General features: G+C 37.5%; 5 protein-coding genes across 10 annotated transcripts in view; 1 reads left to right on the top strand and 4 right to left on the bottom strand.

Annotated features, from left to right (window-relative positions):
* Nucleotides 1-3870: 3870 nt before the first annotated feature.
* LOC122316845 (transcription termination factor MTERF5, chloroplastic-like) lies at nt 3871-7482 on the bottom strand. 2 transcript variants are annotated; one of them, XM_043133666.1, is made up of 4 exons: nt 7092-7482; nt 6396-6445; nt 6048-6263; nt 3871-5937 (listed from the first exon to the last, which is right to left on the bottom strand). In XM_043133666.1, the coding sequence occupies exons 1-4, from the start codon at nt 7163-7165 to the stop codon at nt 4802-4804; spliced, it is 1476 nt and encodes a 491-aa protein (XP_042989600.1). In that variant the 5' UTR covers nt 7166-7482; the 3' UTR covers nt 3871-4801. The 2 variants fall into 2 exon arrangements, with proteins under 2 accessions (XP_042989600.1, XP_042989605.1); XM_043133671.1 differs by having other exon boundaries at nt 6153-6263.
* Nucleotides 7483-22699: 15217 nt separating this feature from the next.
* Nucleotides 22700-24371, bottom strand: LOC122316838 (late embryogenesis abundant protein D-29). Its single transcript, XM_043133656.1, has 2 exons — nt 23866-24371; nt 22700-23567 (listed from the first exon to the last, which is right to left on the bottom strand). The coding sequence occupies exons 1-2, from the start codon at nt 24194-24196 to the stop codon at nt 22930-22932; spliced, it is 969 nt and encodes a 322-aa protein (XP_042989590.1). The 5' UTR covers nt 24197-24371; the 3' UTR covers nt 22700-22929.
* A 1007-nt stretch (nt 24372-25378) lies between these two features.
* Nucleotides 25379-31355, bottom strand: LOC122316819. Of its 4 annotated transcripts, XR_006244313.1 has the most exons (5): nt 31172-31355; nt 30244-30593; nt 28065-29982; nt 26492-26651; nt 25379-26317 (listed from the first exon to the last, which is right to left on the bottom strand). XR_006244313.1 is itself a non-coding variant. In XM_043133624.1 (4 exons), exons 1-3 carry the CDS (start codon nt 31181-31183, stop codon nt 28092-28094), a joined length of 2253 nt encoding a protein of 750 aa, XP_042989558.1. In that variant the 5' UTR covers nt 31184-31355; the 3' UTR covers nt 26392-26651; nt 28065-28091. The 4 variants fall into 4 exon arrangements, 3 of the variants coding, with proteins under 3 accessions (XP_042989558.1, XP_042989577.1, XP_042989569.1); XM_043133624.1 differs by lacking the exon at nt 25379-26317 and having other exon boundaries at nt 26392-26651; XM_043133643.1 differs by lacking the exons at nt 25379-26317; nt 30244-30593 and having other exon boundaries at nt 26392-26651; nt 31172-31353.
* A 28962-nt stretch (nt 31356-60317) lies between these two features.
* On the top strand, nt 60318-62611 carry LOC122316811 (tRNA pseudouridine synthase A 1). The gene is made up of 6 exons (XM_043133612.1): nt 60318-60465; nt 60566-60698; nt 61159-61298; nt 61391-61753; nt 61976-62038; nt 62142-62611. Exons 1-6 carry the CDS (start codon nt 60364-60366, stop codon nt 62376-62378), a joined length of 1038 nt encoding a protein of 345 aa, XP_042989546.1. The 5' UTR covers nt 60318-60363; the 3' UTR covers nt 62379-62611.
* An 855-nt stretch (nt 62612-63466) lies between these two features.
* The window catches only part of LOC122316798 (protein TRIGALACTOSYLDIACYLGLYCEROL 4, chloroplastic-like), a 3056-nt gene continuing 1108 nt past the window's right edge, over nt 63467-65414 (bottom strand). The window contains exons 2-4 of one of the 2 annotated variants that reach the window (XM_043133591.1): nt 65208-65414; nt 64380-64711; nt 63467-63821 (exon numbers count right to left, since the gene is read on the bottom strand). The exon at nt 65208-65414 is cut by the window's right edge and continues 151 nt beyond it. In XM_043133591.1, coding sequence (XP_042989525.1) covers nt 63624-63821; nt 64380-64711; nt 65208-65414 — 737 coding nt within the window. In that variant the 3' untranslated portion in view covers nt 63467-63623. The remainder of the gene's footprint in view (nt 63822-64379; nt 64712-65207) is intronic. The other variant, XM_043133600.1, reaches the window with a different exon arrangement.

Raw genomic sequence — 65414 nt, 5'->3', positions numbered from 1 at the left:
AAACTTTCTTAAGCCTATTTGCAATGACTTTTGATAAAATCTTATAAAGCACATTACAAAGGCTAATAGGTCTAAAGTCTGCCACTTTTGAGGGAGATGCTTTCTTTGGAATAAGGGTAATAAAAGTATGATTCAGATCACTAGGAAATTCTCCAGAATTTAAAGCTAGTAGTAAAGCATCAGTAACAGATTTACCAATCACATGCCAGTATTTCTGGAAGAAAATAGGAGACATACCATCAGGTCCGGGAGCTTTTGAAGGATGCATTTGTTTAAGGGCATCTTCCACTTCTTTGGCCACATAAGGTTTTAAAAGCTCTACGTCCATCTCAGAAGTTACTTTTCTGTCAATACCCGCTAAAACCTCCTCCATTTCCACTTGGTCAACAGCTGAGAACAGTTTCTGGAAATAAGCAGTGACTAACTCATCCATCTGATCTCCATTTTTCCAACATCCATCATTATCTTGCAACTGAACGATAGTATTTTTCCTCCTTCGAGCAGAAGCCTTTGAATGGAAATACTTAGAATTACAATCCCCTTCCCGAAGCCACATTACTCGAGACCGCTGTTTCCACATTAATTCATCCCTTTCAAGCCATTTCTGAACATTGTCCCGAGCTTGGTTAAACTCATTCAGACAATCACCAGCATCTCTTTCTTCTAAACTGTTGAGCTTCAACTTAGCAATTTTTAATTCATGTTGAACATGACCAAAAGACATTTTATTCCACTGGCCCAACTCCTCAGCACAATCAGAAATACATCCCATAATACTTCTTAAAGGAGATGAAGCCTTTACTCTCCTCCATACATTCTCAATTATAGAAGAACACTTCTTCTCCCCCACCCACATAGCTTCAAACCTAAACAACTTTTTACCCTTTCTCCTAATTAAATGCCCATCAGTATCTAACCACAAAGGAATATGGTCAGAATAAGCCGCCACACCGTGTTGAACTCTAAGGTTTGGATAAATATCACACCAAAAAGAATTAGCAAGAAACCTATCCAACCTCTCCCTTATCAGACTAGCCCCTTCCCTTCTATTACTCCAAGTAAAACAATTCCCAACAAATCCCAAATCTCTAAGATCACATGCTTCCAGCACCTCCCGAAACTCACATATCTGATTATTACTTCGGAAACTCCCTCCACATTTCTCAGAATGATCCATAATTTCATTAAAATCTCCAAACACTAGCCAAGGTAGAGTGACCCCACGACCTAGTGCTTTTAACATCCTCCAAACTTCCACTCTGAAATTTTTATCAGGATGACCATATACCCCAGTTAACAAACACTTTCCCCCATTACAATCGGTAACCACCGCATGAATATGGTTTTTAGTGTAATTAACAATAGATAGATTCAAATCATCCTTCCATAACAGAAACAGACCACCACTTCTACCCACACAATCAACACCAAAACAATTTCGAAAACCCAATTTAAATTTACACATCTCCATCTGTCTAGACTTCATTTTTGTTTCTTGCAAAAAAACAACATCGGGACCTTCTTTCATGATTAAATCACGAAGAGTATGAATGCTCCGTGGATTCCCTAGCCCACGGAGATTCCAACTTAAAAGCTTCATTGTGACCGGCGGGGCTGTCGATAACTCAGAAAATGACTCCGTAAAGCCAACTTCACACATAGACTTACCTCTTTTTGCCCCATCGTCCAAAAGCAAGCTTCCTTTCCGCTTCTTTCCAAGACACTTTGTATTTGCCTCCTTCTGCACTCAGACAGAGCTGCCTTCCTCTTCTTTCTTCTCCTTCCCAAAGTTTGATTTCGTAACCCTCCTCCCCAGATAATTCTTTCGGGTATGTCGATTATGTTGGAACAAAGCTAGGTCATGACTTGGCTGAGTTTTCATTAAACAAGGCTTGCAACCGTTTGGGCCAAAACCCAATTCAGAGCCCAAAAGTGAGGCCTCTAGAACGGGCACATCAGTAAGCCCATCGTCCCCATTACAATCGTGTGTGGTTTCCGTTATGACTGCTTCCACTATCTTCTGAGATTTGACCATTGACCTTAATGGCATAACGGTTGAAAGATCAACTTGAACCGAAGGAACCACTTCCGTATATATCTCTTCCACAACCGTTTCCTGATTTGGTGTAACCGACACCTCCACAGTTTCACTAATATTTTACATAACCGGTGCCGTAACATACGGAGCAGTAGAAGGATCAGCTTTATTACTCGTCGATTCAGTCGCCGTCGTTCCGGCCGTCGTCACCGGTGCTGCAGATTTTTGCAAGCCTGAAACAGGGACCTCTCTCCGCCCTCCCCTTCGATTGCTCAAAGACCCCGCTTTCAACCATGGACCATAAGGAAGTTTCGTCTGATCAACGTTCGCAGCATCAACAACTTCACATTCTTTCAACGTATGACCCAACATCCCACAAAAGAAGCATAAATCTGGTAGTCTTTCATAGGAAAAAGACACCCAACAGGAGACACCCACCCCCACATTCATCTGTTTCCTTCGTAAAAGAGGTTTTGAAATATCAATAAGCACTCTGACTCTCATATACTCCCCCCACTCCATTTCTCCCTTATCCAGATCAACCTCCAACACTTCCCCCAAAGCACTTCCTACAAGTTTCCCAATATATGCATTACGTGCTATCAGTGGTAGATCATGTATACGAACCCAAAAAGGAGCCGTCACCATTTGAAGTTTACTGATCTGCACCAAACCATCAAATTCCTTCAGCATTACCAAGTGTTTGTCAAACGTCCAGGGACCCTCACGCAGGACCTTGGCTCTGTCACGACCATCTTCAAACTCCACTAGTGTAAACTCACCATTTAGATCACGAAATTTCACACTCTTCACCAGCCGCCAAACTTTGCGCATCGTCTGTTTGAAAGCCTCGTGATTATAATACTTTTGGATCAAAAGCTTCATAATCAAACAGTTTTCTCCCCGTTCCAACACTTCGTCCAATTGACTGGTCTCCACTGAAACTACTTCATTTTCCTTCTCTGTTAATGACAAGCTTGCATAGAGTTCATCCAATTTATCTGCCATTGGGTTGAAACTCGTATAGAAAGACAAGGAAAAAACCTCTACCCTGATCTCAGAGAGAGGACACTCGCACCACGATCTAGTTACAAACATAATTATGTACTAATATCTGCACCAATCTAATGTGATTGGTCAAAAAATATAATTTATTGAAAACAGTACTAATTTAAATTTTAAATATAAAAGAATCAATATTAATACGTAAATTAGTATGCAATTTTGCTTATACATAGCAAAACTCAAAAAAAAAAAAAAAAAAAATCATTTCCGCTTAGAATTATTTTGTTTTCATCGCAAACACTGCAGAAAACTTTGCAGCACGCGTTATTCCAAAGTTTTTCCTTAAACGGGGCCTGGCTTTTTCCAAACTGTTCAATGGCTTCCCAAGTTGTTCTCCTACATTTTAAATAATCTTCATCATCCTCTCGTATCAATTATCTAATGTATCCATTTTAATGGAAGTAGAAAATGTTTGTAATTCACTTCAGAAGTACTGCCACGATCCCTTCCGGAAGCAACCAGCCATACACTAATTGATTCATTTAGCTCGCACTTTAAATATCTTCAACAAATCTATATCCCACAATGTTGGATACCACTTCCTCCGTCCAGGGTGAGGCGAGAAAAGAAGGAAACAAGGGAGCGCCAAGTTCATCGGCATGTACTGGCATCTACCGTACCATTTCCATAGCAACAAAAAAGAACTTTCAGTATTCTTTTTTAAAGTTTCACACGGCTCATATCCTCTTCTCCAGTTTTTCTGTCTTGTATCTTACCGTGGTGTTTTTCAGCAGATGACAGTGTTTCTTTGCCATTACAAAACGATATCCAAGAGTGCAAAATCATGTCAAAATAGATAGATATCAAGCGGTCTACATTTTCTCCACTGCATCGGAATTTTTTGTTGCATGTTACTGAATCAGTCCACTCTTACAAAAGCAGAATAATCACCTTTTTTGAGCAACAAGGACCGCTTTCTGGGAATACAATTACTAGAGATGCTGAACTACACTCCATCCCCGCGGGAAGAAACATAAATGCCAAACAGAAGTAAAAGCATAGGCAAGGTCAACATGACAAATATTAAAAAATCTCAGCACTGAATATTTTCAATGAATCAGTGTTCTCGCGTATGTAATTGGGAACATACTAACTTCGACAACAATAATCCCGCTTCCACAAGCACTTCCCTATGCCTCCTCATCATCGTGTAATGAAAATGAGAAAACCTTGTCCATATGAAGGATCATCAAGCAGGAAATTGTCTGTGGAAAACAAGCTCACCAGGGATGGTAATTGCTAAATGCATCTTCATCCCTTCCGCATGCTGCATGGGGCACCAAAATATGTTCTGAAACCTTATTAAAGCTTACCCAGGCATTGAAATGTCCAAAGTTTGCAAAAGCAGCTGTATATTCGCTTACATGATCTCAACTTTTCAATACAATAAAACAATCCTTCCAGAAGAAATGAAATAAGAGGTAGAGTTAGTCCAGTTTTTGTAGGAGGTCTACCCAATGCTAGAGGCGGAGACACATAATAGATCAATATGAACATCATGAGCTGTCCCATTATAAAACCAGTTGTTGCTGATACTTTCTCCTCAATTAATTCTTTTATAATCTGAGCTCGAAAAAGGAATAGATAACAGAGCCCCATGGAAAATGATTCTGATGCCCACATTAAACTTTCTTCTGACCTGGAAATTGCGCTCTCGAAAATTGAAATTGTGTGCTGCTATAAATCTGCACACAAGTTTCATTGTACACTGTCTTGTTGAAGGCCATCGCTGCTGCAAGCCTGCAACTCATCCTTGTCAGAGAGCATTTTCTTCATCTTCTTATTCAAAGCCTTCTCAAAATTACTATACGACAGTGACAGCACCTGATTCAGCAAAACTGAAACCCCACACTCCTTCACACGTGCAAACCTTGGTTTAATCCTCTCTTCCAAACTATAACCAAAATATTGAGGGAATTTCACCAGCTCAGATTTTGAATAATCCATGGTCAAAAAGAACTCCCATTTCGGTATCACATTCATTGACAAGCTAAAGGAATATAAGGCTCCATATCTTGAAATCATGGTCCCAACATCCTCAATACTGTATCCCTTACCCAAGAAGAACTCTGTCAAGGGCTTCAAATTTGCCTCAATGCTAAGGCCAAAAATCTGTGGACAACGATGGAGAAGAACAGAAACATCCACCCCCAAAGAATGGAAATACTCAGCAGTTGGTCGTAACTTGTCCTCCACACTGTAACTAATTATGTTTGGGCTGCGAGTCAGAATCTTCCCAATTCTCTCTGCTGAGAGGCCCATCTCGTAAAGAAATTCAACTGTGGACTTCACCTTCTGCCTGCTGTAAGTGAGAAGAGGTGGACAGCGGTATATCACTTCTGCCCACTGTTTCTTGTCGACACCCAAATTCTCCAAGAATGTCATGGTGGGTATAAGATTTTCAGAGAGACTGATTCCACACAACTGAGGTCTTTTGTTAATGATGGTGGGAATATCAGATTTTGGCACACCGAGATCAAGAAGAAACTCAACCACAGGCTTAATTTTCCCTTCCAGGCTATAGTAGGCAAAAGCTGGGAATCTTCGTGTAATTGCCTTGATCTGCTCAAGATCCATGCCAAGTTCTATGAGATAGAGAATGTGAGGGCGGAGCTTCCCAGCTGGGCCTATCTCACTCACTCGAGATATAGCCTTTAGCCTTTTGGAGTCAAGGGTTGGATTGGGCTGAGAAATGGGCACAGCTGTTTTTTCTTTAACAGGTGGATTTGGAAAGTTTTCCACTACATCCACTATATGGTTCTCATGCTCTTCGGCAAGGGTTTCAAGGTAAGGAATAAGAACATCTCTGATCTCAAGAGTTGTGAGCTCACGTCCTGCCATGTTAAGCAAATTTGATTGGCAAGAGCCTAATTTGAAATCAAAGATACTAAATTAACGAACTTAACTGTTGCTCAATATAAGCAGTAATATGTTGAAATCGAACCTACAAGATACCGAGACTTATGTATAGAATGCAGCCTTAAGATAAGGTGGTCAATAAAAATGTCTGACTTGTTGACAGTTCTTGCTGCAATTGCATTGCTCAAACCTTTTTTCTTTAAGAATAAGGTCAAAACAGCTTTGGCTTCCTCTTTTTCTGCAGCTAACAGGGTAGTAGGTAGCGCTTCAAAGCTGAATGATCCATCTATCCCAGAATCATCTTTCATGACATCAAAAAATAAATTAAAAAGAGGTTAACATCCTAATAGAGAAAGATAATTTAAATGCCCATGTGAAAGTGGAAATAGTAGTGCAAAAGCCACATGAAAGAAGTGTCAAATAAATTTCTTACCGGACTTTGCTTGGCAAAAGAAGAGTCTTTCGGGAAAACAAAGTCGAGTCCTGAACAAGATAAAACAAAAATAAAAACTATTTTGTTCCTTAACGGTGAAAGAGAAAAGAAAACTAAAAAATAAAAATGGAGAGGGCCAGAGTAGGGTACGGGCACTGCAGCTTCAGCTACTACAACTACCACATGCATTTACAAAATTTAGTCACTCCACTACATGAAATTTGACAGCATGAATCCTGAACGAATACAATCTCTCTGTGGGATTCATACGCATCTACAAGTCGGTGCATCACTCGATCTCTCGCAAATAAAATCCTTGGCTTTCTCTACGCCCTCACCACCAATGTACTAGTCAGGAATATCATCATATTATTACACGTTTACTCATTTCCACTCCTTTCCTAAAGTATCTCCAGACTTCACCCGCATTCCCACCCCATCTCAAGAGTTTCGAAAAAAAATCAGAAAATTCCCTTTCATCAGCAAGAAAGTTAATTTCTTGGCTGTGCTACCACTCAATCTCTAACTCACTCACAACACATGAGAATGGTTCAACAAAATTATCAATTTCACCTCAAAAGCAACACCGTAACATTCAAGTGTGCGAATCACACAACGGGTACAAGTACGCATAAGTATAGCAAAGAAATCACAAAGTACACATACAAATCCAGCAGTAAAATGCAAAGAGGTAACCTCGGGGTAGTGAGAAGTCCTTTTGACAGACATGGGATCTGCTGGCCAGAGCGGATAGCACAGAAAGCTCTCATTTTTGTTTTTCCTTTCGTGTTTTTTTCTATCAAAAAAATGAAAGAAAAATCTCGGTCGAAACAAGAGTGTTGGAACCGAGAATTAAAGAGAGATGACAAAAGAGCGGGTCTCGGTCGTGGTTAAGCCGAATAAAAGCCGCTGAGACATCTTCTGTGGTCAAGGAGAAAAGGAAATCAGGATAAACATGGAAAAAATAAATAAAATTGAACCAAGCATACGATCAACTCGTATTCAGACATCAATTACACACAGACTTCAACGAAGAAGTTAAGAATGAAGATGAAAGACGCGCACACTGTCGATCTTTACCCTGTAATTATTTTAGAATAATGATAGATGACCATTACTTTACTACTATTTTATCATTTTTTTTTAATTTTTTAATTTTAAAAATTTTTTTATTTAATAATTAAAAAAATAACTATCAGTAAAATTATATATGTTTAAAATTTTTTAATGATTAAATATATTAAAAATACTTAAAAGAAAATAAAAAAAAAACAAATATACTATAAATAAAAAAATAATAATAAAAGAGTGGTAAGTTTATCATTACTTATTATTTTATCCGATTTCTAATGAGTGATGGGCCAGCAAATTTTTTTCTTTTTTGGAGGAAGTGATGGGCCAATGAAGTTGAATGGTCGTTTTAGTTTTTATTTTTATTTTTTATTTTATCTTCTTTTGCATCATTGATTGACTTAGCCGGCCTAAAGCTTGATGGTGTTGTTAAGGACATGTTTCTACCGACGAACCCAATCAACTTGAATCAAAAGAAGTGTAGAAGGTCATTGTGTTGGGGACACATTCAATGCTTAAGTCAGTGTTTATGATAAAGAAATATGAAATCACTAGTCATAAAAATTACTTTGAATATTCTGTCGACATTGAGAATGTTGCCGATACTAGAGCTACTTATTGACAATCTTTTGTTAACTTCTTTGGAGTCAGCAATGGCGCTTTTTTTGTCACGTAGATTTCTATGAGAAATTTTGATTCTTCGATGGTAGTAAGGGGTTCGCAAGCATTTCTTCATCTTGTTATACAACAAAGGAGAAACGGTATGCCAGCAGAACTACTTATTGAATAGCGATCGATTAGGCGAAACTGCTTAAGCTGGTTGTGCAAAGTTTTTTCGTTCACTCAGTCAGCCTGGTTGTTTTCTTCTTCTCTATTTTTTTTTTTTTAAATCTTAGTTACCATCTCGTGGGTCCTTCAAAGCAGAATATCTTTGGCAAATCCGATTCAATGACCACAGATCACACAAGTTGCGAAGTCTTGACTAATTCTGTAACATTGGGGCAGGTTGCTGCTTGCTTGAGCATCTCACTACAAGATTTTGAAATCCACTATTTGAACCCTGAATCCCACTCATTTTAATCCAAGAGAAGCATTGGAGAAGATTGCCTCTCTTCTTCCAAAGGTCCTTTGCCTCTCTTCTTCCAAAGGTCCTTTGGGATTGGTATGAAAGTTACAATTTCAGTTAGTGTGCTTCTAGATTAGCTTTTGGTACTTTTGAAGGAATACCATGCATTTAAGAGGATTTAACTCATAACTTTTTCTCTAAATGCGTTTCTAGATTAGCTTTTGGTACTTTTGAAGGACTACCATGCATTTAAGAGGATTTAACTCATAACTCTTTCTCTAAATGCGGTGGACTTGTGCTACCATTAACTAAATGAAGTAGAAAACCCTAGGTTCTAAAAGAATTACTAGAATTCCAAACCTAGTAAATAAAAATTTCTTTGTTATTACGAGTCAATTCAAGTTATATAGGCGTTTACTTGTTCGATAAGAATTGTATAATTGAATGATCTCCTTCGATGACTTTGGACGTGTTGAATATCTAGCCTTGGATACGTAATAACTGTAGAATGAAAAATCACCATGGGTGAGAATCTTAGATGCCTATAATTTTTAAAAAGGTCTAAGATTCACTCAAGGGTTATATCATTGATTCGTAGTTAATGGGGATTTATTGGTGATACCTTTACATGGTTATACGGGGTAGATCCTTATTTTCCCTTTGCTGGACTTATGGTCTTACGTTCATGGGCCTTTATAAGGTGGATTAGGCCCAGTCTAACTAGGGAGATATTTGTCCCACCAATTACTCCGAAAATTATTATCCTACAAGTACAGTGAGAATTTCCTTTTTTTCCCTTCACCATTTCGATTACCCACATTTCTTGTCTTTTCCCCCCATTAATGTTCTTCGACGATACTCATTCCAATATTTCAAGTAATGTGTCCAGACTTTGCATCTCTCATCTCTTCATACAATGAGGATCACAAGATTTGCCCATGACGTCTCCTCTCCTATGACACTTGTCACTTTCCTACAATAAGTCTTCCAATCATCACTGCTTCCCTATTTAAATTCCAATCCTTGATTCTTACGAGTCTTTTTCAAGTCGCTGTTTACTGCTTTTGCCTCATTTTCGAAAAAACCCTAATATTTGTTCCTTTACTTTCTCTATTGTTATCGATTGAACACTTCTTGTTTTTCTTTTCAAGGTTCATGTTCAACACGTCCCAAGGGATTTTCTAGGAAACTTGGGACTTTAAGCAAGAGTAATCCTCCGTATTTAAAGGGGTACCATATACAACAACTACTCAGATGGATCTGGACACGGTGTGGAAATCTTATGAAGTTCTTGATTCTATAGACTTGGCAATACCAGGAGCTCACCGTGAGGTTGTTGACTCATAGGGATACGCTGAGAAGGTCGCAATGTATCCCAATATGTTCTCAAACGACCTGTGGCTTCCTTTTTACTGCCCCGTTTGGGATGTTCTGGATTATTTGTCCCTAGCTCCTTCATAGCTTCATCCTGACGCTTGGAGGACTCTTCTATCATGATGCATTGTATGACACTTGGCCTTGGTAACTAACAACAAGGGTTACCTTGACTTGACTACCAGGGAGTTATTTTACAATGCTAGGGACTTGACTGTCAGGTAGTTTTTTTACACTTCCAGAGTCTGACTATAAAAAGAATAGCCTGCTTGATGCATAGTCGTGGCTTTTCATATATAACATTTTATAGAGATGAAAAGGAAGCTTTGAAGTTGTACACAAAATTACAAAGGAAACATACAACTGGTGCTATAAGAGTAACGGATAAATAATTTACTCGAGCTGTAATCATAGAGAGAAATTATATCAGTCATTGATGGAGAGATACGAAGAGGAATCATGGAGATTAAATCTGTTTCTTCATTCCCCCTCAAGCTCAAGTCGGGATTGGCCCAACATAGAGCTTGCTTCTATTAGGCATGAACTCGGGGCTACACAAAGACTTTGTAAAAATGTCTACAACTTGTTCTTGTGTAGGAACATAAGCTAAATGTATGATGCCCCTTGCAACTTGTTCTCGTACAAAATGCATATATATCTCAATGTATTTGGTTCGATGATGGAACGTAGGATTCTTAGCAATGTTCAATGCACTTTTATTATCACAATGTTGTGTAAGAGAGGGCAGTAGATAGCCAATGTTCTTGAGGAGATACATGTACCACATAAATTTTATAGTAGTTGAGGCTAGAGCTTTGTACTCTACTTCTGCCGTGGACCAAGACACCGAAACTTGCTTCTTTGCTCCCAAAGACAAGATATTAGGACCCATAAAAATTGCAAAACCTCTAATTGATCAGCAGTCATCCTATGAACCTGCCCAATCTGCATCACAATAACCATGAAGAGTTGAGATTTGACTTTTTACAAAATGAATACCTAGATTGACCATCCCTTTGAGATACCAAAAAATTCTTTTTATTGCAACAAGATGTGGTTCACAAGGTGATTGCATGAACTGGCAAACAAATTGTACAACGTAGTATATATATGTTTGGGTCAGCATGAGGTACTAGAGAGACCCCACCATTTGCTTACTTAAGTTGGCATTTGGAAGAGTGGCGCCATTGGAAGTTGAGGGTTGAATTCCAAATGCAAGTGGAGTAGAGATAGACTTGATTCCATCAAAATCGAACTTCTGTAGAAGGGATCATACATAGTTCGTATGGCTGAGAGTAAGAGTATTGATGTCCCTTGTAACCTGAAAACCAAGAAAATAATGCAAAGCTCGTAGATCCTTCATGTGAAAAACTTTGGAATATGAGACAAAAATATGTTAATAGAGGAAATAGAAGAACCATTTATAATTATGTCGTCCACTTAAATCAAAAGGAGAATAACATCAGGACCTTGCTAAGCAAAAAATAAGGATGTGTCATAAGGGAACTTTTGAAAACCCATATGTTGAATATAACAACTTAACTTCATGTACCATGCTCGAGGAGCTTAGTTTAGGTTGTAGAGAGCTTTGTGAAGATGACTAACATAATCCGGATGCAAGGGATCCTCGAAGCTAGGTGGTTGTTTGAGGAATACTTTTTCTTGTAAATCACCATATAAGAAGACATTACTCACACCCCAACTGTTTTAATGGTCAGTCTAGAGAGATTGCCATTGTGAGAACGAGTCTAATGGTGCTAGGTTTGACAACGAGGCTGAATGTTTCACCATTGTCCAAACCATGAAGTTGATTGAAGTCTTGTGCAACAAGTTGAGCTTTGTACCTTTCAATAGTCCCATCAGGTCGTGTTTTAATTTTGAAGACCCATTTACTACTCACCAAGTTCGTGTCCATTGTTTTAGGAACCAAGGCCCATGTTTTATTGGCATGAATTGCTTGTATTTCATATTGAATGACCTTCTTCCATTTCAGGTCTTTTGGGGGCTTGGTTATATGATCTTGGCTCTGTGAGTTGTTTGGCTAAGGCTACTGTAAAACATATTGGGATAGGGTGGTGAGTGGAGAAGAGAACTTTTGGCCTCCGTGTTCCATCTTGTATTCTTATGGTCATGGGATGAGTGTGAGTTAGGCTAGAAGCTGGGACAACCCCAATTGCTAGATCATTAGACCTAGGTGGTGGCTTGGATGATGTTGAGGAAGACTGATCCACGGGGCTTTGTTTTTCATAAACCTGTTGAGAAGAAGGATGAGTCGTAACAATAGGGTCATAAAAACCTTGGTGAAGACCACTGGGTAGATTCCTGACTCGAAATAATTGCAATGATCTTTGAGATATGTCTTTGTGAGTGGAGAAAGGAAATGTAGTTTTATAAAAAGGAACATGTCTAGAAATATACATACATCCTGAGTGGAGGTTCATGCAACGACACCTCATGTATTGTTAGGAGTATCCAAGAAAAACACATTGAGTGATTTTAAAATCAAGTTTAGAATTATCAAAAGGGGTGAGATACAAATAGCATGGACAACCAAATACATGTAAATTAGTGTAGGAAGGTGGAGGAAAATTTCATATATAGACTTGCCATGAAGAATTGGAGTGGGTATGAGGTAGTAATGGCAGCAGTCCAAAATTTTTGAGGTAAAGACGAGTGAGCCATTAGAGAAAGACTTGTTTCAACAATATGACGATACTTTCATTCAGCAAGGCCATTTTATTATGGAGTTCCAGGTCAGGATAATTGGTGAATGATTCCTTTTGAAGCAAAATATTCTCTTAAGGAATGATTTACAAACTCACCACCACCATTACTTTGAATGATTTTCACTTGAGTTTGAAATTAGGTGTCCAACATTTTTAAGAAGCGAGGAAGTATATGGATAATATCTGATTTGCAAACCATTGGAAATTGCCAAACTTAATGAGAATATTAATCAACAATAACTAAATAAAATATAAAAACATCATAAGAAGAAATGGAGCTTGCTCCCCACACATCCATATGAAATGTGTGTAAAAATGTTGGAGCATAAAGTGAGGTCAGATATGGGAAGGCTAGAACTATTACCAACTATTATTGTGTCGGTTCCAATGCAAGGTCAAGTACCATAAGCCTCAATAGTTTTTGATGCCTTATGCTGGTTGGGTCCTGTGTCCTTGTACCAAGCTTCATCCATAGTATCTCTAGCTTGAACAGAGAGGAAAGCTTGGTATTGTTCTACCTCCTCATCAGTGGCACAACAACTATTGGCCTTGTGGTTTGGACCACCACAACGAAAACATGTAATTCGACCACCACCTCGAGAGAGAAATTTTACTGTGTTCATCCTGAGTTTGGACGAGAGCGACCAAACCCATGGTTACCTTTGGGTTTTGGTGGATTTTTTTGTGAATGTTCACTATGAGAGATGTTTCCACCAGCATGTTGTGTTGGAGGAGTAGCATGGTTGGTATATAAGACAACAGTAGAGTTGAGTTCATGATTAGAGGAGATGCGAATCTCAAAATCCCACAACTTGTTGATTACTTCCTCAAGGGAAGGAAAGGTATCTCATGAATTGATAGCAGCAACAATAGGATCAAACTCAGAGCCTAAGCTTCTGAGTAGACAAATGACGAAATCGTCATCGTCCATGGATTTTCCAACACCATGGAGAGCAAGAGCCAAAGACTTGGCCTTGTGAAGGCATTCTTCCATCGAAGTAATACCTTTTGTGAGAGATTGTAGTTCTCCTCACATTCAATAGTGAGTTGTTGATTCAACCAATGATCAATTGATCAACACAAATCCATTTTGCTGCAACAAGATTGAAAGTGGGAATACCATTTTCTCCAAGAATAGAAGTGGGTGGATAGGGAAAGTTATTCATGGCGTATCCGAGAAGGCCATGACCACATAAAACTGGAAGTACTTGGGCTTTCCAAAGAAACACTTGGTTGAGGCTAGTTTGATGGAGACCTTTGGTGGATTTGTTTTGGAGGAAACTAAATCAAGAGTAGCATGATCACTTATAGTTGGGATTGTTGAGGTTGCATATGTTGATGAAGCCATTGGTATAACCTCTGTTGGCTCCTAATACCTTGTAAGAAGAATGGCCTGCTTGATGCAGGGCGTGGCTTTTCATATATAACATTTTACAAAGATGAAAAGAAGACTTTACAGTTGTACATAAAATTAAAAAGGAAACATATACCTGATGCTATAAGAGTAACGGATAAATAATTTACACAAGAGTTGGAATCATGGAGAGAAATTATAGCAATCGTGGATAGAGAGATAAGAGGAGGAAATCATGGAGGTCAAATGTTTTTCTTCATTAAATGCGAGGGAGTTCTTTTGTACTTGATTCCACGACAATAATCTATGTAGCTTCTGCTCCTATACCAACTATTGGGTAGCCTGTCTAGAACCCTGCTTTTCTAGCGTCAAGGACTGGTTTAAAAGATTATTATTCATGTCTGATTATGGCTTGGAATTTCCTACTAGCGAGGCTTCCCACCAAGAGTTTCCTGTTTCAAGTCGTATGGAGAGTTGTTCTCTAAGATAAGGAGCCTTTCCTTAATCTTTCAAATCGGGAGTAGGCTGCAATAAAAAGGTATATTCATCGGTTCTTAGTAATGCTGGACCAGTCACAAGTTAGTAGCCGCCACTTCCTGAGGGAGCCACTTGTTTCCTGTGGCTTGAAGAAGCCTTTTGGGGCTTTGTAAAAGCTAGAGGCTCCCCTCCCATTTGGTGGGGCTAGCCATTTTCAATGGGCTAAGTCATCATTAGGGTTCTACGGATTGACCTAGCTTGAATCACCCAGCCTGGGCAACCTTGACAACTTTCTGGAACAGGCAAAAGTCGATTTGGCAATGGCGCTGGGTTTTGAATGTCCTTCACCTAGTCTTCATTTTGTCCCCATCACCTTCCTTGGTTTTGTATTTTACCCTGCCAATGGTTGGGGACTGGTTGAGACTTCTAGTCGGGATGAGGGGAAATTGAAATGGATTTCTATTTGACCTTCCTTGAACCTATTCTGAACAGTTCTCATGAACCCGTTCTGGGTGTGCCTTTTGAGGATGTTAAGGAGTTCTCGCACCTTTGGCAGATTGCAATGTGGTATGCAATACAACTTCTCGGGTACCTTCTCGCCCGATTGTTGACATTCTCCTAGATAGTGCAGAAGACAGTGTTCATACCCCTCGCTCTATTCCCTCCACCATTTCCGATTGTGAAACTCGAATTCTTCCATTTGACCTTGGGGGGTTATCTCGAGACAATCCCTTGGTTGTGGACCTGAGTGAAGATGGCATCCGGCCTTTGTAGTACTTTCTTTGGGGGTAATTTTGTCAGGACCTTTATTGGATGGGCCCAGAAGTAAGGCTTCAGCCAGCATGCAGCTACTACCAAGTCGAATGCCATTGACTCAATTGGTGGGTGCCTATTTCGGCTCCCTTCGTAACTTGACTGATGTAGTTGACTAGTTGTACCTTGTCCTCTTCTCGCACAAATGAGGCCGATATCACTTCTGTTGTAACCTAGAGGTATACGTACAAGGCTTCTCCTTGTATCGCTTTTAATTAGAAAGGAGGATTTGATAGGTATTGTTTAAGCTAAATGAATACCTATTGGCATTCATCATTCCAGTCATAGACTTTCCACAACACTTGAAAGAAAGGTAGGCATCCATCTGTCGACTTGGACACAAATCTATTGAGTGCCACTATCCTTCCAGTTAGCTTCTAAACCTTGTGTAGATTCTTTAAGGATTTCATGCCGATAATGTCTTGGATCTTCTCCGGGTTAACCTCGATCCCCTTCTCTTAAACCATGAAGTTGAGGAATTTTCCCAATTCTATAGCAAAGGTACACTTCGCGGGGTTGAGCTTCATCTTATATATTCTCAGGACCCTGAAAGCTTCCCTCAAATCTGTTGTATGCCGCTTTGGCTCTTTACTTTTGATGAGCAAGTCATCTACGTACACTTCCATGCTCCACCCAATCTAGTCTTTGAACATGCTGTTTACCAAAGTTTGGTACGTTGCCCCTACATTCTTTGATCCAAAGATCATTATCCAGTAGCAGTACAACCATCAATCCGTTATGAATATAGTATTTTTCTAGTTGCCGGGGCTCATTTGAATCCGGTTATATATAAAGTATGCATCCATGCAGCTCAACATTCGATGGCCCACATTTGAGTCTACAATAAAATCAATACAAGGCAATAGGAAACTATCATTCATGCATGCTTTGATTGTAGACTCAATCGTAGTTAATAGGTTCGGATTCATTGGTAATATCTTCATGTGGCTATACGTGGCGCTCCTCATTTCTCCTTCTATGGACTTATGGTCTTGCATTCGTGGGCCTCTTTAAGGTAGATTGGGCTCTAGCGGTCTGTCCATCTTGGTGTATTATAGATTTAAATCCCAATACTAACCACTTTATTTCCCTTCAGCTACTGAGTAATTTTATTGAGAAGTACCACCGCCCTTCATATGATTTCACATATTACATATATTTCTAAATTTTATAACTTCCAAGAAAGACTCTAACCAAGAGCCTCCCTTTTTTGTATCGTGAAGAAAAACTCTCCCTCCAGCAAACTATTTTCTATTTCCTTCCCTTTTCTACTACAAAATTGCAAATGTTTTCCTTTGTTTTTTGTTTTTTGTTTTCCTTATGTCATGTTTTGAAACTTTAAACCATATATATTGCTTTTCGGAGGTGTCACATGTGTAAGCAGATATATTGCTTTTCAGAGGCGTCACATGTGTAAGTAGGGATGTGCATCTGGATCTGGATGTTTCCAAATATCCAGATCCGGAATTAAAAACTTGGGCAGGTATATGCTCGGATTAATTCGATCCAAATCTGAGCGGATATCCGAATTTAGACCCTGATACTCGGATTATAACCAGATATCCCCCCCCCCCACTTTTTTGCATTTTTTTAACTATGTCATAATTATGTTTTCTAATCAACTAAAAGTGAGGTTGCGACAAATAAAGAGATAATGAGACAGAGGTAGCCAGCCACCAATTCAATACAAAACAACTCCCTCAATAGTCTCTAGTACATAAAAACTACCCTAAAAATTCTCCCAAAAGAATTCAACCGAAAGTATAATATCCCAAATACAAGTAGCAAGTTCCATCATTAGGTGGGGCTACCATTATAAAACAGAAATTAAAACAGCCAAAAAAAAAAAAACTACATAGGAATTGCTCAGGACTGGATCTGCAATCTCTAAGCATTTTTGTTTTGTCCAAATTTCCCATGCCTAAAAAAAAAATGAAGAATAAGAAATGTCAAAGTTACATTTGAACAGTTATTGCAACCGTGAGTACTACTAGTCGATCTTTTTTTGTTAATCTACAAGCTGATATCATGTTGGCATGTGATTGAAGAAATTGAACGTCAAGAAACTGTGATATAATATTATCTACGTATATATGACATGATAATGATAAAGTATGGTAGATTATTTGATCAAATAGATGTAAATGAAATGTATTAGGTGCTTGAGGTCAGTCTCACAGATCCAATGAGGAAGGAAGTCGGTATATGTAAATATATAATTATATCCAGAGGTTCTCTAAACTTGATCTAACAAAAATGCTTCATGGAATTGAGCAATAGACTTGGCTCCAACCTCGATTGACTTCCCTTCAACCTCATACAGTGTTATCTGTTGAGTCAACCCAAGTGTGAATGCAAGTATAGCCGCTGCACATGCACCGTTCGGTGCTTTGTTTTGTTAGGCCACCCACCATGCTTTGTTTTACTAGGCACCCACCCCATAATTTCTGCAGCAGATTGTTGCAACGTAGTGGCCTACTATCCTATAAATAAGAGAGCTTAAATGTGCAAAAATTGGGGGGCGGCAGTGGCAGTGGAAGTGGGTGAAGAGAAGGAAGAGAGAAAGAGGGTACATGAGAGAGAGATGGAAATTTGTAGAGTTTTTGTAAATCTCGTACAAATTCTATAAAAGAGGCTCCAGTGGACGTAGGCAATTTGCTGAACCACTTAAATATCGTCTTGTGTGATTTTTGGACAGTCCAGAGGCACAACAATTGGTATTAGAGCTCTGGTTAGAGCTGTCCAAAAATTCAAGTTGGTCAAAATCAATTTTTGACAACTCCAAGGTGTTCCTCGCGTCAAGACAAATCCGTTGCCACAAACGGAATCGAAAACGAAGGTCGGATGAGCCCACACGTGCCCCTAGAAGATAGGCGCGTGCAACTGCTGCAACTCACGCGCCCCCATGCGCATCGGAGGAGGAAGACGACTGAGCCCCACGCGCTACAGAGGTTGAAGACGCGTGACCGACACGCTCCACACGCGCCCCCACGCGCATTGTAGAGCCTCAGCGCGTGTTATACATGCTCCTCACGCGCACACAGAACTTCAACGCGTGTGCTCCACGCTCCCACGCGCCAATCAGATGCCCTACGCAGCGCGTGTATCCCACGAGCCAGATGATCTGGACTATCCGTTTTTCAGATCTTTGTTGGGCTAGATCTAAGCCATTCGGAGTCTGATTACAACGATCAAATAGTGCTTTCCAACTATTTGGATCATTCTGGACTCATCCGTATAGTGAGAATGTTGAGATTTGCCATCGGTACATTCGATCTGAATCGTCCACGTGTTGCAGATCATTTTGGGCTAGATCTACGCCAGTTGGAGTTCCATCGCGATGATCAAATAGTGATGACAAACTATTTGGATCATTCCAGACTCATCCGTACGGTGGGAATGTTGAGATTCGCCATCAGTATATTCGATCTGAACCGTCCACATGTTGCAGATCATTTTGGGCTTAAATCTATGCCAGTTGGAGTTCCATCGCGATGATCAAATAGTGATGACAAATTATTTGGATCATCCTGGACTCATCCGTACGGTGGGAATGTTGAGATTCGCTTTCGGTACATTCGATTTGAGCCGTCCACGTGTAGCAGATCATTTTGGGCTAGATCTACGCCAGTTAGAGTTCCATCGCGATGATCAAATAGTGATGACAAACTATTTGGATCATCCCGAACTCATCCGTATGGTGGGAATGTTGAGATTCGCCATCGGTACATTCGATCTGAACCTTCCACGTGTTGCAGATCATTTTGGGCTAGATCCACACCAGTTGGAGTTCCATTGTGATGATCAAATAGTGCTGATAAACTATTTGGATCGTTCCGGACTCATCGGTATGGTGGGAATGTTGAGATTCACCATTTGTACTTTCAATCTGAACCGTTCATAGTTGCAGATCAGTTGTGGGCTTGATCGTAGCCAGTTAGAGTCGTGACAGACTCATTTGTTTTGGGCTTGATCACAGCCAGTTGGAGTCGTGACAGACTCATTTGTTTTGGATTTGATTGTAGTCAGTTGGAGTCGTGAAGGACTCATTTGTTTTGGGCTTGATCGTAGCAAGTTGGAGTCGTGGCAGACTCAATTGTTTTTGGCTTGATCTCAACTAGTTGGAGTCATGCCAGACTCATTGGTTTTGGGCTTGATATCAGCCAGTTGGAGTCCAATGTTGCCGGACTCAGTTCGTTTGGGCTTGATTTAAGCCAGTTGGGATCGTAAAGTTTGAGGAGCAAACTTCAGATTATTGGACGATGCTGATTAACTTATTATATCAGCAGGTTTTGGCAGTCATACAACTCATGGAGCATAATGTTATTAAGAGGAGAACCGCAACGGATCTCATTGTGGCTTTCTTTGAAAAGCCAATTGCAAATAACATAGTGCAGATGAAGAAACAGTTCAACTTCAGAAAAGGCAGAAGGTACTATTGTTGCCTAATAACATTTGACGTTGTGGTCAAAAAGTTCGGAAGTCATGAGAATAGTTATGAGTAATTCTGTAAAGAAGTCGAAGTTGAAGTTTCTCAATGTAAGAGATATTATCCTAGATGAGGAGGTGCGCAGAAGAGATTCTGGCAAGATCTCGAGTTGTTGGTCCTGAATGTTGATAGTAAGGGCAGAGGCAAGTCAAGATCTGGACAATAGATGACTCGCTAGAAATTGTGGCAAGACAGGCCACAAGAGACTGCTAAAATCAGGAGAAAATTGAGAATGATGCTATGAATATGGTGACTGAAGAAATACATGGCGTTGCATTTCTTGCAGTGCACAATGCTGTTAAAGACAGTTTGAAGACAACAGTCATTCAGTAGTTTTTTCTCAAAAAGACATGGAAGGTCACGAATGATTCATTGGTCTTGGCTCGTGGTAATGGTCGTGTGAATTAGATGAGGAAGTAAAAGGAACTCAGTTTTACTTTTCCTCATCTAAACCTGAAGAAATCTCCCTAGACCACGACATGAAGCAAATGTGTGAGAGAAGGGAGCAAAACGTCAGATGTTCCAAGGATATCTACACCTAAAGTTGATGATTGCATGACTGCCAAGACGATCAGACCTCCATGGTGGTTACTACCTTAAACTATATCCTGCTGAATGAAGGTAGTGAACTACGGTATGAAGAAAATCTTGCAAGAGTGGAGATTATGCAAGTCGAAGTTAGCAGAGACTGCACACAAGATGGACACATCGACTGAAGATAGGATATGTTAGCAGCAGGATGTGGAGTCAGTCGCCCAGGTCAGAGATGGAGACCTTAGCTACATGTTCTCTTATATGTGTCAAGGTTCATGCGAGACCATTGATTTCCAGTGCAGTGGGAGATGTGTTGCCCTAAATAGATGTGTTGATTAAAAGCACTGTACGTGATGAACTAAAGTTATGCATCACTTTAGTTAGTCTTCTAATTTGAAGACATGAGCTGTAAAATTGCAAAGATGATAAGGGATCATGCTAGAGATAGAGGCTAGCATGTTAAGAACCAGTCTCCAAGTTGGAGATTGGTGTGATTGTAGGATTATGGAGCCTGGTTTGAAAGCTGTAAAGACACCAAGTAGATTGTTCACTCGGTTGTGCCTCAAGCGAAGCTCAGTTTGCTCAAGGTGTACATAAGTGCGGACTCATGGACTCGAGTGAAAGAAGAATCCTAGAGAGTTGAGATTGTGCAGTAAAGCACTTGTAAATATCCTCTGAAGAAAATTCCTTGCAAGCTCCGTGGATGTAGACGATGCTGATGCATCTGAAGATGCATTTGGAGAGGCATTTGGACATCCATTTAAAGACGTACCTGCAGATGCATTTGATAGCAGAAGTCTCTCATATCAAAGAAAGAGGTGCATTCATTTAAAAAATGAATCATTTGCAAGCACCCTGGTGTGGCACACTTGGGTGGAGGGGGTGATTGTTGAGTCAACCCAAGTGTAAATGCAAGTATAGCTGCTGCACATGCACCGTTCGGTGTTTTGTTTTGTTAGGCCACCCACCATGCTTTGTTTTACTAGGCACCCACCCTATAATTTCTGCAGCAGATTGTTGCAACGTAGTGGCCTGCTCTCCTATAAATAAGAGAGCTTAAATGTGCAGAAATTGGGGGGCGGCAATGGCAGTGGAAGCGGGTGAAGAGAAGGAAGAGAGAAAGAGGGTACGTGAGAGAGAGATGGAAATTTGTAGAGTTTTTGTAAATCTCGTACAAATTCTATAAAAGAGGCTCCAGTGGACGTAGGCAATTTGCTGAACCACTTAAATATCATCTTGTGTGATTTTTGGACAGTCCGGAGGCACAACAATATCAATATACGATGAAATTGAAAATTTTGAAGTATTTACTTAAAGCTAAGTTCCAAGAAATTACCAAAAAACGGAAGAAGAAAAGCCACACAAATTGAAGAAATGACAAGTGCTGTTCTTAGAAGAATGAAACCTCACACATTACTTGAATTCTTAGCATTTGTTCGATCCTTTTGTAGGCTGTACCATTTCCAAAATTCTTCATAACCAAACAGACTAATCATTCTTTGGGGATATTTTTTTTGTTCAAAAATCTCAATGGAAAGAGAAAACTCGAAGGTATTAAACTACACAACTTCTCCCAAAAGTTTAACATAATGGGAAGAGGTATTCAAGGTCATCTACACAGTCTCTTCTACCTCTGAATTCTCATTCAAGGTCATCTCATAATTATTTTTCACTGAAACAAAGAAACCATATGACAATATTTATTTCAAGCAATACCCATCTATCTACAAAAATTATTTCTATACAAAACCCAAAACTTGACATATCAGACCGATCCAAAACCATATGGCAAGCATCTTGAAGTTTTAGGCTACTACAATCCATTGCCAGGTTCTCTCTCCATCTAGACCCCGAAACAAAAACGGCCCTCAGAATTTATCTAAATTTTCCAATCATTTATCTTTTTCCATTCAGTTTAAATGAAGAGTAGAGTTTTGAAAAAACTTATTTCCGTTCGTGTCGATTTTGAGGCTTTAGGAGAAGTTGGATTTTCGTAGTGTTTTTCAAGAAAGAACAAAGCTACAGAGATGGGTAAAAATGGAGAGTTCAAGTTGAGAGAGAGAGAGAACATACAGTAACCTGTAGGCACGCACTAGGGTTTCAGAGTTGAGAGAGTTGAGAGAGTGAAGGGGTGAACGTCAAAGGCGAGCCAGAGTCCTCGAAGTGAGATGTAGAAATTCTTTTATATTGACTAATGTAAAGCATCCGTTCTTGTATCGTGGCTGTGTTGTGCGAATGAATGGCACAGATCAGAATATATATATATTCAAGTCTAGATAAGAATCCTAACGATCCTTAAATTCTAATAGTTTGTCTTCTCCTGCATTCATGCATGGTTCTGATGATTAATAATAGGCTATAGCATGAAAGAAAGGAAATACTAAGAGGTAGACTCCGTCCTTACAAGTAAAATATGTGCTCTGGCACACAATGCTCGAACGCAACCCATATAAAAATTCAGATTTCACCGTGCATTACACAAAAACAGAGAAATAACACGAAACACAACCACGAATTACATCCTCAGAAACTCATATATAACAATCTGAAGAATTTGATCAGCAATAGAAGATCAAACGTAAATCTGCGCGCGCCGTATATATATAATATATCCTGCTACGTGGATCAGCTCAGAGTTCATCATCACGGCCTCGACCGGCTATATTGTCTTTAATTTCATGCGTCTTCTGCTTGGCTGTCTCTAAGGTTTCTGCTGCTTTCTTTTTTGCTGCTTCGGAAGCCTCCTTCGCTTTTTCCTTTGCGCAACTTATGTGCTCCTCCGCCTCGGGCGTCTTTGTCTTCGCTTCCTCCACAGCACTCCTCCGCATCCCTGTCGTTGCATCCTTCGCTTCCTCCGCCTTTTGTGATGCCTTGTCTTTTGTCTCCTCCGCCTGTTCGGTTACTCTACGTGTTTCTTCCGAAGCTTTCTCTGCTGTTTCCCTTGCCGCCCGAGATGTCTTCTCCTTTGCCTCTTCTAGCTTTTGTGATACTCTTTCCTCTGCTTCAGAACCTTTATCTGCTGCTTCCCTCGCCGTCTGAGATGCCTTCTCCTTTGCCTCTCCTACCTTTTGTGTTGCTCTTTCCTTTGCCTCATTTATTGTTTCGCTGGCTTTCTCGGTCGCTGCATTCTTTATTTTACTAGCTTTCTCCTTTGCTGCGTTTGCTGCCTCACTGGCCTTCTCTGTAGCAGCATTGTTGGCGTCCCTGACCTTCTCTGTTGTCGCATCTTTTACATCTCTAACCTTATCTGCACTGTATTGACCCGCTCCTGCATGCCCATCAGTTCAAAACACAACAACTAATAAATCCATAATCCAACCTCTTTTAATGCTAAGAAAGTCCTGATTATCCTAGGAAGTAGGATCGTTCGCAACTAAGGCAACTTTTAACCCATGAACCTTATATCTAAATAGCAAACACACCCACCTCATCCATTTGGCCACAATTAGTAGTAAATGTTTATGACAACATTCTCATGGCAACTCATTGGTTTGTCCTTTCAAAGTTAAAACAGTTAAAGTCAATTACGATTGAAGTCGTTTGGCGGGGAGAGAGTTTAGACAAACCAGAAGCCGCCTCCTCGACCTTGTCCCTGGTCTTCTTTGCAGCGTCAGACGCCATATCAGAAGCCTTCTTAGCAGTCTCCTTGGATTCATCTTGCTTCAAACCAATTTTCTCCTTAGCCCACTCGGCCCACGACTCCGAAGCTTCTCTGGTCTCTTGCGCCGTCTCTTCCACTTTATCCTGCGCATGTTTCGCCTTGCTTTTTGCTTCCTCATAGTCCCGACCTTCCTGATCACTTGTTGAGTGCACAGAGCCCCCCGCAAAGGAGATTTCTAGCACCAACAGAATCACCACCACCATAACAAATAGCCAACGAGGTAGCTTGGAAGCCATTCTAATGGATTATTATCAAACAAACTCACTGCCCCTTTAACGTACTCTAATCTACAAGCGAAGATGGGAATCAGAGAGTACTGATACGAAGTGTCAAAGCTAGGAAACCAGGTTTGCTGTGAAAACCGACAGGAGTGAAATATCTATGCCGTATCACTAAAGGATGAGAGCGAAGTACAAAGTTGGGAATTTAAAGGAAGAGGACGATTATCTTGGCCGAAGACACGAGTCAGGCAACGTGGCAACGCTTGGAATGTGAGGTACCGACAACATGCACCGACGAGGTATATCTTAGCTTCTTCTCGTGGATTAATTCCATTGGTAAAATCTAGTGTAGTGTTGGGCTCGTGATATTACGAAAAGTATAATTCTTTCTAATTTCTAAATTGACAGCGCACCCCCAACTCCTTATTGGCACTTGTCAAACACGTATGATCTGATCGACATAATTCCAACCTTCAAAATGAAGGTATGAAGTTCGAAATCTCCATCTTTCAAATGTATAAAAAAAACTCGACATTGAAACTTGATGAAATGCATGCAATTTTCTCCACGACTAGAAGAGAATTTCTAATTTTAATTTTTAAAAAATAATAATATATTAGCACGTGCTTGCCAGCTTCAGAGAGCGTTACACTCCCAACAGTTCAAATTGACTAGTAAACAGGAAATATCACAACGATATGAGGAAATGCAACACAACATACAATCACCTTCGCTAATGCTTTGTTTTGTTAAAAGCATCAACAACTCCATCGGCTTAATAGACTGGAAATGACGTATTTTCAAGATGTTGGATCAATTCAGACAGAAGGATACAAAGAGGGAATGCCCATTTTAAGGTTAATTTGCTGCAACCAGATTTAAGAGCAAACTCTCAATCCACCTCACGTTTTCACTTACAAAGTGAAATTCCAACAGTTCGAGAAAGTCCATGTCTTATCTGCTAGAACATTTTGAAATAATGCCTCGAAATTCTCTTCAAAGCCCATGTCTTAGAAACAAGTAGCAACAGTTTTTTTTTTTAAAAAAAAGAAAAAAAAAAAGGGTAAAAAAGCGATGTCGGGAATATCACAAATAAATCGAACGTGAAATCTAGCTGAAAAAAAAAGGTTCAAACAGTGGAACGACGCCCCGCACAGCAACAGTTGCAGATTTCACCGACCATAGCCATCACATATCTAGAATGTTGAAGGTTATAACTTATAACATATATCAAGGAGGTAATGGTTACAACTCCAAAATAAGAGCAAAATCAATTTGCATATTTCAGCTGGGAGAGCTCTTCAAGTTACATGTTTGGCCCAATGAATGTTGCAATACGTTTCTGCTCACAAATATGTACTGTCAAGTATATCAAGAAGGCTATAATAATCTATCTAGGAAAAAAAAAAAAAAAAAAAAAAAAAAAAAAAAAAAAAAAAAAGAAAAAAGAAAAAGAAGGCTATAATAATCATCAAGGAAGAGATGGTTATAACTGTGGAAACAGTAGACGCAATCCTCTTTACAGGTTTTCAAAAAGGAGAGCCATCTGCAAGTTAATTTCTGGCCAAAAGAAATCAGAATTTTGCTCATACAAGTCTACTGTAGAACATGGAAGGTAACAACAGTACAATTTTATAAGAATATAGTGAGGAAAAAACAGTTTCCACCCACATACTAGAGGATGTTTTATACCTTACAAAACTATCAAAACTGACACGTCATACCCTCTAACTACTAACACTGATAATAGCAAGTAGCAAACTTGTCCAATTATGGTCCTTAAGATGGATGAATCTGAACAAATGGTGCACATTGCAATTTTTTAGCAGTCTGAACGTGTTATATGTTCGTTTTGGTAGTTTTGGATGCAAAGTGTAAAACACCATTTGATTTGCAGGTGGAAACAGCATCTTGCCCTGATGTTAAAAGTAAAAAATATAGAGGTCAATAGAATCACCATGAAGCCTTCACGTGTCTACAACATATGCTGATCTATATAAAGGTTTGGGTGTAGGGAAAATGGCTGTTGTCCGAAACTGATGTAAGGTGTGTTGTGAGAGCGCTCCCAGACACCACAAAATCACCAGTAAGATACCAACATTAACATCAAGGTCATCTCTTCAGCAAGAAAAGCTCCTACGTGAATAATAAAAAAAAAAATAATGATGATGATTATGATAATAATAAATGCTATCATGACCATGGATCACTTCTGATTCTACTCTGTAGCACGTGGAATTTATATATTCAGGATAAGAAATGAGAGTTTGTTCACTGTCTAATAGCAAGAAGCAAATTAGAGAGATAAACCTGATTACTAGCTCAAATTGCATCTAATTTTCCCAGGCCAGAACATGGTTTGCTGATCAGAAGGAAAAACTCAGTACAGGTTCATACATTGGACAAAGAAGATACCAAGCGTCATGTCTTTGCTGTCTCTTTTTAAAATGCTGCCGTTTTGATGCTGAATCTGCTTGCAAACCAAAAATACAGCCATTGAGTTAAAATAATACCTATAAAAGCTTCCCTCGGTGAAGCAATGAGGCATTATAAAGCTAATGCAACTAAATCAGAGAAGGTAAGTGCAAGGTTTTTTAAAGTTCGAGCAAACGGTGTAGAGTTTGATGCATCAGGCCAGTAAAACAGATGAGCATACCAAGCTCTGCCCCATGCCATCAAAATATAGAAACAGGTCTCACAGTTGAAGAAGAACATTTTTAGCACACTAAATCTAATCAACCATACTCCTCAAATTTGCAATATGCTATAATGGAGGCAGATCACTTGGATTCACAGGTAAATATGCTAACATGAGGGAGAAAGACAACATATCAAATGCCTTTTTTTTTTCTTTATTGGTCACTCAACATATCAAATGCCTAACCCAGATTACCTACTACAAAAGGTTATGTTGCCTAACCAAACAATTAATGCCTCTTAATCATGCTTACACATATCAACCATTGTGGTCCTCATTTAATGGAAGTGCATTATCGACCTCTCTAGGTGGTTTTACATCAAGTTAATAAGACACAAAGTTTTACATCATTAACGGCCCAAACACCATAATCGATTAGGATCACCTTGCTCATTGTATTTTAATGTATTTACCTTTTCTTATTCTTAGGTAGATCCATTCTTTTGCCAATCTACTTGAGCAACTCAGACTATATAACTGTGAGCCTTAAACCAGGACCAGATTTTATCTCATGAAAAGTGAAAAAAAAAAAAAAGAAAAAAAAAAGGTTACTGGTCAAGCAAACCAACCATCTGATTTCAGCTGTCATTAGAACCCAGATCATATTGCCTTACTTTGCGCAACATTTATGCCTTACACACCTTGCTATATATAGGAGTTTTTTGTATTTAGACACAAATACAATGATGGCTACAATAACATGAAATATGCAAAATCTCATGCTCATGCATGAGCCGTATGTCCACCTGTAGACGCACATGCACTCTCAGGCATATACACACAATACACATAAGACACAGATATGAACAACGTACACACCTAATTATTAAAAAAATTGAACAACGTACATACCTAATTATCAAAAAAATGAACAACATACATACCTAACTTTTTTTTATTATAAGGACAAACATATCACAACAAACTACACATATACGCCTAGAACTAACAGTGCACACCACACAAATATCAGTATTATTTACAGGAAAAAGAACAAGACAATTTACAGGATAGAGAACAAAAACTAGTTGAGTACTACGATGCAAAATATGCAGTAAACTGTGGTCAGCATTGACATGAGCTACAATGAGAAGATTCTAAACCATCCTAAATTCTCAAAAGCACAAAACCAAACTGCCAACAAAAAATTGAAAAAAAAATACAGCAGGAAAGCAAGAGTGTTACCTAATTAACAATGTCCTAACATTTCTACTAGGAATCTTTGCATGTCTTCTTATTGTGGCCTAGGCCCTTGCACTTGCTACACTGGAGCTGGCGTTTAATAATGTCTATGGATTCAGCCTGCTTCATCTTTGGTCGGCCTGGTGGTCGTTTTGTAGGTGGAGGGGTTACAGTAACTATTGCATCAACTGATTCACCCTCGATTGGTCTGTCTACATTTGGAACTGGGTGAATGGACTCCGCATATGTTAAACGGTAATTTTCGACTGTGAAGTATCTGGAACAATAATCATATGGGCTCCTACCAATGCAGTCAAAGACAGCAATAGCATGGCAGCAAGGCAAACCAGTTAATTGCCATTCCTTGCAGCTACAATTCCAATGATCAATATCAACTACATCAACAGATTCTCCGCGAACCTCAACTGTGTTACCATGTGAGTGTAACACTTGAAGTGATTGAGCTAATGAAGTTTCCTTTTGTAGCCTTTCTTCTTTAGATGGTGTTAACTTTGTTGTCCTTTGACTGGAATCTACCCTACGCATATAGATAGATTCCATCATCTTACCTCGCAATGCATCAATCATCTGTGTTATTGGCAACTCATGCGCTTCCGATACCCAACTGTAGAATTGTTGTCCAAAGTTTGATGTCATTAGGTTATACCTTGCTCCCCCAAAAAATGCATTTGCCCAGTGCTCCGGCTCACTTTGTATGACCCAATTGTAAGCTTCAGGAGAAATCCCTTTAATGTTCTCAACACTACGATTAAAACCATCAAGTTTGGGTGCATAAGCAGCTGCATATAAATCATTAATCATAAATCGCCTTGCCTCATGAGAAAATTGCCCCTTCAAGTCCTTATTAAGTTTCTCAGCAAGATGACGTAAGCAATAGCTGTGGTAGCATTTATCAAATATCTCAGCCAATGACTCCTTTAAACCATTCTGAAAATCAGCAACAAATGTAATCTGCTGAGACGTTGACACTGCAGATTTAAGTTCCATTACAAACCAATGCCAGTTTTCCTTAGTCTCTGCGTCAACAACAGCGAAGGCTATTGGAAAGATACCATCATCGCCATCAACAGCTGTTGCAGATAATAGAACCCCTTGGTATTTCGAATTTAGTGAAGTGCTATCAAGGAAAAGGAGAGGGCGACATCCTTGCTGAAAACCAGACATTGAGGCATGGAATGATACAAAGAGACGATGGAAGCTTGAGTCATCCTTAGTGGTAAATGTGGCGACACTCCCCGGGTTAGTTTCCTTTATCTTCTCACAGAAAAAGGGCAACAGATTATATGCCTCTTTATAAGAACCTTGAAGCTGCTCCCTTGCAATCTCTTTTGCACGCCATGCCTGAGAATAATTTAATTGAATCCCATACTCTCGTTTGATGTCATCTGCAATATCCTTTGGCTTGTAGTTTGGGGCAACTTTCAACTTCTCCTTTATGATACTTCCCACCCAACCCCTAGTTGCGCGATACCCAGCTTTTACAGCAGCTCCTTCACATGTATGTTGTGTGTTCATTTTCTTGATACAAATCAACTGGGTCGTAGACAACCTTGATGCATATATTCGCCAAGGACAACCTTGGGATTTGCATTTGACAGTGACGCGATGGCTGTCATTTTTCTTATATCTATAAGCAAACTCATGTGCAATTGAGTATTTATGCAGAGCTTCTCGGAATTCACTGAAACTGTTAAATCTTTGGTCAACACCAGTGATGGTGTTTTCCCACTGTTGTGCAGCTTTACGATGCTTGTCATCATCTGAACCAGCAAGGTAGCTTATAGGGGTTCCACTGACTATGTCGATATCCATACAATTATTGCCATTAGCTGCATCATCTTGAATATTAAGAGGGGCAACTACAGGAAGCACTGTTTCCGACACAGTCGTCCTGCTCGACCTGCACGATCAAGTATGCCAAAAGATTGTTAAACTACGAACATTTATGATTCAAAGTTATTTTTCCTAAATACTCATTATGGTTTTTTACAACCACAACAATTCACACCACAGTACAGAGAGGAATTATCAATTTTGATTAAAGAAACAAGGGAATTTTTCCCTTTTGAAATGGAAAACGCCCACCCTCTAACTCCATACCATGGTGTGATTGCAGAAGCCATGGATCCAGGGGAATATATTCAAAAACAGTAATAACTACCTACTAGCAGGCATATTGGATACATTTCGGGCTGCAGCCTCCTCTGGCATGATAAACACGTCAACAGTGACAGAATCACCCAGAAAATTCACCATGCGCTGCAAATCCTTGTCTTTGGAAATTGTGATGAGGGTCTTCTTATTACCAGGAAGGAAATACTTGATAATCATATTATCAACACTAAAATCAAACATTTCTGCTATTTCCAACTTGAAATCATTCAACTGAGTGTGCTGATCAATGTCTATAGCAAAGGCCTCACCCCCGGAGTACGACAAAGACCCGTCTTTGTTGGTCACAAACTCCCCACCAGATTGGCATATTGCTATAATTTTCTTCACTTCCATTGCCTACCCAAATACTTCAAAGGTTATTACATGGCAATATTGATTAAAAAAAGTAATTTGACAGAAAACAAATGTTTACAATGGGGTACATTCAGAGCAGCATATTTAGCAAAGAAAAAAAAAAAAGGAGGCAACTAAACGTTTTTCTACATACACTGTTCTACATAAATTCACCGTTCCATTCATAAATTCTGAAGCTTCACATATTGGTAAACATTAAAAAAAAAACGCCGACTGCAGCATAATTCAAACAGAATTACAAATAAACCCGAATAAACTGCACCATGATTACAAATTACCAAAAGCACCACAAAGAAAGAAACATAATTTGGAACACCCAGATGAAGAATTCACGGGCAACAGGCAAAATACCGTTTTTTTCTTTTTCTTTACACGAAAGATGTAAATAAATGGACAAATCCAGATAAAAAGGTCAGAAGAGAAGCTCAAAAGAAGCGGGAATAATCTAGTCTCCAATTAAGAAAAGAGACGACAAAATTATATAGGTGATGAGAGTCAAACAGAAAGAAACAAAGAAAGAATCTACAGAAGAGGCTAATTTGCTCTGGAGACAATGTTACCTTTACTTCCATTTAAGGCAGTTTGGTGGTTGTTCAAACTTCTTCGACAAGTAGGTAAAAAATCGGGAGAGGAAGTGAGAGCGAGGAGGAGAGCGCGCGACCAGAGAGAGAGAGAGAGAGAGAGAGATGAAACACCGTGTCCCAGTCGATGTTATCTGGTGCCCTCGCTTACGACTCTTTTGCCATTCCCGAATCCCTGCTCCCTCTATTTTCTAGTCACGAAACGACAGTGGGTTTGTCAGCGTAACGTGAAACTCAGTAACCTTAAGACGACAGTCGTCACCGATAATTTTAATTTTAGGTTTTACTTTTTTTTTTTTTTTTTTGAATTGGAGATTTGATTAATTAAACTGAGAATACATAGCTAGGCAAGTCCGATATAACAGCTGGAAGGACCTCACATGGTACATCCTCCATCCACACACACTCGGTACTTAAGGAGAGAGCTAACTTGGCTACTGCATGTGCTGCACTGTTGCCCTCTCTCCTCGCAAAAGTCACAGACCACCCTGATTGGGCGTGCACCATAGCCTTGATGTCCTCTATCACCTGTCCATCTCATGAGGAGTTGTATGATCTGGAGTTGATTGCTTCCACTACCATTTTTGCATCACCATCCAACTGCACCTGACTGAGTTCTAATTCACTACACAAAAGAGTTGCACGAAGCATAGCCAGACTCTTAACTGCACAGGCACTCTTAGTTACCTGTCTAGGAGCAACAACTACCACATGCACCTCTCCTCTGAAGTCCCTCACTACAACACCAATTCCCACCTTTCCTCTCTTGGAATCCACGGCTGCATCCACGTTCACCTTCAGATAGTCATGGCTTGGGGGTTTCCACACGGTTCTTATCACCTCTGTTGGACTTGTTTGATTATCTCTTGGCTTTTCTTGAGCCAATGTGACTGCCTCTGCATCTTGCACTGCCTGCTGGATCAACACACAAGGCCCCTTGAATTTTCCTTCAAAGACCATGTCATTTCTTCTCCTCCACAAGCCGTGCAGCACCTCAGCTACTATGTGGAGCTTTCCTTCCTCTAACTTGGACTAAAACTTAGACCACAGTGTTGTGAAATTAGCATAGTTTCTTCCCCACTTTCTAACTGGACTGCAATCCTCACCCCATACATCCACTGCAGTAGGGCAATCCCAAAGCACATGTATGTCTGTTTCTTCTTCTCTGTTGCACACAAGACATGTTGAGTTATCAATAACCCTTCTCTTGAAGAGAATGCTACTTGTGGGTAGTATTCCATTGAGAGCTTTCCACAGAAATAGTTTTACCTTTCCAGAGTTTGTTAATCTCCACAGCCTCCCCCACATCCTTTCATTTTGATCTCCACTGGATGTTTCCCCTATCTTTTGATTCTTGATCTCCAAATCTACATAATAAGCACTCTTTACTGTAAATATCCCTTTCTCTGACAGTCCCCAGATTACTTTGTCATCCATCCCTTTTACACTAATAGGAATACTACATATACGCTTGGCTTCCTCTTGACTAAAGATTGCTTGCACCAGTTCTTGTTTCCAGGTTTTGTTTTTACCATCAATAAGCTTACTAACAGTTGCATTACAGTCCAGTATCTTGTTTGGTGATTGAATCTGAAATGTCGAAGGTATAGGCACCCACTTGTCTTTCCACACTCTAATGCTCCTTCCGTTGCCAACTCTCCACACTAGCCTTGTCTTTACCAGATCCATTACTGACATTAAGCTCCTCCATATTTGAGATGGACAGTAGCCTACTTGTGCCTCCATTAGGTTGCCTGACTTGAAATATTTTTCTTTAAATACTTGAGCCACCAATGAAGTAGGTTCTTGTAAAATTCTCCCCCCTTGCTTGGCTAAGAGAGCTCTATTGAAGCAATTAAGGTCTCGAAATCCTAGCCCCCCCTTGCCCTTTGCTGCTCCAAGTTTGTTCCAACTCTTCCAATGAATGCCCCTACCTTCCTTTATGTGGTTCCACCAGAATTTGGCAATCATAGATTCAATCTCTTTGAGAAGCATACTTGGCATCTTGAATACACTCATTGTGTATGCTGATATGGCTTGCAAGACACTTTTGATCATGACTTCCTTTCGTGCAAAAGATAGAAAAGAATTCTTCCAGCTATTAATCTTTTTCCATATCTTTTCTTTTAGGCTTCTGAATGTGTTATATTTGGATTTTCCTACCATGGTGGGCAATCCTAGATACTTGTTGTAATTATCACACACTATACCTTCAGCATGTTGGACAATGCACTCTTTTGCCTCAGTCCTAGTGTTTGAGTTGAATAGAATGGAAGTTTTATGTCTGTTCAAGCTCTGTCCAGATGCTTCCTCATAGACTTTTAGCAAGTGGACTAAAACTGTCCATTCCTTTATCTTGGATCTACAAAACATCACACAATCATCAGCAAACAAAAGGTGGTTGATTATTTTGCCCCCTTGTGACAGCTACTCCTTTAATGAGGCCTCTTACTTCAGCATCCTTCAAAATGGTACTCAGTCCTTCTGCACATAGCAGGAAAAGGTAAGGGGAAAGAGGGTCCTCTTGCCTTATTCCTCTTGTAGGCCAAAAGATATATCCAGGGGTCCCATTCACTACTACTGAATAGGAAACAGATTTTACACATATCATAATCAGCTTCCTCCACTTGTCACTGAAACCTATCTTAGATAGCATTGTTTGCAGAAAACCTCACTCCACTCTATCATATGCCTTTGACATGTCCAACTTGATGGCCATGCTGCCTTCTCTTCCTTTTTGCCTAGGTTGCATAGTATGCAGGAGCTCGTAAGCAATCATTATGTTGTCAGTGATTAGTCTACCTGGTAGAAATGCACTCTGGTTCCAAGATATGACATCTTGCAGCACAGGTTTCAACCTGTTTGCCAAAACTTTCAAAATTAATTTGTACCACACATTGCACAAACTAATAGGCCTGTATTCATTTACTGATCTAGGGGCACTTGTCTTGGGAATTAGAGCTATGAGAGTATGATTCAGCCCTGTTGGCATCTCACCAGTTCTGAAGAAGTCTAGTACTGCCTGCACCATATTAAAGCCCACTACATCCCAATGATCTTGGAAAAATCTTGCACTGAACCCATCTGGTCCTGGTGATTTGAATGGAGACATTTGTTTAAGTGCAGTCACAACCTCTTCTGATGTAAACTCTCTATCCATTTGCTCCCTCTTGTGCCGAGAGATCTTGTGTCTTACACCATTCAGGCACTGTTGTATGGCCCTTTCAGATGGGTTAGCAGATTGGTACACCTGTTTGAAGTGAAGCCTGAACCCGGTTGCCACCTCCTTTAAACTCATCACTCCCCCCTCTCCATTCTCGATCTGTTTTATAGAGTTCTTTTTCCTCCTTTGGTTGACACATGCATGATAGAACTTAATGTTTCTATCCCCTTGTGTCAGCCAATGGACTTTGGCTCTTTGTTTCCACCTTAAATCTTCCTGATCTAGCAAAAAGCCAATCTCGGATTGTAGTCTCTTGAGGTCATTCACATTATCCGCTCTCTCTTCCTCTTGCAACTGTTTGATTTCATCTGTTTTCTGTTTTATAGCTGCTAACCTGTTCCTTCTCAGGTCCCTGCTCCACTTTTGAAGCTTCCTGCTGCACATCTCTAGTTTTTTTTTGCAGCCTGCTGGTTTGCCTTGATGATGAACTTCTCTTTGCCAAACCTTAGCTACTGTGTCTTTGCAACCATCCTCTTTAGTCCAATTCATCTCATATTTAAAATGATAATGAAAATTAGTCCACTGCCCCCTTCCACTAGTACCCTCAAGTAGAATTGGTCTATGATCTGAACATAATGCCACCATTGTACTGATTTTAGCATTTGGAAAAATTTCCATCCATCTTTTGTTTACCATACCTCGATCTAATCTCTTCTTAGTGAAGGTTTCACTCTCATGTCTGTTACACCATGTGTACTTGGCCCCCCTCCACCCTAGATCAAACAAACTACAATTCTCAACCACCTCTCTGAATAACCTAATCTGATTTTCTGCTCTAACCCTTCCTCCTACTTTTTCATCATGGGACAAAATCTCATTAAAGTCACCTATTACTCCCCACCCCATATTCCTAGGATTAAAGAACTGCAACAGTTGCCATGCTTCCTTCCTTCTATTTGTTTCAGGGTGCCCATAAAAACATGTCAATAGCCAGTTTAAGTTGTCCTCTTCACTCCCCACAAACACGTTAATGTGTCTTTGGGAATAATTAACTAACTCCACCTACATTTCTTGTTTCCACATAAGCATCAGCCCACCACTCCTTCCTACTGTACCTACTGCTATAAAACATTCATACCGAGCCTTCCTAGCCACCTTAGTGGCTCTAGCTTGAGACAGTTTGGTTTCCATTAGGAAAACCAAGTCGGGAGCTTTTTCCTTTATTTGAAAACAAAGGCTACGAACTGTTCGGGGGTTCCCAAGCCCCCGACAGTTCCAGTTTAGTATTTTCATGGCATTCGGTGGGGCTGGTCACCAGCCTCCATCGATTCAAAAGTGATAATACCATTGCTTCCAAGACCAGGATTCTTACCTCTTCTCTTTTTTAATGGTGCAGTATGGATCTCCTCCTTAGTCTCTGCTAGCCTCTTAATTCCCGGTCGCAATCCTCCTCCCACTGAAGTTGACCCTTGTCCTCTTGCTTGACGTTTCCATCTACGATTCCCTTGGTTTGGACTTATGACTCCTTCCGCTTGATCACTTAGAATAAGCTGGCTGTTGAAACCAGTTGAATCCCACGCAGGCCTCTTCCCTTCGCCATATATCCTTACATGTGATTGGTTAATGGGCCTGTTGTTTCTATTGGGCTTGTCCAAGGCCTCTTCCATCAAACCTGTTACGGTCAAGGCCCTTGTTCTTTCAAGTGTTTCCTGCCCAGCTTGTACTTCATCCTCCTGCATGCTTCCTACACTGTGTAGGTTCTCACCTACTCTTTGAGTTGCCCCATACCATGTCCCATCATCCTTGACCCCTACAACAAGTTTGCCTCCATTTCCCGCCAAATTCCTTTGCCGTACATCCGCAGACGCCATCCTTCCTATGGGGCCATAGTTCTCACTACCAACGACTCCCTCTGTGTTTTGCTTCTGGCCAAGGTCCTCTGTTTGTCTCCTGCTTGCAGTACGTCTGATAGACCCCTCTGTTTCACCACGTCCAGCTTCCTTAGTAAGATCCTACCGTCCATCCTCCCTTCCGTTTGAGTTACCATTTGAGGGAATAAAAGTTGGGCGTCGTCTGTAACTATCCTTTGCTCGTAGCCACGAACCAAACTGGGAGATGGAATCTTGGTTGCCTCCCCCTTCCTTCACGCAGCCACTTTCACTGTGTAATATCCACCCGCAGCTGAGGCAAATTTTAGGAAGCTTTTCGTACTTGAAATTAAGCCACACCTTTTTTCCATTCGCCATTATAGTTCTCCCCCTGGCTACGGGTTTTTGTAGATTCATTTCGACCTTCACCCTTAGGCATTTTTTCCATCCTACTCCATCCTCATCTGCATCTACATCTAATACATTCCCTACCGATTCTCCTATACGCCTTCCCCAATCTTCCATCATGAATCCTAATGGCAAGTTATGTATTTGTAACCAGAACACTTCTTTGTCTGCATGCATCTTCCCTGGTTGTAAGTTCCCATCGTAAGGCATAATCAAAAATAATATGTTTGCAAAGAGCCACGGTTTTCCGACCAGAATCCTCTGTCTATCAGCGTGGTTGGCGAATGTAATAACGAAGACATTTTTCCCAACCTCTTGGAACACAGCACGTTTGCTTATTCTCCAAATTTTCCCTATTGCACTTGCTATAACTTCCTTTCCCACCGCACGGTCTGAGCATATCTTTCCAATAAGACTTCTCTCTCCCTTGCGATGTATTTCATCTTCACATCCCTGAGGGAACTCAATGACTTCTTATTCTTCCTCCGTAAGCCTCAGGTTACTCCACCGATCTTCTATATCTTCCATCGTGCTTTACTTTGGACTCTTCCCAACGAGAACTAGAACTCTCCTTAGAGAGAGACTGTTAGATTTTACTTCTTAAAGCATATATATCTCTCTTTTTATTATTTTCTTACGAACATTTTGAAAGGGGAATTATGATCTTTAGTTTATTTTTTGAACTCCTAAAAACGATCACAAAAGGCGTTGAGTTGCATTTTAAGGGTTATCAACACTCAAATACAAATTATTATTTAAAATACATTGTAGTAACTATGTTTAGGATGGTAAATAAATAAATCTACTTGATAATCTGCTTGAAATTAGTTCGGTAAACTCGAATTTAGTTGGATTATTCTATTAAATGAACCGTACGTGAATATAAAATTATGACCGATTATATATAATATTTAGAAAAAAACATTAGCATTCGTAAGAACAGAATCAATGACAAAAATAACATCCAATAATTGTAAATTAGTATCTAATAAGACTCTAGATTGAATAAAATATGAGCAATTGATACCACAAGTAAATGGTATCATTCACAAAATGAGTGTACCTCACAAGTAAGTGAGCTGCTTAATTTCCTTGCCTATCTTCATAAAATACATCATACTTCATAAAGTAACAAAGAAGACTTTGAATTTCAGAGATTATATTCCCTTGCCTTAAATAATTAGGTTCCTTAGAGCCAATAGCTTCAATCACAAACAAAGAATCTCCTTCCAATAGCAAGTTAGAAAAACCTAAATTTAAGATCATCTGAAGTCCCATCAAAGCAGTGAGAGCCTCAATGTCATCCACTTCAAACAACCTAACTTCTTTCTGACTCAAAGTAAATAAAACATCACCTTTATTATCCCGTATAATAACTCCAACACCTATAGAGTTAGAAGAACAAAGTAATGCACCATCAAAATTAAGGTTTATTGTACCTTAAAGAGGTTTCCAAGAGAGCACAAGTTCTTTATATACAATCAGCTGGTGCCAGGGGCTAAAATCGACGTCTTCAGTACGGTTTTTGGGCAAAACTGATACCGAACGATGCCTGAAAATAGGAAGGAGCAATTGATTGTAACCGGTTGATAGGAAGAAGGAAAACAGGTTGTATCAACTCCAGCGGTTCTTAGTCAGTTTTTGGTTTCCCTAATAGCGAGCTTCGCCTGAGAGAGTGTTGCAAATGAGAGAGAGAATGAGAGAAACTTATGCTGGGAAAAGGTAGGAGTAGAAGATGGTCTCATCTCGAAAGGATACTGTTTGGTTTAAAATCAAACGGCGTCGTTTCACATAATTCATACGCTTTGCATAAAATGATGTTGTTTGGTTTAATACCAAACAACATCGTTTCAGGTATGTTTTGTATCCTATAGGCATAAAACGACGTTGTTCCACTTAAATTTAAGTGGAACAAAATCATTTTGAGTAAGGCATATTAAAAAAAAAAATAGATTTATATGATCAGCAGGTTCAGCGATCCGGTCCAGCTTCAAATCGAGATCGAACTATTGAATGTCAGTTTCTTCAAATTTCCACCCTCTGTTGACTGATTCTCGATTGGTTCCAGCCGGTTCATAACTCGGCTAGTCAGTTCCTGTCGGTGATGACATGTTTCATCGATTTATGTTCACCCCTAGTTGGTGCATTTTAATAGTAGTATAACCCTCAGCATATGCTAAGCAATTATCAACAATATCTTGAAGCACATAATTAGAATTCTGAAATAACTTCAAATTCCTATACTACCATACATTCCACGAAATAGTATTGAAAATAGGAATTAAAATTAAATCAAATTGCATCAAATCTCAAATCAAATTAGCAAAATGACCAAAAACCTCTAACAAAGGTAAAATTGAAGGACAACGTACAACTAGCACATGTTTTTTATATCAAGATAGCCCAAAAAAGCATGACATGTGTCTTCTATAGCCAATTGACAAAGAGGACAACCTTCATTAGAAAGAATACCCAATTTCAACAAATTCAATTTTGTAAGGAGGCTATTCTTACAAGTACGCCAACTAGAATTTTTAACTTTATTCATAAGATTCAGATTTCAAAACTGACGCTAAAGGATTGAAGGACCATGAGAATGAGAACTTTTAGATCCAATTGTAGAGTCAAACAATGTCAATGCTAAATGATATCCAAACTTAACTTAATACAAATCATTCTTAGTGCCATTCCACACAAATTTATCTTCATACTCCCTTGAAAATAAAGGAAGTTGTAAGATATCATTAGCAACAAAAGGAGGAAAAACCGATTGTATCAAATCTACATCCTAATAGTCATGGTTCTCATGCATAAGCAACTTAACCATCAAATCATCTTGAACAATATAGTTAGATGGGAGTATCAAAGGTAACCAAAAGATTAGAACGCAATTATCCTGATTTATCCTGACTCTATTTTTGTTCCCTATCCTCCAAATACACCCATTCTATAAAAAATGTTTAGCAACACAAATACATCGCCATAAATAAGAGGGTTTCCTACCCAAATTTTGATTGTAAAAAAACTGAAGTAGAACAATACTTCACTTTATAAACTCAAGACATCAAGCTATTATGACTTTGAATCAACTGTCAACCTAGTTTTGCTTGCAAAACAAAGTTAAAAAGATCAAGATTCTTAAAACTCGTATCCCTGTCATCTTTGGAGAAAACAATCTTGACCAACTAATCTAATGTATCTTTTGTTCAGACTAGCGTTTTACCCACTAGAATTTTGCAAGAAATCCTTCTAACTTCCTACAAAATGATTTGGGTAACAAAAAAAAAAAAAATCATAGTATAGGTTGGTAATGCTTGCACAATCGTTTTGATCAATGCTTCTTTACTGGCTTGTGAAAGCAACTTTTCATTCCAACTTTGCAACTTTTGCCAAATCCTATATTTTAACTCATTAAAAATATTACTTTTAGAATGTCCGACCATAGATGGAAGTCCCAAATATCGATCATTAAGTTGAGAGAATATGCCTCCCAAAAGGCCATATTGTATCAACTTCCTCTAGTCCTGTGTTTGGGCTAATCAGAAGTTCAGATTTATCCTGTTATTTTGATGTCCTAAAGCCAACCCATACACTTGTAACATATGTTTCGAATTTCCATTTTGAGACCAAGTAGCTTGGCAAAATAATAGATTGTTATTTGCAAAAATAAATTGGTAATGCCAGAAGCTCTAGGATAAGCTTTCACACCCTTTACTAGTTTTCTTTACTCAGCAACTTGAAGAAGAGAAAACAACCCATTAGAATATAGAACAAACAAGTAAGGTGATAATGGGCCTCCTTGTCGTAGACCTCGTTAAGCATCAAATAAAGAAATAGGCACCCCATTAATAAGCACCTTATAAGAGACTGGATTAATGCAATATAATACAAGAGTCACTCATCTCTGATCAAAACCAAGTTTCAACTTAATGTTTTCAAGAAAACTTCATTCCACCGGATCATAAGTTTTACTCATATCTAATTTCAATGACATCACATCACTACGCCCTCTCCCCTTTTTACAAATACAATGCATAGTTTCAAATGCCATACAAAAATTTCTTGAAAAATTTTACATTCATTGAGAAGTTGGAGGATTTCCTATCCCTAGGTCATTAAAAGATATTTTATTTACTGAGAACCTGGAAGATCTTCCCATCTCATGGAAAGAGATCATTATTTTACATCATTGTTAGATCTATATAAAATCTGAAATCATCATGATTACTCATCAAATCTGTATAGAAATCTAGTAAAGAGAGAGTATATATAGAGTCAAGAAGAGTGCAGCGGTATGATCTTTTACGGCTAAGATTCACTCTCCTAAAAAACTCACAACAATAGGATGTGTAGAATCAAGAAGATGAATTTGGAGTGAGAATTGTAACATATATATAATACATGAATTTCAATTCTGGTTATCATAAAATAATAGAATTACATGGACTTTAATAAATCCCGACACATGAATTGGGCTCATACCACTTTAATGCTCATGATCTAACCAAAATCATGAGCTTCTATAGATGTATCAATAGCCCAATTATGTCACTTTATTAACACATTATTGGACCTTATGGACATTATCCAAACCGCAATTGTACAATGCATGATTTATAATCTATGTAGGTCCATTAATTTAAATAATTTTAATAATCTCCCACTTTGACCACATATATTTTTGAAAAAAAATCAAACATTGTAAATTTTATGAGCTCAAACTGTAATTGCCAAAATTTATGGATATCATTTCAAAACAATTTAGTTCATTTTCACATTTATTGTGATAGGATCCATACATAGTCACCAACACCAATATATCTATAGTCACCAACACCAATATCACTAACAATATAGATCAAGTATAGATGCATAGCATGAAAATTTCGTGTAATGCGATCCTTTATCATGCCTATTTCAAGCTAGTCCATGTATCATCTTTTTAAATCTTATGTATTACCACATTTTAAAAGAAATGCAGCTTTAGAATCATCAATAAATGCAAAGCAAGATTGGAGTAAGTGTTAAATAAGTCAACTACATAATAGACAAACTCTCACTAGTAAAATATGTCACTGGGACTAACCACTTGCATACGAGCTACATGCTCCTTAAACACTTTAGGTGGTAAGCCCCTAGTAAGCAGATTTGCATCTATAAGATTTGTACCAATGTACTCAATTGACACATGATGATTATAAACTCTTTCTTTAATGACAAGAAATTTTATGTTAATTTTTAACAAACTCCTGTCATTCTTAGAATATAATTTAGCGGCCTTATTATCACAATAAACTTTTAGTGGATTTTTAATACTATGCATGACTTGAAGTCCTGTGATAAAACTCCATAGCCATATTGCTTGATTCGATGTCATATGACAAGCAATAAACTCTACTTCCATGATAGAAGAAATTAATTGTTTGTTTGACTCTTTTCCGTGACATAGTTCATCTAGCCAAAATGAAAACATAACTTCAAGTGGATCTCCTACTATCGAGACAACTAACAAAATCGAAGTCTAAGAACCTAATAATCTCTAGATATTCTAACCTCCAATATGTGAGCATATAGTCTTTTGTTCTTTGCAAGTCGCACATTACCATTTTAGCAGCATTCTAATAATCCATACCTAAATTACTCAAATATCTACCAAGCATCCCAACTGCATACACAATATTTGAGCGTATGTAAACTTAAGCATACAAGAGGCTCCCTAAAATTGATGCATAAGGAATGTCCTCCATTTGTTTCTTTTTAATATTATTCTTTAGGTAATGGAGCAAATTTAATCTGTCATCTTTTGCAATAGGTGCATCCCTAAATGCACAATTTTGCATGCTAAACCTACTAAGTATTTTCTCCACATATGCATTATGTGATAAGCCAACTGTACCATAATGAGTTTGTATGCCTATCACAAAGGATGTCTCACTAAGATCTTTTCATTTCAAAGTGTTTAAAAAAAATATTCTTAGTTTCATGTAACAAGCCTAAGACACCATCAACATATAGTATCAAAAATATAAATTTTCTCCCACTGATTTTATGATAATTATATTGATCCATAACATTTTCCTTAAAACCAAAAGAGAAAATTACTCGATCAAACTTTTGATACCATGGGTGAGATGTCTGTTTTCAACTATAGATGAATTTCTTTAATTTGCAAACCAAATGACTTGATTCATCAGTCTCAAAGCCCTCTAGTTACATCAAATATATTGTTTCCTTAATATTACCATTGTGAAAAACATTTGTTACATCTCTCTAATGAAGCTCTAAATCACAATCATCTATTCGTTACATCTCTCTAAGGAAGCTCTAAATCACAATGATCTATAAGTATCATAATGACCCTAAAAGAGTCTTTCGTTGAAACTAGAGAGAAAGTCTCTTTATAATCAATGATTTCCTTTTGAGTAAAACTTTTTTGCAACTAGACGTGCTTTATACCTCCAAACATTGCCTTTAGAATCTTGCTTGGTTTTAAAAACCCATTTACAACCAGTTGGTTTAGTACCGTAAGACAATTCGACAAGGTTTTAAACGTCATTATCCTTCATAGACTTTAACCCATCTAGCATTATACCTATCTACTTTTAGGAGTTAATACTTTGTTTGGCTTGATTGAAAGAGATATGATCATCTTCCAATCATGTATCAAACTCATGCTCTTAGAGATAAACAATATACTAATGTGGAAGTTTTGATCTCCTCTCACTATTTGATCTCCTTAATAACACTTCATGTTGAAGCTATTCAAGTTTTTCCATATTAGTAAGAGGCAACTCAAGAATGGTTTGATGATTTGCATCCGCATTCTATACTATGACAAGTGTGTTCATCTCACCGCCCTCAATATTTTTAGAGGAATTTTAATTTGTTTATTTTTAAATACAATATCCCTGGGTTGTGTACTCATACTATCTTGAATATCCGAAATGAATTTGGCATTACCCATCTCAATAATTGTATTACCTGAAGGACAATAAAACCTAAAACCCCTTGATCTCTCATAGTATCCAATAAAGTAGCAATTGACTGTTCTTGAAACCAGCTTCTTTTCACTTGGCTTATAGGGTCTAGACTCAGCTAGACAACCCCATACATGTAAATACCTAATGCTAGGTCTCTTTCCAGTCCATAACTCATATGGGGTTTTAGCTAATGCTTTACTAATTACTCAATTAAGAATGTAAATTGTATTATTTATGGCCTTACCCTATAGTGATTTTGGTAAAGAAGAATGAGTTATCATAATTATAATCATGTCCTTTAGGTTTCAGTTTTGTCTCTCAATTACACCATTTTGACATGAAGTCCTGGCTTGGTGTATTGAAAAATAGTGCTACAATTTTTTTTAGTACCTTGCAAAAGGTTAGGACGTTGTTCACCTGATCCGTTATATTTACTATAATATTCACCAGCACAGTCAAATCTAACAACCTTAATTTTCTAATCAAGCTAAACTTAAGCTTTATAAGCCTTAAAAACATCCAGTGTTTGTGATTTTCATGTATCAAATATAAATACCCATAACAAGAACAGTCATCTATGAAAGTGATAAAATACCGTTAACCATTCCAAGACGCTGTAAGGAATGGACCACAAATATCAATATGTATCACTTTTAATATGCCTGAACTCTTGTTGCTGTCATTTTCTTTATATTTGTTTAATTGCCTTTTATACAATCAGTAAAGATTTTAAAATTAGAAAAATAAAGAGGATCAAAAATTTCAGTTGACACAAGCCTTTTAATTTTTTATTTCAAGATATGTCCCAAATGCTTGTACCATAATATTGAGGAATTTCCAATGATTAATATGTTATTTGCACCACAACCATTCACATGCAAGGCTTAATTTGTCTTAAAGTGAGAGGCATTCAAATCTAATAAATAAATATTATCAATCAAAAAGTCAATACCAACAACATTTGAATATTGAAAAAGGCTAAATTTATAGTTTCTAAATGAACAAGATTAACCAGATTTGTCTAAATAAGAAACATAAATTAAATTTCGTTTAAAGAATGGCTTACAAAAGGTTTCATCTAAATCCAAATAAAAACCAGACTCTAATCTTAATCTATAGACTCCAGTTACCTTCACACTGACTTTATTGTTATCTTCCAAGTAAATGAATTTTGCACAATTATTTGAATTTTGGCAAGTTAGGTAGCTTTGCATATTAACAATTATGTGAATATTAGCTTTTGAACTATCTCCTAAATGTTAGCTGGCACAATAGCCAAATTAATTTAAGTGCAAATAAAAATAATTATATTTCTTATATTAGAAACAATTCTTCTTCACATGACTATCCCTTTTTCAAAAGTAACAGGTAGAGACCTTATCATGTTTTTGTCCCAAAATTGGCTTTGAAGTTCCAGTATCTATAGTTGCCTTACCTTTATTATTCATTTTTCTTTTCCTGGTGCCTAGATTTTCATAAGGGAAAATTACCATATGAGCACTTTTTGTCATTTCTTATTTCAACTTCTCTTCCTCTTCCACACAATGAGCAATAAGCTCATTAAGAGTTCATTTTTCCCTTTAAGAAGTGTACTTGTTTCTACTTTTTGTGACGTAATAAATCAGTCTGCTATTTGGCAAACGTACTTCTTGGCATTTTCCTCTTCGATTATTGCATTTCGAATAAAATCAGGAATAGAATACTTTATTATCATAAAAATTATGCAATTAGAGCGATTCCATTTCTCATAAGTTGTCTTTTGATTAGCAAAACTTTAATCAGTAGGCTTGGGAGACTCATCAATCGGAAGATCATAGTCTAAAACCATACACCTAAGAACAATAATAACATACTTTTTTTTATTTTCCAAAATTTGATCCATTAAGAACTGGAATGTTTTTCAAATTGGTAGATATCAAAGATGCATTCATTATTAAAAAAAAAAAAAAAGTAACTCACAATAAATAATATCTCATCAATCTTGAAGTATTAATAAACAAGTCACAACTTTCGCCATGCAAACTTTAATTCAATTAAATAGCAAAATCAATAAGAAAACCTTACAAAATTAAACAAATTTTTTTTTTTATGATTTTATAAAAGTGAGCCTGTATGAGATACCTAGTGTATCATTGCAATCAAGTCTTTAAACAATAACTACAACATGCAAGTGGTCCTCTCCTAATAAGGTTGGTTAATGTGAATAATGCAGAAAACTAGGCCTAGTCAAACAATAGCATTCATTCGAGCCGACTATTAAATGCATATGTTAATTTAAAAAAGCATTAATCTGGACTTCTATTGAATGCATAGCTTAATATGAAAAATTATACAATTTACATATAACCACCTTATACCATCTATAACCCAGCCAAATAACAGTCTTCCATTAGGTCGATTGTTATTCGTACCGATATAGATGTAACTTATTGTAATTTATTAAACTTTTACATTTTAGGCAAATGAGAAAATCTCCATGACATAGGTCACGTAAACACAGGTCACTTGCGTGACGTATTACTTTAATTTCTTTAAATGATAGGTACGAATTGCCAATGAATATCTCAAAGACAATAACCATGCATACAACTAAAACAATGTTAAACAATATGTATACAATAGAGATATTAAGATTTTTTTTAAATATTATTAAAATAATAAATAATAATATTCTATTCTATTGAATATGGGTTAGGATTTGAATTTGGGTTAAATTGAGTGGGTTAAATGGGTCAGTCAAGGGGTCAACTAGGTCTAAAGTCAACCAATCAAAGTGGTTCATGGGCTTGTGATGTAATTTTGCCTATTGGTATTGAACAAAATGGTCTTATAAATTGGACCCAACATATGGGCTAAACCGTCACACAAACCTCAATTCACCTTAATTCTTTTAAGAATTGAATCCATAAATTGAATCAACTAAAATAAGCCTAAGGCTTATGTTAAGACCCAAGTCCAATACAAATAAGAAACCTTACCCAAATTACTGTAGCAATAAACATCCACCGGTGACCACCACAATAACTCAAGAGAAACTTTCCAATCACTCTAAAAACTCAAAAACCAAATCATAAGGAACTTTGAGCGGTGAAAATTTCACAAAATATGAAAATTGTATTTCACAAGTATGAAACTTTGTTTCCACACAGATTTGACAAGGAGGCTCTGATAACACTTGTTGGAAATCTAACAAATAGAGCATACCTGTAGTCATTAGAGAGAAAAGCATAGTAGTATGGTCTTCCACATTCAAGATTTACTCTCTAGAAAAACTCATAGCTATTGGATGTATAGAGTCAAGAAGATGGATCTGGAGAGCAGATCAAGACCTATATATAATACCTGAATTTCAATTTTGTCCATCATAAAGTAGTGGAATTACATGGGTCTTAGTTGGGTTTCTACACATGGATTGGACCTGTACCACTTGAATACTCATGATATTACCAAGATCATAAGCTTCTAAAGATGTGTCAATGGCCCAGTTATGTCACTTTATTGATCACATTTGTTGGGCCTTACGGACATTATCCAAACCTTATATTTGGTAATTATAGAATGTATGATTCATAATCTATGTAGGTCAATTAATTTAAATAATTCTAACAATCACGTCCAGGTGCTTCTTGAATTCCATTCTTATAATACAAAGTTGTTACATTTTTGAAACATTTTTGTGTTTTTGGATTCGCTTACATTTTGGTGCATTCTTTTTTTACATATTTGCTTAAATAATTAGTGTTTTAGAATCACAAATTAGGTCTGAAGTGCATGCATAAATATCTTGAATTTATTGCTAGTTTCAAAATTTCAAACTAGTTTCATTAGAGTAATTGGTTGCCATTTGTGGCCTCGCCTGCATTAGAACATGAACTTATTATTTATGCATTAACCCAACGCCCATACACTTAACCCTTCTTTCAACTCAATCAGAAATGCATAGCTTGACTTTTGGGCAACTGTATCTTGGTACTTTCTAGAATCATGTATTCTTCTATTATTTACTCTTCTTGAATCTTAGGCCACATTATACTCTATAACTACGTTGACCAATAGTGTGGTATTTTAATCTCCTTAGTCCTATATTCAAACTTCATTATTTATCCATATTAGTAAGTAATTAGTCTAAGACATTAGATATGCCTACAACTTTTTTCTTTTTGCAAGTGCCTCAAGTATTTTCTAGATTTCTCTATCTCTTCCCCCCTTCAATATTCTCTATTATTCTCCCACTTCTTTGTGAGATAACTTAATGTGCTAAACATATGGGATTCATTAGAAATTAACTTTAAAATTATTGCATGGAAGTTCAACCAAGTTATTGTCATGCAATGCTCATTTGATGCTTCAATCTTGTGTTTTATAGGAATGTATAGACATCTATTGGCTGTTGTCATTGAATGACAAAAAAAAAAAAAAAAGTATTTTGTGTTAGTGTTGTAGATGGCGCTGATGTGTAGAAATTGGTCTATGTTAGTTCTTTAGGATACTAAAAAATCGGTGTAATTTTCTTTCTATCATTATTTCGTGTTTCACATTTTTTCCTTTGGGTTTATATCTTTCATGTCCAAGAAATTGTCAACAATACATGGATACCAGCTAGCAGTTTGTCTCCCATTTTATCAGATAATTCATCTTAGATAAAATGTGGTATAATTTTATTTTTTGACGGGTAGTATGAAGCTTTTTGAGTTGTTTGTGGACATCTTAAAAGTTAATAGTATAATATGATAACTATTTTATAATAAAAATAATTTTACAATCTGCGTACCATATCAAGCTATGAGCTTAATTTTGTGTAATAATTTTTCTAGCTACATTAGTATGTGGACCTAGTGCATAGTCTCTAAAGCTTACTACCTCTAACTATTGGTACAATTTAAGACCTTTCACAATCCCTTATACTTGGCATTGTTGCACAATTTCCTTATTAATATTTAATAAAATTTTGTCTTTATAATGCTCGAAATAGTTACATGGCCCTTTTTCCTTGGCCTTGTTGCATATTCTAATAATAGTGAAACTATCTTCTCTTTTTAATGTTCAACACCATTATACTCCATGAGATTTATCTTAATATGGGATTTTATCTATGATTGACTCCTTTCAAAGTTGCTATCTTCCTTATTAGATACCCCAAATAATTTTGTCATCATAGTTTTTAGAACAAGTATGAGAAACAAGCATGGAGGAAGTATTTTTTTTTAAGTTCGCTTTCTAAAAGCATTTGGGTGCCAGAGGAAGATATTGATCTTATATAGAGTTTGTTGTAGATGAAAGCTAGATTAATTTGTACTCTAGAGAGTATCATTTATATCAAGTGAAGGCATTCACATTAGATTAGCTATACCAAAAGTCAAAGTTTGGCTAATATGTCACTTTTTGGCTTTTGACTAATCTCTCAAAACTTGAACATTAGATTAGGTTTTGCACTTTTTATAATAATAAGATATTATTGTTTTTTATATTTTCTAAGATTTTTTTATTTGTTTAAATACTTTTTTGCTACCCATATATTATCACAACTTACTTTTTTATTATATATATTGCTGCCCACATGTTATCACAACCTACAATTACAACATGATTGTGCACAAAATGTTGCTGTCCAGAAAATATAAAACCCACAATAACAAAAGACAAAAATATGTGTTAATACTTATAGCGGTAGTACCCATATTTACATATAGGCTGGGCAATAATTGTTCCCTTTACTTACAGCCCACAACATAACAACAACTGTACCTATAGTTGCTAGTCAATACTTACATTACAACATATAACAAGAGTAATACTCGTACTTATAGCCCAAAATAATAAAATAGAGACAACAAATGGCTATATATCCTCAAAAGGTTGAGATTGAGGTGTAGATGAAAACTACTTTGATTGATCAAAAATTTCTTTCTAAAGATTTTGGAAATACTCTTGTGGCATTGCATTCATGCTAGCAAGATCTAATTTCATAATCTCCATATCGATTTTCTTCTTATTTTGGGCTAGTAATTCAAACCTATCAGAGTCCGCCATACTGATCGCTTGTCTTCTCTCCATTATGCACATGGTTTTGTTACTGCTCATGCGAGTTAAGGCAGCATGACACTCAAAGTTTGAAGCTTCTCTTGCCTTCCTCTTTTTCTTCATTTCTTTCTCATCCTTCTTGCTTGGAGGTCTATTATAAATGACCTTGATGTTGTTTTCATTCGTGTCATCTTCTAATGGAGTCAAGTCCGCAATGGTTGGGTATTTCCCATGTGGTTTTTTTTTAGTTTACAACATCGACATATGTTACTACCATCTTAGTTAGTGTCTCATTAGACATCAGCAATGTTCCATTGTGTAGTTGGCCTTCTTAATCTCTATGTACATAATTTTCACATTTTTAATCTAAATATGCTAAGCGAGAATGTGAGAAGAAAATTTCTCCAAAAAATTTCATAATTGACATATTTAGAAATTTATACATTGTCTTGTTTTGTGCTACCACTTGAATGTAATGATTCTACTTAGCTATAGGAGCAAAAAACTTATTTGTGTATTTTTAGATCACTGGCTATCAATTAGTTAATGATATAACATAACATTTTGGATTTCTAGGTTTTTTATACTCATTGTAATAATTATAAATTCTCTTTGATATTTGTGTGAATTTGGGTCAATCCCCCAAATAACATCCATGCTAATGTTGAGCCAAGCCGACATGAGGAGATTGTCATCCTCTATGGTGAAAAACACACCTCATTAATTTTTCTTACTAGGTAGTATTTTTCATTTTTTATTTGTGTTGCTTGGAGTACAACATTATCATGTCTGTGAGCTATTAGGGTGTTGGAGATATCTTGTACACCACTTTGGAATAGAATGGTGAAGAATGGATCTTCATCAAATATGGTGTCAATCCTTGATTCAAGTTTAATTGTACAAAATAAACAGAATTTCATAATTCCAATAGACTCAATAAACAAAGTCTCATATTACCATAAACAAATTCTACTAAATATACTCAATAATGGAAATAAACACAGTGATTTCATTTATACAATTCTATATGACACATAACATTGGATTAGCAAACACATTGGAGCTATAAACAAAACCAAAAACTCATTAGTTGTTGCTTAAATAGGCTTACGTAACTAGGTTCATTGACCAAAAACTCAAATGAAACTCATTAGTGGATTTGTTATTGAATATTAGAAAACCAAAGGGAAAAACTGTTGGAAAAAAATGAACACATTAGTTGCTATAAAGTTCAAAAGAGCATTCATATTGAATTAGGAAACAAGACAAATATAGAGTTAAAATGGTAAGAGAGCTTTTTAAAGCCATACTTCTAGCAAACTAATGCTTTTTCAAATGCTTCCAGCAACAAACTAATGCTTTTTCAAATTTAGATCAACACATCTAGTAGCAAACTAATGAGTCTCACATGGTTAGTCCACAATATCACAAACTAATGATTCTGACAATATGAAATTTGTGAACTAATGTTTTTTCAACTACAAACTTAGATGCCCAAATACATAATTGACAATTCCAACAATAAACTAATGGTTTTTCAAATTCATACTTCTCTTTGTTGCTATTAAATGTGAATTTTAGTTTAAATTCTTATTGGTCATATATATATATATATATTTTTTTTTTGCATCTAAGATTAGAGGCTGAGCTGGTAGGAAGAAATCACATTTACAAAGAGAGTATCATAGTTTTTCCTTGGATAAGTAGCAAACATACTATAATAGTGATATCTATAAATAAGAGAATGAAAACAACATACATGAACCATATCAAACAAAAAAATTCTTTATAAAACCCATGAATCAAACATCAAAAATCACACAAAGACTCACGTTATATTCTGCAAAATTTCAGAACTTAAAACAATATATGCTGCTAGCTAAATCCTTGGTTGTTCACTTATGTTATTTTCTTGGGGAGAAAACTCAAAATCACACATAGCAATAAACATGGCTTACGTTCCTTTTTATTTAAAAGAAAAACTACTAGACAACTATGTCTATCATCATAGAAATCAGTCTTTCTTTGAAAAATTTACTTTGTTTTGATTAATCAGATCATATGCCTTGATTTTGAATTCAAACAATTCGTAAACCCTAAATCTGATTATACTCAACCAACTTATAAACCCTAAATATTGTAACACTAAACAAGAAACACAGATGCTATTCTCATAGAAATGCTTATGTTTTGCTTTCGATTGGTAGATAGACAAATGCTTATATGTGAGGAAGAAGAAATGTAAAGACCCATTTTTTAATATTGCATACCTAGTCAAATTGGGAGAGAAAGAGAACAGGTAAGATTAGAGAGAGTGGTGTGGTGGCATCACAAAGACCAGACGAAACCATTGTGGGTGGTGCAATGGTGATGTTCAATCGGACCAGTTGCTTGAAGTGAGGGCAGAGAAAAGGCTTGGTTCAAGATATGCCAATGATAAAGGTGATATTGGTTTAGTCGAAGTTGAAGCAGCGATGATAGATGAGCCAAGCTGGAATAGCTAATGGTGGGGAAATCTTGGGGGTGATCATAGGAAACCAAACGGTGTGGGAAAGAAAAGGGAAATGTGAAATTTCTAATATGCGTGGGAAAGAAATTGAAGTGGAGAGAGGAGAAGTGGGTTCCATTAGAAGAATATTCATTAAAAAATAAGATGACCCAGCTACAGTACAAGTCAAATTTGAAGAGTTAGTTATTTTAGGTGAAAACTTGGATGGTCTTGTTATGGCTAATCCAATGCCAACAAATTTAACTAGAAATTCGTCATATTTGACTGTCGGTGCTATGAGGGTTATAAAAAAAATTATCAGTACCTCCTTTTTTTTTTTTAATGAAAGATGATTTTGTGCAAACTTCTTTAGCAATTCTCATTGGCTTAGCCAAATGTAAATACAAACCAAAATTTGGCTAACAATCCCTTATGGTCTACATTGGAAAAGGAAAAAAGCAAATATTTTGCTTGTTAGCTACAGTAACTCTCCATGTTGTATGGTTATTATTCACCATCTATTGAAGAATTTATAGTAATTTCTTTCTCATCCCTTTGCTCCAATAGACTAAATCTCACCTCTCTTCTACAGAAACCCCAAATGGTATGAAATTTCTCCACTCCTTTTCTCTCATTTCCTTGACAAACCTATCTCACTCCTCCACTCGCACAAGCATTCAAACCCGAACAATAAATCATCTCCTCTTCTCGACAAAACCCCTCTCTGCCTCTCGCACAAGTCTTCCTATCAAGCTTGAATGGTAAATTTTTCTAATCTTCTTCTTTGTTCTCTCTCTGGCCGAGACTTGAATGGTAAATTTTTCTAATCTTCTTCTTTGTTCTCTCTCTCTGGCCGAGACTAATTGATCCATTCCTTGAGCTTTTGTGGCTTCATTTTCATATTTGAGGTCTTCATTCACACAATGACTTTGCACTTCCTCATCGGTAAAGCACTTCAATGACGAATCTAGGGTAAATTCAAAGCCAATTTTTTTCTGTTCCTCTCAAGCAATACTTTAATTAAAATGAGTTTATTTTCTCTACAACAACTGTTGAGAGTTGGGGGTTTGGTGGTAAACTTGGTAGTGAGAGTACGCAAGAGTGATTCATGGTAGAAGTTTGGTGGTAAACTTGGTAGCACTATCCATATTGGAACCAATGATGGTTCTTCATCTTTACTGAACTTAGGCGTCCACTGAAACACACGATATATAACACCATCGATGTCGCACGCTTCACGCGATAACGCCTTCATAAAATCAGCTTCTGATGACATGTAGATAAAAACATTACGCAAACGCCTCATAGCCGAAACCACCGGGGTGCCTTCTAGAATCCATCGACTACATATGAAGGCCCAGATGGCATCTAGAGATAGACATTGCCTAAGAAACTTGAGGATGATAGAGAACTTGAAAGGTTCTGTCGAGCAGGAGGTTTCTTCCTTTGAGAATTGAAAGTAAAGCTTGCCATCAATGGATTTCGGTGCATGGAGAGGAACAGACAGATTAGGAAAGGGCTGAGGCACCATTGATACAAGGTCCACGTATAGATGGGACCTTCGTTGGGTTCAGTGGCTACCATGCAGCCCTACATGGGAAACCAAAAGCAGCAAGAGTTTTTGAAAACCCTAGCAAAGCAAAAAATGAGGCTTATGTAGGGATGAGATAATGATGCAGATAGGGAGTTAAATTGGATTTCAATGAAACTGGAATTGTGGAGGTGTAGGGAGGATATGAGGCTGGCACAGATGTCTAAGTTAAAATGGAAGGTGAAGGGGGATCGTAACTTCACTTTTTTTCGAGCGTGTCTTGTGAATAAGAGAAGGAAATATATTTGGGATATGAGAGCCAAGGATGGTGTTGTTTTCGAATTGCCAGAAGCTATTCACCAAGGTGCCATGGATTATTTTTCTAATTTTCTTCAAGCAGACCCTGCTAGGGATCTTCCTTTATTTAATCTCGCCAGTTATCTCCAAAGAGGAGAATGCCCGTATTTGTTGTATTCCTTCTATGGATGAAGTTTTTAAGGCTATTTCTTCTATTGCAATAAATAGCTCTCCATGGCCTAATGGTTTTGGTGTGGGGTTTTTGAAGAGTTGCTTGGAGATTGTGAAGTTAGATGTTTGGGAAGTAATTTCAAACTTTTTTCTCTCAAATAAATTACCAAAATTCTACTCAGCTTCTTTCATTGTCTTAATTCTGAAGGTGGATATGCCTACGGGTTTCGATAAGTTCAGGCCTGTTAGCCTTTGCTTAGTGTTTTATAAGATATGCCCCAAAATCATTGTTAATTGGTTGACGAGTCTCCTTCCTAGAATGATTTCTCTTGAGTAGGTTGCTTTTATTCCTGAGTGTAGCTTATTTGAGAATATCTCTCTCACGCAGGAAATAGTCCATTCTATTAACAAAAAGGCTCATAGTTGCAATATTATTCTCAAAGTGGACATGGCAAAAGAGTATGATTGGGTTGATTGGAGGTTATTCATTGCTTGGTTTTTCCCCTCAGGCGTGTCATTTATTTCAAGTTTGTATTTCCTCTCCTTGGTTTTTTGTTATAATGAATGGTACCTCTAAATGTTTTTTCTAAGGAGGCCGAAGATTGCATTAGGGGGACAATCTCTCTCCCTATTTGTTTATCATTCTTCAAGAGTTTCTTTCTGGACTTATTAAGCATAGTGTTGTAGAGAAAAGTTTTGGTCAATTTTCACAAGCCTGAGCTATGATTCAAATTTCTTATCTTATGTGTGCTGATAATGTTGTGATTTTTACTAATGGTAGTACGAGATCCATTCAGGAGCTGTTAGCTATTTTTGAGAAGTATGAGAAGTGGTCAGACTAGAGGATTAATAAAGATAAAACAGCTATGTTTTTTTTCCAAGATTTTCTCTATGGGTCACAAGAGAGCTCTTAAGCATATGATGGGATTGTCAGAAGGTTTCTTTCCCTTCAAATATATAGGGGTGCTTATTATACTGGAAAGACTCAAACATGTGTACCTCGAAGAAATGATTAACAAAGTTAAGAATAAAATCAGTGGTTGGAAGATGAACACTTTATCTTTAGGAAGCCGCCTTATTTTAATTCATAAAAGTAGTGGTTGTAAAATGAAGACTCCATCTTCAAGAGGCTGCCTTATTTTAATTTGGTGTGTGCTTTCTAGTATGGTTTTGCACTTGTTTTTTGCTTTGCAAGTACCTCAATCAATTATAAAAGAGTTACACCGTCTAATGAGCACTTTCTTTTAAGGAGAGATTAATGGTAAATGTAAGAAAAATTGGTGGCTTGGCATAAAATGTGTAAACTAGTTGAAGAAGAGGGTATGGGTTTATGTAACCTTGATGAAATGCAAAAGGCTTTGCATATGAAATTTGTGTGGAATTTAATCCAGGGTAAGTCTCTTTGGGCTCAGTTCTTTAAAGGTAAATATGTGGGCTCCAAGCCTTGGACTCTTCTTGATTCACACAAGGGTACAAGATTTTGGAAGATGCTGGTTAAAAGTACTTAGTTGGTTCTTGATAATTCAAAGTGGCATATAAGAGAAGGTAACATTTTCTTTTGAAATGATAAATGGTAGGATCGAGGTCCTTTAGTCAATAATTTTCCGATTGTCGAACTTCCTATGATAAAAGTTATGAATTGCAAATTGGATAATTCGTGGGATGTTGATCTGCTAGCTAGGCTAGTGGGGCATGATAATGTAGAAGATATTTTTGGAATCTCTAGCTGTTTCTAAGAGGGGTGCAAATGTGTTGATTTGGATGAAATAGGATAATGGTTGTTTTTCTACTAAATTAGCCTGGGACTGTATCTGTATAAAAGGCTCTAGTATGGCAGGGCATAAGTGGATGTGGCATAAACTGATTCCTCTGAAGGTCTCGGTTTCTATGTGGAAGGCATGGAATAATGCATAAGTGTTGATGATTGCCTTCATCGAATTGGTATTTCAATTGTTTCTTGGTGTGATTGTTGTCATGAGAGTAAGTATGAAGATCAAAACCACATGTTGTTTGCAGGAGATTTTGCTGCTCAGGTGTGGCATTATTACGATGCTATCTTTGGTTGACCTCTTGGTAGCACTTGGAAGGAAATAGTGGCTGCATGGTTTTGTCGAGTGTCCTCTTTTTCTCAAGTGGGGATTATTGTGAGGATTCTTCATTCTTTCATCTCTTGGCGTCTTTAGCGTCGTAGATGATAGCTCATATAGAGGGTAGGCTTGAGTCTTTCAGTGTGGTATGGCAATCGATCCAATATTGGATTAGGTTGGCTTGTCAAGACATTCACAAGGTTACTAAATGTTCTAGAAATGATGTTCAAGTCTTACATTCTTTGTCTATTTCGTCTTTAGTCCCGTCAAGGCGTTGTCCCAAGTTGGTGGACTGGAAAAAGCCCACTTATGGTTGGTTTAAGCTAAATATAGACGGCAGTAGTTTTGGTAATCCTAGATCCTTTGAGTTGGGTGGTCTTATCAGAGATGCTCATGGAAATTTGATTCATGTCTTTGCTTCTCCTATAGACATTGGTTCTAATAATAGAGATGAGTTATTAGCTCTTATGCAAGGTCTTAAAGCTCACAAAAACCTGGAGATTGGTTTTGTGGAGATTGAACTAGACTCTTAAGTGGTGGTGAAGTGGTGGAATAGAAGGTGATGTGGGGTTTTGTACTTGGAAGATATTTGGGAGGAAATCGTTGCAATTATGGAGTCGATGGATTGTTCCATGAATCATATTTTTAGAGAAGGGAATAAAGATGCAGATTGGCTTGCAAAATATGGTGCAATGGGTAATCACATGGAGTGGCAGACTATTGGGGATGCTCCGAGATTACTTCGAGGTCTCATTCGTTTGGATAAGTTGTGTCATTCGTTGCTGCTAATATTTCTTTGGTTGATTTATGGTCTTTTTCACTCTTATTTTTTCCTTATCTTTTTGCGTGTGCTAATCTTGTTTTCTTGCAAGTGGTTTTGTTTTCTTTTTCTTGTATGTGTGTTTTTCTTACAGGTTTCAGTTTCTTGTTTGGTGTTTGGTTTTTTATGGTATGGCTTTTTGGTTGTGTTACTTTGTAGTCTATGTTATTTTTTTGGGTTTTAGTTTTGGTTTTGGATGCTTGGGATTTTTTTTTTCCTTTTGTAAGTCCTAAGCATCACAGTTGTAACCACGATTTTTCTCTGCCACAAGTGAGTGCTGTCAATAAAATTGGGGTACCATAATTTTTTATTTTTTTATTTTAAAGGAGTTTGGGAGTTTTATTTTCTTAGGTTTGTATTTTTGTTAATCGGTGCCCAAAGGTTAGGGATTCTAAATGTTGAAAGTTTTGTAGTTTTTGGTGAAGCCCACCTTGGTTTTTGTCGAAATATTTTTTTTAGAGGTATGCTACACAACAGCCTTACACCCAACACACCAAAATTTTTGAGCGAAGAATAAAAGAGAGTAAAATAGTAAAATCACATATTTAAATGGTGTGAAAAAAGTGTGAGGCTGCTGTGTATAATTTTTTTTTTAATGATTTGTGCTCTTTGATTTATGTTATGCCTTCGATGTTCTTCATGAGTATTGTTGCCCAGATGACTAACACGAGAGGGGGGGTGAATTGAGTTGTATTAAAAAAATAACAATTATAAATCAAATATATAATATAAAATATAAACAAAATATGAAATAACAATAAATATAAAGAGTAAGGGTAAGAGAGAAGCAAACTCAGTATGTTAACGAGGTTCGGCCCCACTGCCTACGTCCTCGCCTAAAGCTACCCCTTGAGGATTCCCCAAATTCACTATTCAACCTCTTTCAGGTGGAGATAGAAACCTATTACACCTTTGAACAACACCGCTACAAAGGATCCGTGTAGAACACCCTCTACACTTGCAATCACCTTACACGTGGTGATTCAACTATTCCCCGTGTAGAATACTTTCTACACGCACAAGGATTATACACACCCTTTTTCTGATACAAAAACTGATAGTGGGTAGGTTATCAGAAAACACTCCTCAATGAGTGAAGTAAGAACAATACAGCGCAAACTATATCTCTCAAAATGAACAAGGATTAAGGCTCAATGCTTAGAGAAGAGAGAATGAAAGTTTTGAATGAATGTTGTATGCTCTTGGTGTTGTAAATGTGAAACTCTCAAATGACTATTTATAGGCATATGAGACTTTATATTCAAATTTAAAAAGATTCACATGTCAAAGACAACATCATTCACTTTTTCAAAAAATTCAAATAAAAGGTTCTTTTTTTTCAATTGTCAAAGACAACATCATTCATTTTTAAAAAAAATCAAACTTAATCTTTTACTTTTGGCATATGACAAAATAAGCACACTTTCCTTTTCAAAAAATTCAAACCTAATCTTTTACTTTTTGCATATGACAAAATGAGCACACTTTACTTTTCAAAATTTTCAAACAAAATCATCTACCTTTTGTATAAGTCCAAAAAAGTATCAATCACTTTTGAAAATATTCAAATAAAACATGCACATGTGAAAGATGACAATCAATCATCTTTAATATTTTCAAAGTTCAACCCTTTAATCAAGGCATGCACATGTAAAAGATGACAATCAATCATCTTTCAAAATTTTCAAATTTAATTTTCAAAAATATTCATGCACATGTGAAAAATGTATTTTAATGCTTTATGATAAAATATTAATTTTGAGCATTAATCCTAATTTCGAATTTTGAAGAGATTTACAATATTACTCTATAATTTTAATGTGAACTTGTTCCCTTCTTGCTCATGTTTGTTTCCTTGATGTGCTTGACTCCCTTATGTAGACAACTTGATCTTGACACTTCTTTATTCTTTGAATTTATTTGTTATCATCAAAATCCATGTGTAAATATATAATTACACAAAACTTAAAATCTTGGGTTCAACAAGTTTTTTGTCTCAATAACCCCTAGGGGTTGGCTTAAGTGGTAAAGGCCTCGTGCTTAGGGGTATGCTTCCTCCAGGTCTAAGGTTCAAATCCCCTTAACGGCAAACAATCTCTAGGGGCCATTGGACTAGATGATTTTTTCCTTGAATTACCTGAGATGTACCTTTAAAAAACTCTTTACCGAGAGCCTGTACACCATCGAGATTAGTCGGGATGCTGTTCTTGGACACTTGGTACCAATAAAAAAAATGAGTTTTTTGTCACAATGTTATGCTTACAGGTTTTGAAAAAATTGATAAGTATTGTAAATTGTAAATTCTCTAAAAAACTGATAAGTATTACATGCTTATTTGTTATACTCTATCACCCTATTCTCTGAAAAATGCAAAGCAGCTGCAACAACGAGTTGCTATAAAATCCAACCTTGTTGATTGTTTGAATGGGCTTTTGGTTCTTTATGATATGCACCATTCATGACATGTTCTTCAGTTGTCCCTGGCAAACCTTCATTTGTTCTTCATTTACAACTTGCATGTTTTCCAGTCTTGTATTTTTTGTTGTACATGTTGTTGCTGGTGGGAGTGCGTTTTTTACTTTCTTGTGGAATGGGTTTTTTGACTTGCTGGATTGTTGTTGGACTTGGTTTTTGTAATGGAATTACAAATGTAATGAGACAACATCTGATTGTTGCTGTTGGTTTTCTTGTTTGACTTGCTGGTGAACTTGCTCTATTGTACTTTACTTGCTAGTTGCTGGTGAAATTGCTTTTTAGACTTGCTGGTGGCCTTGGTCTTTTGTAATGGAATTACAAATGTAATGAGACAGTGCTGGTGGCTTACAAATGTAATGAGGCAACATCTATTGTAATGGACTTGTTGGTTGGTCTAGTGATTTTATAATAGATGATCAACTTCATTAATGAAATCTGTGTAGTTTGTAATGGATTTTGGAATGAAAGTCTTGACATATAATGCAATGACCAGGTTTTCTCTCTGTTTATGTGGTGAACTTGGTTTATAACACACTGATGTATGCCAATAGAAGGGAATATCTATAACTATATAAAAATATTGATTCTTTGTATGGTTTTTCTGATATTTTTTAATTTAAATTATGCTATAAATTATATCCTCATTCTTTTACGTTGATAATTTCTTTATTGTAGATCAGAATTTATTTTTTATTTTTATTTTTCAATATTAAAAAGTTAAATCAATAATAAAATACTGATATTGTGCGGAATACACTGTTTTACAGTTTCCCCAAAACGCCCCGTTTTAAGGTTCAGAGAGAGCATGTTACTGTTAAAATGTCTTTGTATCTCTGGAGAGAGTGAGACGCAAACGTACAAGATGAGCTACGCAGTCGTAAGAGCAAGCTTGGTTCCTTCTCCCTCTCCTCCTCCTCTTCGTCTTAATCAAAATGGATCTCTTTCTTCACCCAACAATGCCTCGGTAACAGTACCATTTTCCCTCTCTCTATCTCTCTCTCCCTCTGATGCTTATGATAATGGAATGTAATGCTGTGGAGCTCTTATTGAATTGGGTATTTCAGCAGAACACGGGTGGCGGCGGCGGGGGCGGCGGCTGCGCAGAGGGTCCAACCCATAACACTTCGATGCCAACTGTTTCTGCTTCTGGGTATAAGTGGCGTTTGGTTATAGCATACGATGGCACCCGTTACGCAGGTTTTTGTTCTTTCATTTTGCCCCTCTCTGCCTCTGTTTGACAAAAGCCATTGGTTTTACTCTTATTTATCGTCAAATTTTTATCATTAATTCTCTTTCTCTCATTTTCTTTTTTATTTTTATTTTTGCCTTCTAATATGTGAAAATCATTTATTTACTTTTTCCTTGGAACGAAATTAAGTTTAGAGGAATAGTCGGTCCTTAGGAACACAAGAGCAGTCCTTACTGTAACAAAATTACTCCTTGGTGGGATGGGAAGCTAGGAAACAATTAATTCATGAAAATTGCAATGTACTTGACTTCAAAGTTGTGGCAGGAGCTTTAGATTCTTCAGAATAACAAGTTTCTGCTTTAAATTTATGCATTTCAATATTTGTTTTCCCAGGTAACCTTGCAGCTACTTGGCCTGACGATTGCCCATTTCATGTTCTTACAACACCACCATGACGATTTATTTCAGGTTGGCAATATCAGCAGTCGCCACCAACCATACAGTGCATTATGGAGAAGGCTCTAACTCGAGCAACAAAGATCGAAAGGAAGGATCTTCGTTTGGTTGGAGCAAGTAGGACTGATACGGGAGTTCATGCCTGGGGTCAGGTCTGTCTGAATTTGTTACTCTTTTAAGGGGATCCATCTACTATCCCAGCTGCAAATAAACCAACAATTTAATTATCTAATTAAACTTTCAGGTGGCACACTTTGTTACACCTTTCAACTATGACAGCTTGGACAGCATTCATGCAGCTCTCAATGGTCTTCTTCCAATCGATATCCGAGTTAGAGAGATTAGCCCTGCGGTGCCTGAATTCCATGCTCGATTCTCAGCAATAAGCAAGGTTTATCATTACAAAATATATAATGACGCCATCATGGACCCTTTTCAGCGTCTCTGTGCTCATCACAGTACCTATAAACTTAATACTGCCCTTATGAGAGAAGCAGCAAGTTATCTTATTGGAAAGCATGACTTCTCTGCTTTCGTTAATGCATCCCGCAATGACCGAGTGCCAAATCCAGTAAAGAATATATTCCGTTTTGATGTCATTGAACTGGTAATTGTAAAGCCTAAAAACAAGCTTTCATAGTTGGTATAGCTGCTCTTGAATGAATGAAATCTGTTTCAACTCAGAATATACATTCCCATATTTACTTCTTTTCGTTCTCTTTTTCCATTTCCATTTTGATATTAACTGAAGACTCAGAAAGGTATCACCCATTTTGAATCAAGCTGGTAAAAGTCTCAAAACTGAAATGTTGGTTGTATTTTTGTCTAGGAAGCTCTTTTGCAGCTAGAAGTTGAAGGCTCTGGTTTCTTATATAGACAAGTGCGGAACATGGTAAATAATGCTTCCCTCAATTCCCTGTGACAGCTGATTGCTCTTGTATTTTGATTCCACGTTGAAGCGTTTTTTTTTTTTTTTTGTTTATTAACGTTTCCAGGTTGCTCTGTTGATTCAAATTGGAAAGGGAGCAATTCCTCCGGATATTGTTCCCTTGATTCTGACAAGTCGTGATCGGAAGGAACTTGCTAAGTATGCCTTGTCTGCCCCACCTCATGGGCTGTGCCTTGTAAATGTAAGGTATAATGAAGAGCACCTACAGCTTCCATCAGGCTGTCCCAAAACCAGTTTTGGCAGGCAACATACAGTGAGAAAATGTAAGCTTCCATTCTACTAAAGGTCCAGCTACATCAAAACAGGAAAAAGAAAATATTGCTCGAGGAATTGTTCATGCCATTGTAACTTCCAATATATGTGGTTACAATATAGGAATTGTTCACACCCTTTGAAATGGAGATAATCCTTATCCGACTGGATGGGAACAGGCCACTTCACCTGTTTTATTTAGTTGGATGGTCTCTTTGAACAATGGAACTGCATCATTAAGGAGCAGACACTTTTTTACGTCTCTTTTTTGATTGGGGATTTTTTGTTAAGAGGCATCATGAAGGAAAGCGACTTTCCATGCAAGCTTATGTGCAGCTTCAATAACGGAGTAGTCAATTTTCACCACCTCACAAAAAGCGAAGCCTTTCTAAGCATTATCTAAGGCTTCCAAAACATCTTATGGTTCTACTGTTTCACGGTTAGGCTTTTCTTTTGATGATATGCGATGAGATGCATTCACATTAGAAGGTCGTCCTATACTCAAATCTAATGTTTACATCCTAATCCTCGTGGTCGTCTCGAGCAACTTGATAATGACATTTGCTGAACTAGGAATCTCCTCTATCTAATGGCCAAAAATTAGGATATTCAACTCAAGAGGGGTTGGTATACGAAACTTCGGGTAGTCCAAACTCCGAGGATGGCGTATTTTAGGTATGCAGTTGGGAAAATGGTCCAATGATAGTTTTGAAAACGAACGTACGAGTCATCAAGGAATTAGAACGCCACTGGCATTACGTTTTAGATCGTATGATTTAGGCATAAGTTTTCATTCTGGTGGGCTGCACGTGACAAGGTGGATTACATGATTCTTCAGGCGTCACACGCAGCCATGTGATGATGCACCAAAGAGAACTGCTGTACTTCATTCTGAATTTTAAGTGGTTAAGTTATGAAGCTATTCAAAACAGCGTGTTGATGAAAAAATTCAAAATGAAAAATTGCGTTAATCTACAACTGTATGCACTAATTATGCCCAAGAAAACACGACACCCATAGCCAATGAACATTTGAACTTGATACCTAAATGGAGCATCGGCTACCAGAATTACTATATTTCGCAAAGTTATTATCGCAAAGACAACAAAGATATTCCAATGGTGGCAGAAATAGTTGGCATGGGAGGTATTCATAAATTTATAACTGCAACACAGATAGTTGGTATGGGAAGTATCTCCCTCCAGTCCCTCGAATGATCCACAATAGGTAGACACAAAAGAACAGAGACATCAAAACACAAACAAGTTAGTATGGTTTATGTCTCAAAAAACCGAAGCTCTACCATGAATTCTTGGTGCTTTGGCGAATACCACGCCACAGCTTTTGCTGAACCAAGGACCTGCAATGCATATTCAATAGCAAGTATGGGTTCAACTACACGTAAGGGCTGGTCTCGATTCTTCAAGTCAACAGCAATGCCCGAATCGACTCTAAAACTAAAGGGTCCAGCAATCTGAAACACGTAAAGGGAAATTTTTTAGACCTTCAATGCTCCATGCATGTGTAAAAAACAGATGATAGAAGCTGTTAAAGAGAACAAGAGAGAAGATAACTTTAAACCAAGTCTCCTAGCATGTCATGTTGTGCTTTTTAATCAGACGAACTTCACAAGCTGAAAATCAAAACAAACCTTTCCAGCATTTTACTAAATAAGCACAAAAAAGGTCATTATGTTGTTTGCGACCATTCTATATCTTCTGTTGACATCACTCATTTATGCCATGATTAAAATAAGGTGTATAAATCTGGAGGCAGCTAGCATTTCATAAAAAACTTCTGGCCAGAAGCATTTCAAATCTTTCTTTGGTGCATGACAAATCTATTCAGGTTCAATATGTAAAAGGAAACAATCAATAACAGACATTTTAAAACCAGCTGCTTTTACAGAAAAGACCAGAACAAAGTTACGTTTTTTCAACAACTGTGTTTCTGTCTTTTGTAAAATAAATCCTAGTAAGGGAAATACTTGCAAAAATATAAACATGACAGATAAAGAGAGAGATGCAGGCACCTGCTGCTGAAGAGATAGGCTGGCATTAGGGCAAATGGCCTGAAAATCTTCAAGACTTGGCTGTCTTGAATTAATAAGATCATGCACTAAATTCGTAGCACCTGAAAGCAGTCTGGAACCAGAAGGAAAATCCAAGCAGGCATGAAACCGGGTGAGATCCAGAAATAGCCTTTGGAACTTTCCATGCTGGGCTGTAAATGACACAGATGCAAACAGGTCTGCAAGGAAGGCAGATTTTACACCAGATGCCTCAAAAGAGAAGCAGTTGGGATCCTGAAAATCATCTTGCGATCTAACTGAGCAATCTACCACAGAGGCAGTCATAGCAGCACCTGTATATAATGAAGAATGACATACCCTACAGGTTATTCAAAAAGGATTGCGCAAGAATTTAACATTAGTCAACGGTCAAAATGTTAAGCGATGCATCAAACTATGGCTAGGACCAACTAAATGCTGGATCTTTTCCATGGAGCCCTAGGCAAAACTTCGATGATGACAATGTCATGAACTACGCTACTCCCAAGATTAGAAATCTTAGCAGAGAGGAGACCTCAGAGCCAACAATATATTTTTTTTAAAGTTATAAAGATACAAGTGCACAGGTTCAATGTTATTAGTTTCACCCCCTGCAGTCACTTACATGAAAATTAATAAAATCTAATTTCTTATGGTTTATTTCCTTAAATCTGCCCTCGCTGAGTATTCCTCCATTGAAGCAGAAGCTAGTCTACAAAAAGCTTAGTGCCAAATCCTAAATCACCATCCCCATGTGGATGACCAACCTCTAGAATTTAAAGTGAGAAAAACAGACAGGAGATTGCTTACCGATGATCCCTGATGCCGAAACATGAGGGCTTGAAAGGAATATGTCATATGGTTGCACCATTTTCAACTTCTTAGCTTTAGTCCTCCAAATGTCAAAATTCTGCTTGAAGGAAAAAGCAGTTTTGAGGGACAAACCAGGAAGGAGAGTAGCAGGTGGCTCATGGGTGGTCTGATCACCTCCGAATTGTGCGGGTGACCCGGCGTTAT

This window comes from Carya illinoinensis, chromosome 1, assembly GCF_018687715.1.
Source record: "Carya illinoinensis cultivar Pawnee chromosome 1, C.illinoinensisPawnee_v1, whole genome shotgun sequence".
Taxonomy (NCBI): domain Eukaryota; kingdom Viridiplantae; phylum Streptophyta; class Magnoliopsida; order Fagales; family Juglandaceae; genus Carya; species Carya illinoinensis.
The sequence above is the reverse complement of the archived record's forward strand: the minus strand, read 5'-3'. Positions and strand labels throughout refer to the sequence as shown.

What these genes read in the sequence shown, in the direction of transcription:
- LOC122316838 (XM_043133656.1), bottom strand. Translation starts at nt 24,196, where the DNA reads ATGGCTTCCAAGCTACCTCGTTGGCTATTTGTTATGGTGGTGGTGATT. An exon ending in GGTCGAGGAGGCGGCTTCTG is followed by an intron (nt 23,568 to 23,865) that starts GTTTGTCTAAAC and finishes ATGGGCATGCAG; the next exon opens with GAGCGGGTCAATACAGTGCA.
- LOC122316819 (XM_043133624.1), bottom strand. An exon ending in TCCAATATGCCTGCTAGTAG is followed by an intron (nt 29,983 to 30,243) that starts GTAGTTATTACT and finishes TTGATCGTGCAG; the next exon opens with GTCGAGCAGGACGACTGTGT.
- LOC122316845 (XM_043133666.1), bottom strand. Translation starts at nt 7,165, where the DNA reads ATGAGAGCTTTCTGTGCTATCCGCTCTGGCCAGCAGATCCCATGTCTG. An exon ending in CTTTTGCCAAGCAAAGTCCG is followed by an intron (nt 6,264 to 6,395) that starts GTAAGAAATTTA and finishes ATGTCATGAAAG; the next exon opens with ATGATTCTGGGATAGATGGA. An exon ending in TAAGTCTCGGTATCTTGTAG is followed by an intron (nt 5,938 to 6,047) that starts GTTCGATTTCAA and finishes TTAACATGGCAG; the next exon opens with GACGTGAGCTCACAACTCTT.
- LOC122316811 (XM_043133612.1), top strand. Translation starts at nt 60,364, where the DNA reads ATGAGCTACGCAGTCGTAAGAGCAAGCTTGGTTCCTTCTCCCTCTCCT. An exon ending in GAGTTCATGCCTGGGGTCAG is followed by an intron (nt 61,299 to 61,390) that starts GTCTGTCTGAAT and finishes TTAAACTTTCAG; the next exon opens with GTGGCACACTTTGTTACACC. An exon ending in GTTTTGATGTCATTGAACTG is followed by an intron (nt 61,754 to 61,975) that starts GTAATTGTAAAG and finishes ATTTTTGTCTAG; the next exon opens with GAAGCTCTTTTGCAGCTAGA.